General features: G+C 31.7%; 5 protein-coding genes across 10 annotated transcripts; 2 read left to right on the top strand and 3 right to left on the bottom strand.

Annotated features, from left to right (window-relative positions):
- Window positions 1–9,855: 9,855 nt before the first annotated feature.
- Window positions 9,856–14,016, top strand: LOC137808598 (pectin acetylesterase 8). Its single transcript, XM_068609785.2, is given in 14 exon segments — window positions 9,856–9,984; window positions 10,711–10,864; window positions 11,259–11,341; window positions 11,497–11,626; window positions 11,719–11,798; window positions 11,908–11,994; window positions 12,077–12,112; window positions 12,115–12,206; window positions 12,299–12,359; window positions 12,525–12,578; window positions 12,657–12,734; window positions 12,817–12,922; window positions 13,470–13,615; window positions 13,696–14,016. Coding segments are annotated over 13 exon segments (1,203 nt in total). The 5' UTR covers window positions 9,856–9,984; window positions 10,711–10,743; the 3' UTR covers window positions 13,825–14,016.
- Window positions 14,017–15,445: 1,429 nt separating this feature from the next.
- Window positions 15,446–19,841, top strand: LOC137808599 (uncharacterized). 2 transcript variants are annotated; one of them, XM_068609788.2, is made up of 7 exons: window positions 15,547–15,653; window positions 15,751–15,998; window positions 16,838–17,863; window positions 18,138–18,332; window positions 18,426–18,577; window positions 19,096–19,206; window positions 19,490–19,841. In XM_068609788.2, the coding sequence occupies exons 2-7, from the start codon at window positions 15,855–15,857 to the stop codon at window positions 19,557–19,559; spliced, it is 1,698 nt and encodes a 565-aa protein (XP_068465889.2). In that variant the 5' UTR covers window positions 15,547–15,653; window positions 15,751–15,854; the 3' UTR covers window positions 19,560–19,841. The 2 variants fall into 2 exon arrangements, with proteins under 2 accessions (XP_068465888.2, XP_068465889.2); XM_068609787.2 differs by having other exon boundaries at window positions 15,446–15,998.
- A 977-nt stretch (window positions 19,842–20,818) lies between these two features.
- On the bottom strand, window positions 20,819–26,971 carry LOC137808601 (rop guanine nucleotide exchange factor 14). 4 transcript variants are annotated; one of them, XM_068609789.2, is made up of 8 exons: window positions 26,805–26,971; window positions 26,278–26,395; window positions 23,339–23,731; window positions 22,942–23,096; window positions 22,774–22,848; window positions 22,427–22,696; window positions 21,714–22,061; window positions 20,819–21,510 (listed from the first exon to the last, which is right to left on the bottom strand). In XM_068609789.2, the coding sequence occupies exons 1-8, from the start codon at window positions 26,955–26,957 to the stop codon at window positions 21,163–21,165; spliced, it is 1,860 nt and encodes a 619-aa protein (XP_068465890.2). In that variant the 5' UTR covers window positions 26,958–26,971; the 3' UTR covers window positions 20,819–21,162. The 4 variants fall into 4 exon arrangements, with proteins under 4 accessions (XP_068465890.2, XP_068465891.2, XP_090155979.1 ...); XM_068609790.2 differs by having other exon boundaries at window positions 26,278–26,364; window positions 26,805–26,907; XM_090299853.1 differs by lacking the exons at window positions 26,278–26,395; window positions 26,805–26,971 and adding an exon at window positions 24,046–24,131.
- Window positions 26,972–30,666: 3,695 nt separating this feature from the next.
- On the bottom strand, window positions 30,667–31,871 carry LOC137808602 (NDR1/HIN1-like protein 12). The gene has a single exon (XM_068609791.2). It carries the CDS (start codon window positions 31,467–31,469, stop codon window positions 30,846–30,848), a length of 624 nt encoding a protein of 207 aa, XP_068465892.1. The 5' UTR covers window positions 31,470–31,871; the 3' UTR covers window positions 30,667–30,845.
- Window positions 31,872–41,746: 9,875 nt separating this feature from the next.
- On the bottom strand, window positions 41,747–47,004 carry LOC137808604 (uncharacterized). Of its 2 annotated transcripts, XM_068609793.2 has the most exons (3): window positions 45,235–47,001; window positions 42,326–42,415; window positions 41,747–42,225 (listed from the first exon to the last, which is right to left on the bottom strand). In XM_068609793.2, the coding sequence occupies exons 1-3, from the start codon at window positions 46,661–46,663 to the stop codon at window positions 42,200–42,202; spliced, it is 1,545 nt and encodes a 514-aa protein (XP_068465894.2). In that variant the 5' UTR covers window positions 46,664–47,001; the 3' UTR covers window positions 41,747–42,199. The 2 variants fall into 2 exon arrangements, with proteins under 2 accessions (XP_068465894.2, XP_068465895.2); XM_068609794.2 differs by lacking the exons at window positions 41,747–42,225; window positions 42,326–42,415 and having other exon boundaries at window positions 44,990–47,004.
- Between the last annotated feature and the right edge of the window lie 9,315 nt (window positions 47,005–56,319).

Consider the following 56,319-nt stretch of genomic DNA (forward strand, 5'->3'; position numbering starts at 1 on the left):
TTAATTTTATTGTATAATACTCTTAAAAAAGGCACTTATAATAATAATTTAGAAGTTTGGTTAGAAAAATAAAATAAATATAAAACCAAATCACTTAATTCTAAAAATATAATTTCTTAATTAGCTCAAAAGAAATTTAATAGACTAAATTACATAAGCAAAAAATAAAATAAAAAAGAGTAGTTAAGCCTTCTTCCTCCCTATGTATAAATTAAAATAATTATATTAAATAAGAGTATTACCGGTCATTATTCTTCAATGTTATTTCAACGTTTTTAAATAGCTTAAAGAAAGTTTGTTCAATAAGAGATTTTTAAGATATTTTTCTTAAATATCTCTTAGATTATTTCTTTTTCATCTTCATTTTTAAGTTAATTTTTAATATATGTATATATATTAAAAATCAGTAATTAAAATTAATATTGTGTGACAGTATGAATTATTTATAATAAATCTAAAATATAATTTAAATATTCAAAACTTATTTTTGTAAACGAGCATGTTTATATAGATATTAACGTAATAAAGTTAAGGTTGAATTTGATTCGTTATTGCAAAAGTTATTCTGATTTGAAATAATATTTTTTCCTTTAGAAGTAAAATTTAAGATTTGGGTGTTGGATATGTATGCCTCCATAATGGGTTGAGAATGATGAATTGGTGATCTTCAATGATGAAAGGAAGTTAGTGTTATAGAATAACTCAAATAGCCTTCTTAGTCACCAACCACTAACCATGGTCCATGCTTTCTCAAACCTAAACACTACAAAATGAAAGGCAAAGAGATGAATCAAATAGAAGATCCAATCTCACACAAAACGCACTCATCAATAATTTCATCCGAATCAATGCAATCAAACAGTTCAAACCTAGATTCCCCTCATCCAAACATATCACAATACCTCCTCACCATAAAATTCAACTTTATAAAACTGACTTATAAGACGTAATAAAAAAAATACTATTAACAAGTGGACTTTAAAGCTAATTCAACTTTATAAAACAGACTTATAAGGTGAGATTTGCATATCAAGACTATCAACTCGTATGTGGAACTATATATTATGAATGATCCGATAACGACTCAATAGTGGATAACCTAATATTGTTAGGATGAACTCTAAATGACTATAATACCATATTAAGAAGTGAATTTTAAGTCTAACTCAACCTTATAAAATTGGTTTATAACTTAGTTCAACCTTATAAAACTGACTTATAAGAAGAGATTTCACTACAAGAAAATCATTAAATAGAAACAAATTTTAGAGACAAAAAATAATTAGTTGTTATAGTGACTAAATTAGAGAGACAATTTTAGAGACTAAAAAATATTTGATTTCTAGATTAGTTTCTATTATTGTTAAATAGTTTTTAAATTGGTATCTAATTAGTTATCAAGGTTTTTGCTACCAAATTTAGAATCTAAATAATTGGTAGTTAAAACCTTGATAGCTAATTAGATACCAATTTATAAATTATTTAACAACAATAAAAATTAATTTAGAAATCAAAATTTTTTTAGTCTTTAAAATCAATATAACAACTAATTATTTTTTGTCTCTAAAATTAATTTCTATTTAATGATTTTCTAGTAGTGTTTATATCCACTTATATACTATGAAATATCATTGTTTTTAATCAACATGAGATCTCAGTTGCTTGTTTTAAGTATAATGCAAATATTTTTTAACTTTAATTTTGTTCTAGAAATGTCAATTTGAAAATGTTAATAACGTGAACCTAAACCTAAATTTAATGCATGAATATAAACTCAACATTTCTCATTCATTTTCTCTGTGCTCTTACTTTATGAGTCACTTTTCTTTGCACTATGTGTGGAAATGAGAAAAAAAGATGGAAGATAATTAATTATGTAATGAGATAATGAATGAGCACCCGTGGTCCAAATATATGGTCCAATATGGCTATTAATTTAGGTTACATTTCCTAAAGTTTCGATTATGAAATCATTATGATATGACATTCAACCTTCATGACTATTTAGTCATACACCATTACACGTCTTTCGAATTCCATACTAAGCCAATCCTAAATTTAAAATAAAAATAAAAATTAGGTAAGAATATTTTTTTTTATGAAATCAGATGAACTGGTGTTAATTAATTTTTTAATTAATTTAAAATCTAAAATATTATTAGATAAAATTTTGATAATTAATGATTAGATACTAATTTAAAAATTATTTTATAATTTTTATTAATTTTTATTAATAATAAAAATTATTTTAAATATCAATAAATTTTTAATTTTTAAAATATTTCTAATCTAATCCAATAATAAATAATTATTTTAGTCTTTAAGATTAGTTTTTTTTAGCGATTATCAACGTATCCTTATTTTTAATAATAAACATATTAATAAGTTATAATTTAGATTTTCTCAAACTACGATTAAAGGTATAATTTACTAAAATATTCTTCAAATAAATAAATAGAATAATTATACTATTGGAAAAAATCTAATAATAATTATTTCTATTACCTTTTTATTTTAAGTTTGATTTTCTTATAATTTACAATAAATTCAATGGATTTGTTACCACCTTAGTGGTGATTACCTTTTTGAACAATTTCAGAGCAACCTGAGTGAAAATTACACCTACTTTTCACCTTATATATAATTAGTTGTTGAGAAATGCTAAAAATATATTTTCTATTAACCTTTTTACATACATTTTTATTAATTGAAATTCACTAAAATAATTTAAATTTGTAAGATTTTCTATTTATTTCATATTTTATAATTTTTAATCAATTAACAATTAAAAATGTATTAAAAAAAATAGAGAATACATTATTTTGTTTGTTATTTATTACGAAGTAGACTTTAAGCCTAACTCAACCCCATAAGATTGAGGTTTGCACCCACTTATATACAATGAAAGGCTCTAATCTCTAGTTGATGTGGGATCTCCAACACACCCCTCACGCCGAGAGTGACAACTTGTGCGTGGAATAACATATGATGGGTGGTCCGATAACGGTCCGATAACAGGTGGCCTGATAAGCCCACAAACACTCGCTAGGATAGGTTCGAAATGACACTGATACCATATTACGAAGTGGACTTTAAGCCTAACTCAACCCCATTGAGCCGATTTTATGGGATTGAGTTAGGTTTAAAGTCCACTTCGTAATATTATTGTCACTATAAGAAAATCATGAAATAGAAACCAATTTGTAAAAACCAAAATAATTAGTTGCAATAATAACTAAATTAGATACCATTTTAGAAACTAAAAAGAAATTTGGTTTCTAAATTAGTTTCTATTATTGTTAAATAGTTTCTAAATTGGTATCTAATTAGCCACCAAGGTTTTTGCTACCAAATTTAGAAACCAAATAATTGGTAGTTAAAACCTTAGTTTCTAATTAGATACCAATTTAGAAACTATTTAACAATAATAGAAACTAATTTAGAAACCAATTTTTTTTTAGTTTCTAAAATGGTCTCTATTTTAGTTTCTATTGTAACTAATTATTTTAGTATCTAAAAATTGGTTTCTATTTCATGATTTTCTTGTAATGTGTGCTTATAAATGTTTCTAATAAATTTATTTATAAGGGTAATGAAAACTTAGTAAAATATCTTTAATCTTTTCTCTTTGGTTGGAATGTTTCTTTTATGGAGTTAAGATGCTTTCTTTCTTAATTAGTGTGTAGAGTTGTCTATATAAATATATTTTGACGTTTAAATTAGATGAAGTATACGTGAAAAAATAAATATATAATTAATAAAGAACGCATATATTTGAGATTCTAACATAGTTTAATAAATTTTTACCTATATAAGTTTGAATAGTATGTTCAAATATATTAATACTTAATTAATATTTATTTATCTAATTATTTACCTATCTAAATATGAGACCCAAATGTAAAAGTTAAGAATGCATTGGTAAAATGTGATTATAGTTGAAGTCATATACTATATATATATATGTGCATATAAATTTAAACTATTGTTAGCTATTTTAACCTAAAGTTTTAATATGGTCCAAACCACCAGACATTAATTAATACGTAGTTGGAAGTCGAAATTGAAAGGTCTGGTTTTAATTTCTGATTTACTAATAATAATAACTTCATATATTTTCTCATGAACAATTAAAATGTGCATTACATAGAACGATACGTTTTGTTCATAAAGGGTGGTTACAAATGATGTGCTAACCAAAACAACACTACTTCTCAACTAAATCAAATACTAAGAATTACTATGTTGCACTTTACACTAAAAGACAAAACAAAATTCCACCATACATGTTCATTTTGAGGTTCATCCATCACAATAATCCGTTAAAATTTGTTTTCACTTTCCTATAATCTTTCTATTTAGCTCCCAAACTTTTATCCTTCTTTCTATCCTACTTTGCTAATCATTTTTGTTTTTACACACACATATATATAGAGAGAACAAAAGTGAAAGAAAATCAAATTATCTCAAAGCAATTATCACTATAACTTAATCACCCAATAATTTGTTTTTAATTCTAAACAATATTTGTCCACCCCAATCAATTTTGTTTAATAATATCTTCAAAACATTGGTTGTTGGAAATAACTTACATGTATCTTTTATATTAAAAAAACTAAGATAGAAAATACACTTAATTTACATTATATATATATAGAGAGAGAGAGGAAGAAAGAAAGTTGCTATTTTCTGAAATGATAACTAATAAACAGAAGAGAAAGTGTTCCTTTACCAACTATAATTTATTTATTTTCTTTAGATTAGATTGAAAGCCAAACTTTAAAGAAAAACCAAATTTGAATGTGAATAATGTAATTTATTTCATATAAATGTTTGATAATTTTCTTTTAACTATATATCATATTCGATAGCTATGTTTTGAATTGTATTGGATGCCTAGTAACTTTGCTAGTCACTTCTAAAAAATAAAAATGTTCTTTTTTCGTAGTCATTTTATTAAAAATATATATTTAAAAATTATACACATTTAATATTTTTTTAATGAAATCTCTTTTTTTTTTCAATTTATATTTGTTTTTAACTAGCTTTTTTCTTTATTTTTAGATGTTTTTTTTTGTCTTTTAAAAGTTTTATTTTAGTTCCTTTATTTTGAGTCAATTTCGTTCTTCTTAATATCATGAGCGTTTTATATTTTTAAATAATTAATTTTAATATATTAATGATTTAAAATTATTATTAATATCGATAACGAAGAAATATTTGTATTATACACTCTTGTCTTAACATTGATATAGTCATTGCTTTCTACTTGTTTCAAACAAGGAATAATTCATATACCGATATCATAGTTAATAAAAAAATGTTAATATTATCATACTTTTATTTTATTAAATTTAAATCGTCAAAGTTAATTATTCTAAAATAATCTTTATACAAATTTGTTTGACCTACAACGTTTATTTTTACAATTTTCAAACCCAAATAAATTTTGATTTGATTTTAAAACTACTAATCTCAATGTAGAAGGCAATACAAGAAGAGAATGGAATGAAGAAAAAACTCAAAAGAAGTGAGTTGTGTTCTTACTTACTCAGATTCCACCATTTAAAACGTTAAAACTATTCAAAACAATGTGTTCATAACTTAAGCCACAAAACTAGCACGCATGCACCAAACAAAATACAATTAAAAAGGAAAAAATAACCTTTTATATATATATATATTATGAATGATTTCTGGGTTCATTCTTTTTATTTTTGTTGATACAGCACATTTTATATCACTTTGTTTATAGTATTCTAAAACTGCAAATATATAAATAATCATAAGTGTTTTATGTTAACGATTAGTTTCGATTTTATTTTTTTCTGTTAAATATGTCTTTTTTTATCTCTGTATTATTTTCTCTCTCTAATTTTAGCTTTAGATTTGTTGGTAGTAAAAAAAACTATCGAAATTAGTCTATATCTATTTACATAATAAATGAATTTTCAACGTAAAATGAGTCAAAACATGAAATATTTTTACATTCTAGTCTATATTGAAAATCTTGTTGGTCATGTAAATGACAATAACACATTCTAATAGTTTTGTTACTACAAGTATCTAGTATGTCTAAAATGTGAATTATGAACGAAAATCAATTTCACGTGAAAGTACATAGATAAAAAAATATATTTAACCTTGTATTTGTATAGACAAAGTGAGCCTAGATAGTATCTAGATCTGGTTGTATAATAGTTGATGTCTCGGTTGCTCCCTTGTTTCTCACACTAAGTCTCCTTCTTTAATTGTTGTGCTCAATCAGAGTTAATTTGAAAAAGGTACTCTGACGATCAAATAAGTGTTCGGTATACAAAGTGTATATTAAGAACTGATTAAAAGCGTACCTTATACTTTTGTAGAGGATTTATTGGATTTTTGACCATGATGGGGTTATTTTTTTTGCTTTTTATCAAAATGGGGTCCGCTTAAAAAAAATTACAAATTTAGGCAAGTCGTGCCAATTCGGCACGACTTCATATGCACAAATTGTTCCAATTAGACACGACTTTTGTCCTGTCATACTGAAGTCGTGCCAAGTTGGCACGACTTCTGCCACGTCATAATTTTTTTTTCTATGTATTTATTCATTCATAACACTCTTAGAACATTCATTTTCTTTATCTATGTATTTATTCATTCATCTTAGAACACTCATTTTCTTTATCTATGTATTTATTCATTCAATTCAAACATGATTCATATACGATTATCCAATTTTTTGTTCCTTAAAACTAACACTCTTAGAAAATTATGTATCAAATTAATTTTTAACATTACATAACTTACTACCCAATATATAAACAATAAAATAAAATAAAAAAAACAAAATTATGACGTGACAGAAGTCGTGTCAAGTTGGCACGACTTCAGTATGACAGGGCATAAGTTGTGCCAAGTTGACACGACTTCAGTATGACAAGGCAGAAGTCGTGCCAAGTTGGCACAATTTCAGTATGACATGACAAAGTCGTGTCTAATTGGGACGAATTGTGCATATGAAGTCGTGCCGAATTGGCACGACTTGCCTAAATTTGTAATATTTTTTAAAGGGACCCCATTTTGGTAAAAAGCAAAAAAAATAACCTCATGATGGTCAAAAACCCGGATTTATTTATAGTGTTTAGTCATTGACCATTTGTTGTAATGGACCGAATCTATCATATATCAACATTAGCTTGATTATAAGGAGGTTCCCTAATTTTTCGGGACGTTACTCGAATTTGGTGGGACGTGTCCAGATTCTCAGGAAGTTCTTGCAATTGTCTTAACTGTTATTTATTGTACCTGCTTTAAATGTGTCTTCAATCGGTTGGTCGATCACCAAGACCGAATGACATGACTCGTCCATTATTTGTCGGTACAAACTTTTTTTTTTCTTTTTTTTTTATGATTGTCTATTTTCTTTGCATATATAAGCTTTGCTTTTTTTTTCTTGTATATAATACATTGAGTTGAATAAAAGACTTTTTTGTCTCCCTTTCCTTTCTTGTTTTGTTTCCTTTTTGCATCGGTTTTCTTGTGTTGGACGTAGCAGTCATGGACGCATGTCTGTTCATTTTATAGAATGTTTGGTTAGTTGCAAGTTAGTGGCAATGTACAATCATTTAAATACAGGTGGTTGATGTATTTATTGTGATTTTGAAATTATATATATCAATCGTTTTCTCTTAATTCTACTTTATTTTCCTCATAACTTTTAATTAACTTACATATATTTCATCACTAAGCTAGACATAAAAGTAATTAAGATGTACTTATCATAGACTATAAATGAAAAAAATATAAAATAATAAAATTATAAATGTTATGTTAAACGAGAAATTATTAATTTATTAATTCATTTAAAGATAGTTTTTTATTTTTTGTAATGACATTTTATTAAGGTTTAGTTACTTTTTTTGTTTATATTACTTATTTAGTTTTTTCAGTTTGGTCTCATTATTAGTATAATTAATAAATTATTATTTTTAAATATTAATAATTTAATGTGATTTATAATCATTATATTATGATAATTATAAAATTTATTATATTAATTTTAACTTAACCTTAAAAAATTATATTTATAAACTAAGGAAAAATGTAGAAATGGAAATGGAGAAAGGTATTGAGTAAATCTTGCATAAAGTCTAATCTACAACCAATCACAATCTATCACATTTAATGTATACATATTTTTGAATTTTTTTTATTTAACTGAAAACTTAATTAAAAATAAAAATTCATTTTTTCTTCATCAAGTTTACAGAACATGTTTATCATTATATTTACTGAATATATATATGTATATATATATATAATTTATGAATTATATATGTGTATTAAAAATATATACACTTTGAAATTGAAAATTAATATTTTTTTATGAAATATTTCTATTTTATTATTACGAAGATAATGCCATTATATTCTATTTACCTTTTATAGTTTTTATGACAAAAATAATCTTATCGCTTTCTCTTTTCAATTATAATACTTTAATGGCACTGATGTTTTTAATAATATGTTTTGATCATTTGCAATTTAGGAACTATATAATATTATTTTTGCAATACTTTCCTTTTTGTATAAAAGGAATGATGGTTTAAAGTTTGAGAGAGTATTATCTTTCAAAGTGTTTATGTGCTCAGGGTATGGATTTTAACACAACACTGTATAAAATTAAAAATAAATAAATAAATACAAGGCGCCATTGTATATTTATCAATATGTGATTTTAGTACGTGATTATTATCAACTTTAAAACTTGTTATTTTCAACGGTTTTTAGTATTATCATATAGTAAACAACATATTCTATAACGTTTTAGATAATGTTTAGAACATAACTAATATGATATTTTTTAAATATTTAGAATTAATTTATGTATAAGTTTCTTAATGTAATAAAAAAAATTAGAGAAATTGAATTAATATGTTATCAATGAGGTTCGGACATGCCTCTTAAACCGTAGGTATGTGTTTAGTATCGACATCGAAATGACACGTATTGGTGAAGTGTCAAATTCAAAAATTATTTGTTGGATTTCTGACAATTATAGGACGGTTTTAACATAATTTTAAAAATGAAAAATACATTAATTGTATAAAATTTTATTATAATTATAAAAATAAGAAACAAAATCATTTTGAACTAGTCATGAGAAACATCTTTCTCCTAAAAAAAAAACTGAAACATGCTAGTGCACATAAATCTTTATTGTTAATTTATATTATTCATAATTATATAATATATAGATCCGTATTTCCATATCCTACCTTTTAGAGATTATACATATATCTCAGTATCGATGTAAAGATTATACATATATCTCAGTATCGATGTAAAGATTATACATATATCTCACTATCGATGTAAAGATTATACATATATCTCAGTATCGATGTCCGTGTTGTATTAGTATATGTGTCCGTGTTGTATTAGTATCTGTCTTGTAGTATATATGTTACATAGTATATAGTATAGTTATAGTATGTCATTGCATTAAAGAAGTAATGTGATTTTCTTAATGTAGAAATGTTGTAAAAGTAAGGATGTTAATCCAGTCACATTGCAAAGTGTCTGAATTTGATTGGTAGGGATGAAACATGAAATGAATGAAGGTTGAGAAGAAGGACATGAACAAGATAAGTTATCGTGGGTACGAGTGTTGGGTCTTGGGTTCATAACCGATAAAAGTTGAGAAACAATGTGTTGTTTCTGTGTCCTTTTCCCCCACTAGAGAGTTGAGAGTCACAAATCACACACAGTGCCCCCAGAAAACGAAAATCCAAAACCATACTCTCCCTCCACACCCTCTCATACCAATTTTCCACTCAACCTTCCAAAAATGTATCTTTCCCAAATCTCCTTAACCATTGCCTATCTCAGCAAGTCACTAATTATGTGTCCCCGTCCAGCATTTTATAAGCCACCACCCTCAACTCAGTTTCACTCACTCACTCTCTTCAAACCACACCACCCTTTCCTCCTTTTCAGGTCTTCATTCTCTCCATATGCTTACCCTCTTTTTCCTTTCTCTTCTCATCATTACTTTTTGTGGGGTTGGAAGAAGGTTCAGTTTTTTTTTTATTTTTGGGCTGGGGAATGCATAAAGTTATTGAATTTAGCTCTATAGTAGTTGTTAATATAGGTAGTGTTGGAATGGGACCAGTGTTTTGTTTCTGGGCTATAATGCATGCAGGTTGATGCTTGGTTTTGTGATGTTATGATCACATATTCATAACTAGTTGCATGCCGGTTTCTGGGCCATTGGAGTGCGTTATTTAACTTGCATCAACATTTTCTGGCACCAAGAGTTCTAATAATTCTATTTTTATGGAATGGACTTGAAATATTCATCTACCTTTTCCAACAAGAAAACAAGCCCTTTATCTGAAATGCTTTACCTTTTTTGTCCACAATTTTCATTCCATGATCTCTGTTTCCTTCCTTCTTTTTGTGTATATATATTTGTCTTTGTTTTGTGTCTGCATAACTGTCAATAAAAGTTTTGAAATGGAAATTCGTTAACCTCTCTTAAAGGTTCTCCACAGTAGTTAATGAAATATATATTTGGTCACTATCTTCTGCCAGGATATATTTCAGCGAAGTTCTTATTTTCTTTTTGGCCAGCAAAATTTTTTGGCTTTATGTGAATTACTTATACACCGTGTTGACTTCTTTACGTAAGGCATCTCTGTGATCCTTGTTTTCTATGCACAGGTTTACCGTTTTCTTTTGGTTGGATTTTGCTGAATGGAGAGTGTAAGAATCATCCAATGGTTAAATCTTGTAGCCTGTGTACTGCTATTGCTTAAGGCAGAAGGGTCTTTGGTTCCATTGACTTTGGTCGAGAATGCACTGTCGAAAGGAGCTGGTGAGGAATTTTAGTTGTAACATAATACTCCAGTATTACTACTTTTAGCAATATTTATATTGGATTTGGAGTCATACATGTAAGATTACTTTTACAGGTGAAGTATTGGATTATTCTAAGATATTTTCTTTGGTTCAATTGAGTTGGTTTTAGATCATTTCTAAATTCTCCTCAGCTTGTTTTTTTTATTTGGATCTGATATGTCCTTTTTCGCTTTAACTTGTTTGTGGTTGTGTTATTTGGTTGTCTTAGTTTCTTTCTTTTGTATATGAGTTGAATCATCCGTTCATATGTATATATTATTTATTGCTGATAAAAAAATAATATTCCAGTGTTACTACTTTTAGCAATATTTATATAATAGTTGGGAATTGAAGATTAACATGTGGTGCAGTTTGTTTGGATGGAAGTCCCCCTGCTTACCACTTTGATAAGGGAGATGGAGAAGGGATTAACAACTGGATTGTTCACATGGAGGTATGTCCCTTTCATGCAAAAATTCCTTAGTTCTTTTTTATATTTCTTGTGTAAATCTTAAATGCCATATTTGTCAATTGTTTATTCTTAGTTTTGGACAAACCATGGAAATTTTCTTTTCATGATAATGATGTTCATCACCACAAATTCTTTAGGGAGGAGGATGGTGCAAAGATGCAGACGATTGCCTTGGACGTAAGGACACTCGCTTAGGCTCATCCAAGCAAATGGTTGAGGATCTTTACTTTTCTGGAATTCTAAGCAACGAGCGAGAGTATAATCCAGGTATTCTCCACTAGTTTCTGTATTTTGCTTCTTCATAATACTTATCAACTAATTATTTTGCTCATCTTTCTCACGAATGTTACAAATTTCAGATTTCTACAATTGGAATAGAGTGAAGATTAGGTACTGTGATGGGTCATCGTTTACTGGAGATGTGGAAGAAGTTGATCCAGTAAGTTTTGTAGAGTTCAAAGGAATTTGGAGTTAAATTCTGAGTAAGTTTTATTTTTTTTCTAATTTTCGTTCTGATAAGATTTTGTATAATTTGATCTACATATCAGACAAACAATTTGTACTTTAGAGGAGCAAGGATTTTTTCAGCTGTAATGGAAGATTTATTAGCAAAAGGCATGGAGAAGGCTGAAAATGTATGATACATTGATGATTTGGCACTTTTTTTCTTCCTTCTGAATGGTTTTTTCTTTCACTAACTGAAACTTGAACCTGCAGGCTATTCTCTCGGGCTGTTCAGCTGGAGGATTGACTACTATACTATATTACACTGTGACAATTTTAAAGCTCTGTTGCCTTCTAAAGCTACTGTAAAATGTGTTCCAGATGCTGGTTATTTTATCAATGTGTATGATCCTCTAATTGGTTTTCGTTTGCTTTTTCCTTACTTTTTATAGTTCCTTAGATCATTGAATGATTTGATGCATTGTTGTACAACAGAGAGGATATCTCAGGAGCACGTTTCATTGAAGATTATTACAGTAAAGTTGTGTCGACACATGTACGTACATGTCTTTTCTCTTTTGAGAGAAACAACTTACTTACATATGCAGTGTTTAACACCAAGACTGCCTCTAAAGTTTTCCCATTTTTCACTTGAAAGTTACTTTCTAATGGCTAAAGTTTTCTCAATCAGAGACTGAATGGTTTTTATTTCCTATTTCAGGGCTCAGCAAAGAATTTGCCCACATCTTGCACTTCCAAACTCAGCTCAGGACTGGTAAGTTTGTCTCATGTAATTTTTCCTTTTAGGTTGTCAACTTCTTTGGTGTCACTAATGCTTCTGAATGTCATGTAGTGCTTTTTCCCACAATATGTGGCATCACATATCAGTACCCCAATCTTCATAGTAAATTCAGCCTATGACTCATGGCAGGTTAGATTTTCCAGTTTGTTTTCAGAGTGGAGAGATCCTTCTGGTCTTTTTTTCTGATCCTCAAGATATTGCTTTGTCTCAGATTCGGAACATCTTGGCACCTGGTGCTGCTGATCCCAGTGACAATTGGCATAGCTGCAAGCTTGATTTAGCCAAATGCTCACCTGATCAACTGAGTATAGTGCAAGGTGAAAAATTTGCGTGTCTTAATAACTTGTGTATAATAAAAAATGTGACACATAAAAGAATTTCACTGTGCTCTAATCAATCCTTGAAAGCAGTCTAAAATTTGTCATGCCTCTGTCACCACTTCATGTATGTACTTTGTTCACAACCCCCAAAAGTGAAAAACATTGACATGAAAAAAACCAAAAATATGTGAAACTTTACATTTTTAAGAATTTTAAGTAGACTTTAAGTTTAACTCAACCTCAAACTTATAAAGTGAGGTTTGCACCTACTTATGTATGACTATATATTATGATGGTCTGATAACAACTCGATAGCGGGTGACTTGATAAAGTCAACAAACAATCACTAGGATAAACTCAAAATGACTATGATACTATATTAAGAAGTGAACTTTAAGCCTAACTCTACCTTATAAAATTGGTCTATAAGGTGAGGTTTACACTCACTTATACACTATAAAAGGTCTTAATCTTTAGTTGATGTGGAATTTCCAACATAAATTTTTTTGCCATTTGAGGAAAAGTAGAGTTTTGTGATTTTCAGGGTTCAAGAAGGAATTCGAGAAGGCGGTGAGTGTGGTTGGAGACTCTTCATCCAACGGAATGTTCATAAACTCTTGCTATGACCACTGCCAAACAGAATCACAGGAGACATGGTCTAAAAGTGACTCACCTCATCTTGCCAATACAGTAAGATGCTGCATTATTTTCTCCCATTTCTAGAATATAAGCATTTTGAAAAGCTAACTTGTATGCATGAAATTCTGCAGACAATTTCCAAGGCAGTAGGGAACTGGTTTTATGATCGAAGTCCTTTCCATCATGTAGATTGCAACTATCCTTGCAACCCCACTTGCCAGAACACTGTTTCTGATCTAAAAGATCACCCTGGAATCTAGATTTGTTTCATCAAGCATAGGACCATTCCTAAACCACACAACACAATTATTAGTTAAATGGTTATTGTACGAGAATATAATGTTTCCAACTTCCAAAGCCACCAAAATAAGAACCCTGAGGTTCTGCACTCAATCATTAATGTTGTAATTCCTGTAATCTTAGTAAAATGCTACATTCTGTGCTTTCACTAATCTATGTGTCTGTCTACTTTACTGGTGTTAAAGCAACTCAAGACAAAATTATTAAGTGAATAAACACTTAATGAGAAAATTTTAGCATGATTGAATTTAACATCTTTATTATATGCTTTCACATATTAAATCTAAGATAATAATTCAAGCATCTAAGATAAAAGATGTTTTGACTTAATTATCAAAATATTGTGAAAATCCTCAATTAAAAAGTGAAGACTTATATGTGTTTAACGAGATTGGAAATTGTGTTTTCATTATCACTACTACAAATTATTAAATAAAAACTAATTTTATAGATTAAAAATAATTAGTTACGATTGACTAAATTAGATAGTATTCTAGAGATTAAAAAAGTTATTAATTTCTATTATTGATAAATAGTTTCTAAATTGGTATCTAATTAGCTACAAATATTTTAACTACCAATTATTTAAATTCTAAATTTGGTAGCAAAAATTTTGGTAGTTAATTATATATCAATTTAAAAACTATTTATCAATAATAGAAACTAATTTAGAAAACAATAAAATTTTTTAGTTTTTAAAATAATATTTAATTTAGTCAATATAGTAATAAATTATTTGTTATCTCTAAAATTGATTTTTATTTAATATTTTTTTTTTAGTATATGAATGAAGTTTTATATTAATTTTTTATTAGGTGTGGATATATACATGTAACGTTTAAGAGATCTTATTTATTGTTTATTTAGAATATTATAGAGAAAATGGAGTTGTATTGTTTAAACTGATTAAAAACTTTAGATAATTTATTTAATTAGTGACATAAGTTTTAATTAATTTCCGTATTAATTTTTTTAACTCATTTTATATTATTTTTAAAAAATTAAATGAGCTATCAATATATTTACATATATTTACCAAAATTTACTATCTTTATAATTTTTTCATACATTATGCTGGGACATATACTGGAATAATAATCTTAAAAAAATGATGAAATGATGGTACTATTTATCAAAAAGAAAGTGCAGTTATAAGCCTATAAATATATTTAATTCCAATTTATGTAAAAAGTAACCTAAATATATCCTTTGATTCTTTCTCATGGAAAACTCTTTTTCTTAATATTCTTATAGTAATGGTAATTAAACATGATTTTGATTTTTATAATAATAATTATTTAAAGAAATATGAAACTTTTAGTTAATTAAAAATATATAACTTTTTTTACTTTAACAGTGAATTTTTATTCAAATCTATAAACTTTTCCTTCACTTTTAGTCTATATAGAAGTAAAATAACTTTTGCCACAATTTATATATCTATTATTGATTATTATTATTTTCACACCAACCTTCCAATATAAAATCATCATTCATAAAGACACTTGACTATGATTTTGTAACCCATACATGAGGAAGTGTTTGGACCTTGACTTAAGAGGAAACCTTGTTGGGAATTATAATTTTATGCAATTGCCACCAAACAATGGCCTACGTACAAAATTAATTTGAATCAGAAAATAGTTGCAGAGAAAAACTCTGTCCTCTCACCACGGTTGAATAAACAAATCAGATACTTTCTTAGAAAAAAAGCTTCATCCTCTCTCCGCAACAACAAGTGAGTTGCTTTGTCTCATTCACCCAGCGACTCCCATCACCACCTAAAAATGTAGCCTCTACCCTCTTTCATTTTATCTGTACCAATTTTTTCTTCAATCCTACACAGTCTCAGATACCAATGCAACTTTAGTTTTACCTCTGTGTAGATCTGACCCACGTTGGAATCTAAAAAAGAAGGCATTTTGAGTTCTGGGTTTTGGTTTTTGGTGTATTGGGTCACTGGAAAAGTGGAGACATTGCTGTTGGTGTCATGGGTTCCAATGGTAGCAAAGCCACTTCTTCTTCTTCTTCGTCGGGGAGTTTAAGGAAGGGTCGATCTAAGGGCATTAGAGTTTTTCAATCTTATTGTCTTGGAACTACTTCTGGTTCTCACGACAGAGATAGTGAAGACCAGGTAACTCACTATTGTCTTTGCTCTTTTCTTACTTTCTACCGACTTTAAGCTCCTGATCGATATGCTTTGAGGCTATTTGGATTGTGAAATGGAGCTTTTTACTAGCCAAGGATTCGGAAGCTACTTAGTTTCCCGTTCTGTTTAATGCTACATGAATTGGATTTAGAATAACCGTCGGTTCGAAACTTTCATGCGTTTTATCTGCTTGTTTTTCTTTAATTAAGTATGCAAAAATAATTTTTTATTCATGGGGTGGTGGTGTACTATTCTTGTTCTTACGTTGTTAAATTATCAGTGTTAATGTTGTTGATGCTATTTGACGTAAGACACTTTTCCTATGCATGGAGTGGTGGTGTACTGGTGTTTATTATTCGATGTTAAAGTACTAGTTGTGTTAATGTTGTTGTTATTTGATTTAAAACACGACCTTCAATTTCACCGTTTTTAATATAAAGTAGTTGGTAACTAGTTTTTTCTGAGGTTATGGTATTGCTGCTGTGTGTATACCTTAGTGATTAAATCTATTATTGGAGAACCTTGCGTCCTTTTTATCCATTAATAGAAAAGATAGAGGAACTTGTTTCTGTGGAGCATAGCATCTGGTCTGCAATTAATTTGCAAGAGTTATCTTGATTTTTAAGAAGAGTCAAGACATGTCTTCTTAAAGCTTTGAACCTGTCTTGGAAGTAATACTTGGAATGGTTCAATTTTTTCTATTCAAAAACTGATTTTCAGAATAATCATCTTGTTTTGAATGTTGATAGCAGTTTTGGTTGATTTAGACATAGTTTTATGGTGCTCGTTAACTGCCTAACCAGAATTTGTAATTCTTGCTGTAGGTTTGTGATCAGAATAAAGTGAATGGCAGTGATGTTACATATGCTAATGGCAATGTAACAAATTCATATGAGGTGAAGACAGAGTCATTTAGAAAGGTTAAAGCTAGGGAAATGACTTGTATGCCTTCTAACATTGACCTTCATGAATGGGGAGAAACAAGCATCCCTAACACTTCATCAAGAACTGCTAGCAGCACTATTCATAATTCTTCAACTCATTCCTTAAACCCTACAAGTCATTTCCTTTCTCAGCTTAGCCTCATTCCTGGTAGTGTAAGCTTCAGACTTAGCAGAACAACCAGTTTAGGGTCATCAAGGCCTTATCCTGTTACTTCTGCAAGTCTCTCAATATTTGACAATGAAGATGAGTGTAATCTCCATCCTAGATCTCCTGTAAATTCGATTGACAGAAGAGAAACACAACAATGCAATAACCTGCTTCAGGCATCTTTTTTCAATCAAATACACGCACAATCTCATGAAGATGCTTCTAATAGTTTAAGGTCAAATGTCCCAACATCAGGTACACTAGCAAACTTGCAGAGAAATCCCACAGATGGAGTTCCCACAAGAGAAGGGCTGGATGTGAACTTATTTTCTCCAAGAATTCAAACAGAGACAGAAATTGTTGACACTAGACGTATTGATAGACAAAATGGCGCTCGAGAATCAGTCGAACAGAATGTTCCTTTTAGCGGAACTTTAAGTGTTGGAAGGCTTCATGATAGAGTTCTTGGTGGATCAACATTTCCTGACCTCACCTTTTGCCCTCTGCAACAGGAAAGAGAGCTGAGAAATGGTAGCCTCCATAGCCAGGATATTGAGAGGCAATCGGTGGAGGGAGATTCAAGAGTGTTACCATCTGATCATACTACTATTAATTCTTCTACTTCTACCATGTCTAACTCCATGCTTGGTATCCAAGACAATGAGGTTGAGACTTCACGATTGAGAGAAGGTAGGTATCAGGATCTACTGGAGCATAGGTCCAATTTCCTTGAACGGAGAAGAAGAATGCGGTCCCAGGTTTGTGGATTTTTAACTTTGAGTAACTACTAGTGATTTGATGATATAGTAACATGCTAACAAGCAAAATTCATAGTCTTTTTGCTTAAAGAAAAGAAGAAAAGCCACAATCCAAATTCGACAAAGTAATGAGGTTGATCATTTATGTTGTCATAGTTAAATCACAAGTCTTTAAACAAGGAACAAGAAAACTAAGACTTAAGGCTACTTATTTAAAAGTATCCATACATACCTGACATATTTCCTTTACTTATTTACATGTAATATTGTGTAGGTTCGTGCTCTTCAGCGGTTGGGTAGCCGGTTTGAAAATCTTTCTGGACATGATAGATCATGTATCTTGTCTGGTCAACATAGAGATGGTCATTGTACATGCCGAATCAACAATCCTAACACTAATTCAAATGACGACACCGGTGCTAGAGCTAGCATATCAAGAATTGTTATGCTTGCTGAAGCCTTATTTGAGGTAATTTTAATGTGCTGTTTAATTACTTTGATTTGTGATGATCACTGATAATATATTTATACAATTTGAATCTTTTGTATATGTTTGAATTAGGTTCTGGATGAAATTCACCAGCAATCTGTTGTTTTATCTTCCCGCCCATCTGTATCTTCTACTGGATCTGTTCCTGCACCTAATGATGTTGTTGATTCCTTGCCTGTCAAGTTATATCAGAAGTTGCACAAGCATCAAGAGGATGGTGCTCAGTAAGTCTTTGAGTTTATCCAATGCCTTTTAGGATTCTCCATTTTTGCTTTTATTCCCTTTTGTATTTGTAATTTTGGTTTTGGTATTTATAGATCCTATTTAGTATTTACAAAATCACGTAACAGAACACAAAAACAATAATTTGCATAATAATCAGTACCCTTAATTAATTATAATTTTTGTTCCATTATAGTAGTCAATATGTGATATTATCCCCAAGTCAATGCAAATAGAATTGACTATATAATATAATCTAACATGAATGACAATATTCTAATGCAACTGTTAATTTTATGAACTTTCCCAATACTAAAAGAAGGAAAAGCAGACTCGTGTCTTAAGAAGTTCACTGGTTTTGGTCACGGTATAGATTTTTGCTTGTTAGAAGTTTTGCATGACAGGAAGAAAATACTACTTGGAACAATGATACTGTACCTGGCATTTTTTATGGCTAGTTTGTGCAACTTGATATCACTTTTACATTTTCAACTCTGATAATCCTTTTGTTTTTTCACAGATGCTATATATGCCTTGTGGAGTATGAGGACGGAGACAACATGCGAGTACTGCCATGCCATCACGAATTTCATAGAACATGTATAGACAAGTGGCTGAAGGAGATTCACAGGTATGAGAAATTTTGAATCTGAGTTTTCTTGATCACTATATTGGTATATTAAAGCTTCAAATTTATCCAGACTACTTTTGTGTTCGTGTCGTATCAGTGTCCGTGTCAGTGTCTGTGCTACATCATCCATAACATAACTAAGGGTACAAGTGGATAATTTTGTTCGTAGATACTTGTAAGAGAAGGGAAACAAGAAGAAAAACAAAAGATTTTTGTAGTTATGAAGAATGTATCCAAACAAAGAGACTTAGAATGTTTCTAACATTTATATTATTATGCACAGGGTATGTCCACTTTGTAGAGGGGACATATGCATATCTGATTCAACACCAACAGAGAACTGGAGTGGGTAGTTGTTGATGAATATCAGTTTTGGAGCATCCACTGTTACTGGCCTTTTCTGCTGGCTGGCATTGTCACTGTTTTCAATCATTAGTTACTCCTAAAGCTCAATGGACACCAAATTAATGGTAGAGATAGAATGAAATGACATGCTTGAGGGTGAAGGAAAAGGTTAAATTGAAGGGTGTAAAAAAATGGACATAAAGAAAAGGCTCAATCCTCAAATATATATACTTATAAGAGAAGGGGATAAATTTTCCAAAACCATGATTATTAGAAGTTCTATTCACATATATTTTAATTCTCATTTATATAAATCTAAATCAATATAATATATATAGGTTTTAAAGTATACAAGAATGTAAACCATTTGATAATTTTTTTTATTCTTGTTCAATTTTATATAGATCAGAATTGATATAATTATACTCTTCAAACTATATTAAAATATATAAGTCATTTGATATTTTTTTACTGGTCAATTTTAATAAATTTTGAGATAAATAAATATGATATATGAAATTATAATATAACGATTAGACTAATATAATTATCTCTTATATAAAACTATTAAAGATGTAATATTTGATCAAAGTTATACTGTATTAGTTGATGTAAGTTATATTATTTAATATCTTTTGATGCATTCATATTTTTTAGAATTAATAGTTAGATTAAAAGTTATATTATATATAAACTTTCCTACTGATATAAATATTAACGTGTCATATAAATAAAAATTAATATATTACATACCTTTTGAAATATACTAAACTAGTTCATAAGTACTTCTATTTTTATTTCAGAAATAACAAATCTTTTCTTTTTAATTAATGCATTGAAAAACACAATTTTGTAACAAAAATGAATATAGATAATTTATTAGTTTTAAACCTAACATACACCAAGTCATTATTAACTCAACTCCAACTCACATACAAGGCAACAAAGTGGGTCAAAAAGGTATATAGTTGGATTCTTTAAACATGTTATGAAAGATTTGAATTGTTATTCTCTTCTATAAGTAGTACATTCTCAATTACAGTTCTTAATAACAAATTTAATACAATTCTTAACTTATATAAGATAACAACAGAAAATTAATAATGCACAATTAGGCAAAGTTTATCTATCAAATAAAAGGAAACAATCATAATCATAATAGTGGATCTCTAACCGGATCCAAGCAACAACTGATACATGCATGTGATTATGAAATATTTAAGCTCGAATTACGTAAAATCTAATGATCTCTGAAACTTGGAAATGATTTAAAAGAAATGATCTCTCAATCACACACCCAAAATTCATTAGAATTATCAACATCATGCATGAAGTTCAAAACATAGATTTGATCTGTCAAATCCAATAAATTTGATCAACAAGTGTTTTGAAACATCATCCCTCATCCTTTAAATATTCAGTTGCTAGCCTAGCCATGAAGAAACTCAGATATACAATCACAATCTACAACTATAATTGTTGTGCACAAGATATAAAATTCCTAGGCAACAAAAGCACCAAAAATTTGTAAGGCAAACTGTCTGTTTACCACTTATATGGTAATAAGAATCATTTACAAAAGCCACTTTGAGGAATTTTGAGGAGACATTTTTACAAGTTTCTACCAATGCACCACAATCTACCACGGCTTGGAGTGGCTGTTATAATGTTGGCAGTGGCCTCAGTAGATGGGAGTTCTACATCAGAAGTACTGCCACAACTGGAACCACAATGTTCTCCATCTGTCTCATTCATCTTGTCTATTAAAGAGTGTCTGATACGTGAACCAACCACCCAAGCTTCAGAGAGATTTGTCCCAGGAGAGTGAGTTATTGAGATGGGTGAATTGGGATTGCTTAAAGCATCCTCCTGCAATATATCTCCTATTCTACACAGTATGCTAAAGGCTAAACTTCCAAGAACTCTAGAGTATGCTTCCAATATAGAATGCCCAATATCCTACAAAAGTTGTTTCAAAGAAATTAATACTACTACACTAAATTACACACTAGTTAATTTCACATGGAGTTTCTATTTTGTGGGGGGAAGAAGAAAATATGAACAGCATTAAGGGGATAAAACAAACACATGAACCTAAGTAGGAAAGTTTTCCCCATCAGAATGACTATGAAATGAAACATATAAATTACTATGAAACTTACCTTGCCATATTGAACTTTTGCAGCATCCAGAAATGTTTGAGGAAGGTTTGGATGTCTGGTTTTAAGCAGATTTAGAAGGGTTTCTGCACGTTCCAACAACAGTTCCATCTTATCTATACCTGACACAGGGTCCTTCAGGAAGGACCATGGGGTTCGAATAGGGGATTTGCCACTATTTTCTTGTATGATTCTTTCTTTCCATGAAAATGTAGCAGCTTCCAATTTATTAATGGTCTCTAGGATAGCATGATCAGATTTCAAATTTAGAGCTTTAAGCATTTCTTCTCCAGAACTCGATTCAGCCATCAAAACCTTGTGCAGTTCATCTCCCAGGCTTGCCTTTCCACTCTAAAACATAGAAACATTTAGAATCTAGGAAATGAAGATTACAATTGAAAAAGAACAAAAGTTTGCCGTTCATTATGAATGCTATATTTCTTTATAAAAAAGAAAAAGGAAAAACCCTTCATGATATGGTATATCTCAAGACACATTTTTCTTGGGCATGTTATAAGCAAATAATATTCCATAAACTAGAACATAATTTCTTTTCATTCAAGATCATAAAATTCCTTATCTGCTACATTTACACATCTACTTCCAACCCATATTACCCCATTTTTTTGTTATCTTGTTGCTTCCAACCATCTTTAATGGAGAGCAGTTTGCTTGAGGGTAGAAGCATAAAAATTCAAACATTTAAAGATGATTACCTTCAGAAGTGCATCCTTAATCACTGTTGGCACGGGTATCTCAAGCAACATATTATCATTGATTGATTTGGCAGCCTTGAATATTTGATGCACTATTCTTCCTTGATGAAGTAGCCTCTTTCTTTCAACTTCAGAAAGTCCAGTTCTTGGCACTCGGGGTGATGGAAGCCACCATCTTTTGCTTTGTCTTCCAGTTGTGTTCCTCCCTTCTGATCGGCTTCCTTCCTCTGCATACCAAAACTCGGTATTCACCATCGACTCTAGTGTCTCCTGCAACCAGAACACAACAGAATGTTACAGGCTAATAACGTTTCATGGTCTTAAATGAGAATGAAGAGATGACCTACCATAAGCATTGAGTCCAGCTTCTGAAGTGCTGGAAGATTCATTTTGATGTCAGAACGGGCTTTTGGAGTCATTACCTGTTCAAAGATATAATTGCTACCTTATTTTTCTGCAATGTGATATCTAAGAAAATATTCCACCCTTTTCAATCCAGTTTAAGTTAAAGATACCTCAAAGATTCCACCATTGGCACCATTTTGCTTCGCAGGAACTAACTCAACCATATAGTTGGTTGGAAACAACAACCATCCCATTTCTCTTTGCCATTTGCTCTTCCTTTCTTCAGACAGTGGTTCCAATTTCCACAACTCACCAAAAACTGTCACTGCATATTTTCATCTTACTTTTAGATTTTCTTAAAAAAGTAACCAGAGGTAAATTAGCAAGGTCACATGTTTTCTAGGAAGTGGAATTCTGGGGTTGATTTAAAGATTGATATTTATCATTTTTAACATAAAAGCTATGCTAACAGAGTCCACTTTTTCTCCAGGATAAATTTTATAAACAACATGTACTTTTTATCTATGAAACCAAAAGATAGTGTAAAAAAGTGCACATAAAGCCAACCTGCAAGGCTTGTGATAGCAGTAGACAGTGCTAAAGCTGTATTGAGGCCCTTTGATCCTCCTGTAACATCACCACCTAGCAACAGCTTTGCAAACTTCTCCTTCATGGCATCTACATCTGAACTTTGGACATCAAAAGCAGACTTGTCTTTAAGATAAAAATTTGGAGGACTTTCTGAGAGTTCCCACTCTTCCAATCCATGTTCATCTCTTTTCATTGTCAAACATTTTGAAGAGAATGATCCAAAAGCATCTTTACTGGATGAACAACAACTGGAGTCATCATCATTAAACGAATCAGTTATACATCCATCTCCTCTACTCGTTCTGCTTTCATCTCCATAAGAACGATTGTCCGAAGGGCAACTCTCAAGGCCATTATATGTCACAATACCTGAAACATTATAAGTTCCTATTATTTCCAGCACTTGCTATGCTATTGTTGAATAGCAGTATAAACAACATCCAAATCCTCAACAACAAAATGAGAATCTAGTAGGAAATAATGTTAAAAAGGAAAGAATACGTCAATGAAGTAATGTAAAACTGGAAATATGTCAATACCATGTTTACAGAGAAGCACTTCTAACATAAAAATGACTTCTTCTAAAGATCACAGTTGGTTGATACTACTTAAGTGAAAACTTGTACATTTTCTCACAGTATTCAAACAAACACAAACTACATCAGAAACATAACTGAACTTACAAGGCAACATTTTACAAGTTGTTTGCATGCTTATTTAACAAAAAAGTGACCCAAATAGTTAGGATCTTTAGAAGTGTAGAGTTCTTGTACCATTCTCCTTCAGCATAAATAATTATGAATTGACCCATTACTTGTTCACAAATATTCTGATGAATTTTATGACTTTTTCCCACTAAAATGTCAAACATCTCTCTTATGGTCATCTCAACAAACTAATTGACTATATTAGTCATCCTCACAAGTATTAAAGAAAGAGGTTTTATTTTGCAATGACATTTTAAGGTAAACTATATCTGTTTGTCTGACGAAAGTGGTGAAATGCTTAACAAAAGAATCTACTGCAACGGCATTGTTGTCCTAGATGTGCCAGATAAGGCACCGATTGCACTCTCAGTTTCAGACCAGAGAGAAGGGTATAACCATCGGTCAAATTTGTCCACATTATAGATGTAGCACATGTACCCACATGCAAAACTCATCATTTACGGTGTTTTCCATATTTCATTTTCAGCTAATATTCTATTCTTTAAAAAATAAGTTTCAATTATAGTGATTACTTTGATTGGAATACTCAAAAAGTAATTTTTTTTTCAAATTGGATACCTAATAAATTAAACATTTTTGCTTAAAACTAGATTTTATAATTTATTAACTATCATCAAGGACAAGAATTTAAGTCATTTATGTTCTGGGATTTTTATTGGGTAACCAAATTTCCAGGCTTTGTGAAAAAGGAAAATTATTTAGAAAATTGAGTATGATGGATGACCTAAACTGATGATGAATAGCATGCTGTGAGACAAAAAACTTCAAATGGAAAACAGAAGCTCTCGGTGATATGACAGAATGGTACACAAAAACTTCTTCCAACTCAAATGGGAACAAAATAAAGATAAGAAGAAGAAGGAGAAGAGATAAGTGAAACCAAAAGATGAAAAAGATAATCCCACAAATGGGTCCCATAAACATAAACATACAAATACAAATACAAAGAAAACAGTTCAAAGTTATGTTTTTTATTTTCATGTTCTTTTCTGCTAAAGTAAACACTGGATCAGGAAAAACTATGTTTTTTCATTATTTTTGAATGGTTCATTTAATCAATCGTTAGGATGAAATAGTATTTAAAATATTAGTTTTTAGAGTTTTATGTTTTCATTAAAATTTAATTCTTAAAAAATTCCTAAAATTTTATTCTTTAAAAAACTTTTAAATAAATCAGGAGCAGAAAGTGTAAATAAATAGTTGAAAAGTAAACTTTATAAACTACACTGACACGAACACTTTCCTTTTTATTTATTTATTTATTTTTGCTTTAACAAAAAGTAAAAAGAGCTTGTTTTATTTATGAAGCATGCAACAAGTATTATTTTGTGTGATTGAAGCATGAAATAAGTCAGTTACTAGTGAAGAAGAACATAATTTTTTTTAAGATTATTGAGTCTGCTAAATAATAATTAGTTATGGCTTAAAGAAGGAGGTGCCGAACCTTGGTAAAAATATGGTATGTTTTAACTATATTTAATTACAGTAATTTAGTCTTTCAGTTTGTAAAAATACATGTTTTATATTTATAGTTAAAGTAATTTTTAAAAAATCAAATCCAGATTAAAATAAAAATGTAATTAAGTCTTTTAATTATTAATTTGTGAAAAGATTTTTATGCATCTATTGTTTTCAAAATTTAAAATGATACTAACTACTTTATTTTTCTATACATCCTTACTTTCAGTTTAAATTCATGTACATTTATTGTTATAAAAAAATCATAAATGTTTTATTAAGATAAACAAAATTACATTTATTGATTTCTACGTTATGATCATCATCTTAAATGAACAAAAAACGTCCATTTCAAATTCAAATCTCTCTGGTTTTTTTGTTTGTTTGACTAAAAAGCTTAAACAAATGTGAGTCCCTCAGTGGAAACAATTTGGTCAATGGAAACACTTCACATATTTATTCTGTCAAAGAAAAACATGTTCTTCCTTCTACTGAAAGTAAAAATCACTAACAAAGACCCCAAATTCATATTCAAAACACCATCAAACCTCACACTTGGTTTGTTTACGCAGTTGAAAGTAAGATCAATGATGATATAACTATTCAACTGAGTTTGAAGCTAAATAATGAAGCCTTTCAAAAAAAAAAAATGAACTGAGAAGCAAAGTTTCTGAGAGTGAAAAGAAACAGAAGAATAGAGATAGAAGAGTGTGTAAGAAAAGAACTTACTCTCTGGCACATCAAAATCAATGCTGATTTTGGTTTCCTTAGTGCAGCAACCTAGTCTTTTTCTCAGAACCACCGACATGCTTTTCTCTGTGTGTGCTCTCCAAGGTTGTTTCAGAAACTATCAGTGTCCACCATCACCAACACCTCAAAAATTTTATTTTTCTTGCACACAAAATAAAATAAACTAAAGGGTACACAAGCTACTACACCCACTATATATATCAGTAGAATACGTTACAAAAAAGCAATTTTTTTGAAAAAAAGTACACTGTTTGATAAAAAGTCAGAGTCATTGAAAAATGGTCAAAAAGTGTGAGAAAGCAAAGTAAGGGTCTGATGCAGCATGTGCAAGGCAGATTCGACCTTTTCAGTATCAGATATGATTGCTTTTTGAGTAAACTGTTTTTTTTTGTGTGTGTTTGTTTTTCCTACTATGTTAAAAAACAACATGGTTTTCTAAGCTTAAAAAAGTTGCAGAATGAAAGTGAAGAGTGAAGGGTAAAGCTGAGAAGGTAGAAGAGAAAAACCTGAAGTAGTTGAAATGGAGGATCTTGGAAATGGTGGTTGAAGCTTGGGTGGCAGAATTTAAAGAAGTTAAGGTTTGTGAGCAGAAAAAAAGATGATTGAAAGAAGAATGAGAAATGGGCATTTAATAAGAGAAGAGAAGAATTACTATGCATCAAAGTTGGAACAGAAGAGAATGAAGTAGCAATAGAAAACAAGAGAAATAGTGTGCATCGGGTAACGTAGAGAAGAGCGTCTTCGATCAATCTGGACCGTCCGATCTACGGGTTATATGGCTGATGACGCTCTGATTTGCACGAACGGTCAGGATAATGGGGTGCAGGATTTTATGGTGGGGTCCATGATAACAGGTTTGTGTGGAATTCAAAATGGAAGGAGGTAAGTGTGTGCCACGTGGACTTAACTCATTTAATTCATATTACTTCAATCTGCTTTTCTCAATTTGAATTTTAAAATTACCAAAATAAATGCTTTTTATCTGTCTCTACAGATCATTAATTGAATTTTCTAGTGCCAATTTAAGATTTATATTAATGCTTCTTTATTTTAATTTTTTTTAAAAGTTAACGTCCATTATTTGACTCTGTTTGTTAAGTGCTGGGATAAAAGTAATGTATTTAAAATACGTTGGTATTAATGATTTTTAGAAGTATTAATGAATTTTAGAAGTATTAATAACGTGTTTTTGAAGTGGTGGGTTATTATTATTATTAAATTAATTAAGCTAAGTTTTTCAAAAATTTGAATTTTTTTGATTGAATTTTTAAAAAATAATAATTCAAAATTATATATTTTTTAATTTAATTCTTTTTATCTTATTGTATATTGTTCCTCCACACTTAAGAATTATAGAGATTTTATTATTAATATAAAAAAAATATAATTTTTAATATAAATAATAAATAATTTTTAATGTTTTCATTGTTGTGATATGCATAAATTGTGGTGACAAGAATCCTTGCTCATTACAAGTAATGATATTTTCGAAAAATATAACAATTTTATTATCCAACATATTTTTAATAAAAATAATACAAGTCACTTTATACTATAATATTATTTTATATTAATTACAAATTTACATTTTTAACATATAAAAATATATAAGTAAAATAACGTGATAAAATTATTACTAAAATAATACTTATAATAGATAAAAATTCAATTAAATACATCCATTTTATAAAAAAACTTAAAACTTAATTAAATTTTATTATTAGGGTTAAATATTTTTTTTATTATAACACTAATTTCGTTTTCATGTTTGATCCAAACTTTAGACCATCCAAGTGTTTGTAGTTTGAAAATATTGAAATGATGTATCAAAAATTGGTTTAATTTCACTTTACCAACTTATTGGAAGTAATTATAATGAGCATAAGTCTCAAATAAAAAAAATATATTGAAAAAAACCTATCAATTTTTAAATAAAATTAACCATTTTTTCATACAAAATAACTCATTCAATCATTTCTATACTATAAATACCAAAATGATGTAAAAAATTGAAAAAAAAACAATTTTATATTATAATACAAAAGAAAAAAATATATATTTAAACACGTATTTTGATAACTATGTAAAACAGTATTATATAGGAGTGTCTTGAGTGGAGGTGACTCCAATAAGAAACTACCAAACGGTGGTCGACAAAAACAATTGAAAGTGTTTTAGAAAATTGAAAGTGTTTTAGAATAATGGTGATGAGAAACAAATAAATGAGACATCTACAACATATGTTTACCCTTCTAAGAAAAAACTAGTTCGTTTTTTTTTTTTAAAAGAACAGCCAACAATTTAACTCTTAAGGGCAGTTAAGTTTGGTGACAAATGTGGCACAACTCAACCTATGCCAAACCCATCTCCGACCAAAATTAATACATCAACGATGATAATTTATGATGTTGGAGAAGGGAGAAAAACCTATGTCGTTTGTTTTTAATGTTTAAAATGTTATTTTCTTCATGTCCTGAAGTTGATCATGGGAATAATAAAGAGGTTGCCCATAGATATTTACACCAACTTCCAACACTTTTTAAAGGAGTTTTTAAGTGTAACTATAAAAAAAAATGGTTCATATCACAAGACTAATTCTTGCCAGGCCCAATACCAGAATTTTGTTATTCCAATACAACTCTATAGAATTAGGATGTTTTGTGTTTTGTCTGTAATCTCTCATTATGTAATTATGGTGTTGTTTAGTCATATTGTAAAGTTGAAACTTAAATTTCATTGCCATAACATACTATTAGAATAATTTATAATATAATATTAAAATTATTAAAAATTTAAGATTAAATTATTTTATAGTACTATTTTTTGTACTCCTTAAACCGAGTGATCGAGAATTCATCTGCATGATAAAAGTTAAAATAAAATAAATAAATAATAGAATAGAAAAACACTTTGTCAAAGTTCAATAAATTGGTCCAAAACACTTTAAATATAGTGCGAAAAGTAAAAGTTTAAACAAGTCAAAGTCCAACAATAAATACTATAAATAGGTGATCTGTTCTAGTAAATAGAGTGATTTTTATCTGATAATTGAACCAATTGACTTTGACTTTATCATCAGAGCCACTTGTAGGTACACTCACCCACCCGAGAGCAATCTTGAACCCAAAAGTCAAGAGTTAATCATGACCCAGTAGAAAAGTGGAAACCCATATCCTGTAACCGAAAACCAACTCAAGCTCAATCTAATGGATTTCGTAACCGAAAGCCCAAGATAGTGGTAAGAACTAGAAATATCGAGAAGAGAAGAAGAAGTTAATTGTTTCATAGGTCTGTAAGAAATTTTTTATTGATTCATTTATATTTCAATGTTTGATCATTTGACGTAAGATAAGACCATATCTTAATAAGATATAATAAAATTATAATATTATATTAACTTTTTTTTAATTTATTAGATTTTTTTTAATAATCTTATCTTTCTCATGTCTAGAATTATCCATTACCCTTTCTTAAAATTGAATTTATCATTAATTTTATAACTTGTTTAAATGAACTCATCTCCTTAATCAACTGCTTAGAAGAAAAATCAACTATGCATTCATATAAAGGAGTCAAAGGACATTAAACTAACATAAGAAAACTACATAAAATTCCTAAAGAGGACACATTATTTTATTCATAAAGGCTTATGAAGCTCTACTAAACGGATTTATTACTCTTCTTAAAACTTTTTTGGTGATTATGCACTAGTAATTGGACATGTGGTAGCTTTAAACTAGTATTTGAGTAAAGTTTTGTTGGAGAGTGTGTTACACACAAATTGTAGCATTATATGAAAACTAGAAAGGTGTTATGATAGGAGCAATACATAGAAACTTAACAACTAAGAGTGCCAAATGCGTAGAACATACAAGGCTCGAGGGAAAGGCAAAGGGGACCAAAACAAAAGCAAAGGCTTAAAATATTCAACAACTTTTTATGTTGGAGGAATGTTGCTCTTTTTTCTAGTTTCTTCCATTCTTTTTGTTGCCCATAATTTCAATTTTCGTGCATAATATTTTCCCATTTATTGGTTAGTGGACAAAAAGAGTACTTCTAAACCTAAACAAAAGGTAGAATTAACTCCAAAATCTACCCATTCTGCAAATGATCTCTACTTTCCCATTCTGTCAGGGATGAACCAATACAGAAAAACAATAAACAATGCAGCATATTAGAAATTTTACATAATATATAAGGTATATAGATATAAGTAGGTGAAAAACCTGCAAAACATGCATATAGTAAATTTGATAACACATGTTCTATATCTATCTATGCACAGATTAATAATTCTATCAACTAAGTTTCCTAGACAGTATCAATATAGATGCATGGTGAGTTATGAAGAACGATTTGAACTTCTGCAGAAACAAAGACTAAAAATATTCAGAATTTCATCACCTGAAAATCTACATTTATTATTAGTAATAAGAAAGTGAAACAAATAAGAAAAAGGGCTAAACATGAACTACACAAAGGGTAGTATAGAGGGGGTGAAAATATGTGCAAGACAGGCCAAAATGGAAGAACAAATTAACTAAGAATCAATGTGATTTGGAGGTGCAGCGGGAGGGTATGTAAGTCCCATTCAAGGGTCGGAACTTGAGGTCACAATCAAGATGGCACAAGAACTTAAGAGACCCTAAAGGACCTACCCTCCACTGGGTCCTTGCAGCCCCTTTGAAATCAAACTCAATCTCATTCTTTTTCCACGAATCACCCACTTGCTCCATTTGATCAGGACTCAAGGGTATGGATGATGACTGAACAACATAGCTGAGGTCCTTTGAGCTGTTCTTTGGCACCTCAAAAGGGTCTGCAACAAGCACAGCTATGTCCTGCCCTTGGTAGCTGATGTTGAAGGTGATGTCAGAGAAGGTTGCATGAGCCTTGGCATTCCCATTCTTTGCAGTCACAACAATGGTGAGTTGGGTTTGGAGCAAACCAGCATAGTCATTTCTAAGAAGGTCAAGGTGAGCATTGGTGACACTGATCACAGGCACTCTAGGGTGGATCGCCATGTACCCAATGAACACTACAATGCCTACAACCACCACAGCCACAGCTATGACAGTGCAGATAATAGCCACAAGCCACACCAAAGGGTTGGTGCGCCCATTTGCACCCATCACAAGTTTCCCTTTGAATTTGGGCATGGTTTTGTCCATGGAGAAACAGCATGAACAAACAAACAAACAAAGGACTAAAAATGGTTCTTGCTTCACTTGCTAAATTTATGAAGGTGGAAAGAGTTATAGAGAAGCTTCTGCAGTGAGTGAGTGAAGTAGATTTGAGTTGTTTTTAGGTCTGTTTGGATTGAAGGTTGGTATCTTCCTTCCCTCCCTTGAAAGCATGAGATCTGGTGCATCTATGTTTTCTTATATGGCATAAGCTTCTCCACAACTATCAATCATAGCCGCTATTTTGTGTTCAAAAAGGAAAAAATACCAAACTTGTAGTGCTAAATCCTACCCAATTATTCTTTTCTATCATTCTGAACAGAGCAAATTCTGTCCTTTGTTTCTGCAGCTCCCAACATGCATCAGTTTCACACAAAACAAGTGTGAATCTCAATAACTTCTATAACCATTTTAACAACTTCTTTTCATTAAAATGAACTATTTTGTCCACCTTATATATGTTTAGGGTTTAAGATTAAGATAAAAAAAATATTTTATCAAAATTATATATGTTTTGAGGGTTTAGAGTTGAGACAATAATTAGTATTTTGAAGACTAATATATATATTAATTCAACATATATTTTAATAATAATGTTAATAGTGGTATGTGTTTAATAATTATAAAATACATTTTCAACAAAATATAGTCAAGTGTCGGGAAAAATTTAGAAAAAGAACGAAAGGGGGGAAAATGTAGAAAGTTTTGTAGTGAAATCTGATAAAAATAAAAAAATAAGTATTAAATACCGTTAAGAAATTACAATCTAAGAAGTTATAGTTAATTATTTAGGGTTAAAGTAGTAATTAGCATTTCGAAGACATTGATGTAATTGCAAAAAATTATTTTCTACATTTTTGTATATCATTTCTTGAAATTTATAACTATTTGCTCTTTTTAACTCTATCCTTATATAGTTTGATAAATATATGATATAACAAGTTTTTGAGATTTTATTTAGTCTAAATACTTTCACAAATAGAGTCACACGCTTTAAGAAATATTGGATGAATTTTTAAAATTTATTATAACATAAAGCAATGTTTATGAGTTGTTTATCTTATTTTTACTAACATGATTATTAGTTATCCATTTATGTAAAATAAACATATATATAAAAACATTATAGAGTGAGAAATCAGTTGCAAATATTTTTTTTTAATGTTTTTTATACAAGTTTAGGATTCATTTGTGTCTATAAATAAAATTTGTGATTTTTTGGCATATGCAATGGAATTATAAAATATTGTATACTTATCAATGTCTTCCGAGAATTAAATTATTTTATTATTTATTATTTAATCTTATTATTATTATTATTATTATCATTGCTAATTTTATTATTAATATTTTTAATATTATCCTTCACCACATTAATATTGTTATTATTATTATTAATATTATTGTTAATATTATTAATAATATTAATTATTATTAATATTATTAATAATATTATTAATATGAATATTAATTTTATTATTATTAAAAGTGTCATTAATATTATTATTAAAAATATTGTTATTTTTATTGTTATGTATTATTGATAGTATTATTAATACTATTAATAATATTATTATTAATACTAATATTATTGATAATGTTATTAATATTATTAATTATTATTAACATTATTAATATTTTTAGTAATATTATTAAAATTACTATTAACAATACTAATATTAGTAACATTATTAATATGATTATAATATCATTATTATTTATTAATAATAATAGTAATAATCATCATAATAATAATAATTATAGAAGTAAAAATAATATTAATATGATCAAAATGTTTTTTTTTGTGTAGTGATTAAAGGTTAGGTGTACTTATGGAACTTGTGTAGGATTCCTTTTGCAAAATAATAATAAGAATAAAAATAATAATAATAATAATATACAAGATTAATAATAAAAATAGAAATAATAATAATTTTAATATCCTATCATATTTCTACTATAAGTAACTTCAAAATTTCTTGAAGTGGAATGTGGATCTATTTGCATGACTTTAATAAAATATGAGGTTAAAAAATTCATTAGTCACTTCATATTATGGTGGTGAAAGATTTATGTTCTTCTAGTTCAATAAGGCCTTCTCGAAGCACTGCATGATCCATCAATGGTTGAGTAGGATAAGAAAAAACTGCCAGAGAAGGCTTTTAATACAATTGTTCTATGCTTTGGTGATAAGGTGTCATGAATTAAACAAGTTGATCCTTGATCTGGAGAGCATTTGATAGTGGCCTTATACCACATAGGCCGATTAGAAAGATATCCAAACCCACATGACTAAAAGATTTCATCTAGGGTTATTTATGTTTTGTCTGATTGTGAGGATTTGAAAAGATCTTGTTGTTTTTAAATTATGTTAGCTTAGGCCAGTTGTCTACCAATGAGAAATGGTCTTTATAAAACCATTGTTAAAAGAAAAAGAGGAGGAAAAGTTTGTTTCAAATTTTAATAGTTTTTCTAGGGAGTTTTCATCCCTGTCCGTAGGCCTGGTGTTCATTTTCTTTTTTGCTGTTTTTTTTAAGCAACCGCGTATCAATTGGTGCTTTCTCAATAGTGCACCATGCCTCCTAAACCAAACAAAGACCTAGATGAAACTCTCTAGTCCATTCTAGACAAATTAGCTAACCTCCAAACCCAACTCCATAACACCCATGAACATCATGAAAATCAATATAGTAGCCTTCACCAATCCTTACAAAACTGCCAAATAGCTTTGGAAACAAAACATGAAACTCTCACCCAAACCATCAACACTCTCTTAATTGCCATCCCTACACCTCTTTTTCAACACAACAACCTGGCCCCAAACCCTTCTATACCTTTTTCTATAGAGACAACATCACCTATCCCACCCTCAGGCTCTAACACTACCACCTCTACCACTCCAACCATCTTTCCCCCACAACATTCTTCTCCCAACCATGCCAAGACCACCCAAAATACAACTCTCATTTTTTTATGGCTTGGATCCCTTAGATTGGCTCTTTCAAGTTGATTAGGGCTAACAAAACAGGGCGGGTTGCGCGGGCTGGCCCACAGCCAACATAGAAAAACGCGGGGCAGGTTCCCTTATTTGACCCGTGAACCCACTTAAGCCTGCCCTGCATAACCTGTAGTCCGTGCGGGCTTACAACAGGGTGGGGCGGGCTGGTCCGTCAGCCCACAAGCAAAAATCCCCATCTTGTTGTTGTGTTGTGCTGCCCTTCACCTTTCTCTTCTCATCAAGAATTTTCAACATTTCAATCCCTAAACACAAAAAGCTCTCTTTGTGTTGCTATTCCTCTACCGCGAACCACCACCATCTCTGTGACTGCAATCATCCTCCACCGCGATTCCTCCACCATCGCGGTTTCTCTTTCGTTTTCTCAGCCTAAGGTATCCTCTCTTTTTTTCATTCTCGTTGTGGAAGGTTCCACCAAGGGGGTGTTTTCGAACCATTCTCTTTGTGTGTATGTGTGGTGGTGGTCTTTTTCTTGACATTGATGGGTTGTTGATGTCACTGGCCATTGTGAAAGACATGGGTTTTGATGACAAAGTGAAAAACAATGAGGATGCAGGGGATGATGATACCTCTTGGGTGGACCCAGGAAAAATCGGTGTTGATCATAAAGAAAGTGCGGATGAAGGAGGAGGGACCCTCAACAGATACAAGAGTGAGAATTCCATTGTTGCTACCGAGGATGAGAAGGAGGATGAGGAGAGGAAGATTGAATTGGATCCTATGTAATGCGGGCCAACCCGCATGAGGGACGGACCATGAAAACCAGACCGCATTATTTATGCGAGACAGGCCAACTCAACTCGTATTTTGCGGGCCTATGCGGGGCAGGTCAGGCCGCTTTGTCACTCCTAAAGCTGATCAGTTTTTTCAATTTTATAACATAGCTTGGGAGTCCCACCTACACATGGCGGCTTTTTATATGCGTGGTTATGCTAAGTTGGTTCAAGTGGATGTATCAAAATCACCAACTCAGTGATTGAATTTCCTTCAGTTGTACTCTAGAACTACATTTTGGGCCCTCCACTTATGTTAATCCTCAAGCGGAACTGTTCAAATAACGTCAAAATAACACTATTACCAAATACCAGAGAACATTTGAAAAGCTATGCCCGGTTTTAGGGCTCACTCCAAAAATGATCCTAAATTGTTTCATCTCGGACCTTATTCCGAAAATCAAACGTGAGTTAGGGGTGCTCCAACCTACTTCCACCACCCAAGCCATGGGTCTTGCCAAACTCTTAAAATCCAAGAATAATAGCGCCAAGCGTTTTATACGTTCCTCAGCAATTATGCCTCAGCTATCCCAACACTTGCTACCCCCACCTCGCCTCCCTTTTCTTCAACCAGCTACACCATCCACATCCTCACCTCTACCTATAAAAAACTTACTTCAGCGCAACTTCAAGAGAGAAGAGCGGTGGGCCTGTGTTACAATTGCGATGAGAAATTTTTTCCTAGTCACAAATGTGCAACCAAACGTTTTTTGTTGTTGCTGGGAGATGAAGGCCCCTTATATACATAACCAGATACCCTTTCCACCTTAGACAATGACCAAGAAACCGTGGAATCCTCTCACATCCACCTATCTATTCAAGCATTAACCGACACACCTTCAACCCACACATTTAAGTTCCAAGACTACATTGTCAGTCTTCTAGTCACTATCTTAATCGACACTGGCAGCTCTCATAATATCCTTCAACCTCGCCTTGCCTTGTTTCTTAACCTTTGTACTCTCCCAATCACACCCTTCTCCATAATGGTTGTCAATGGTGACAAAATACATTGCACATCCATATGCCCCAACCTCACCATTTCCATTCAACAACATTGTTTCTCCATGCCCTTCTACTTAATTCCTATTAAAGGTGTTATGTAGTCCTTGGCATGGACTGGTTACGTTCTCTTGGACCTCTACAAGCAAATTTCTCTACACCTCAACTCTCTTTCAACCAGTGGCCTTCCCATCACTCTGCAAGGTACCACTAAGCTTTTGAATAACCATGTTTCAACCACCAACATTTGTCACCTTTTACACACCAAGTCTGTAACATCTTTTCATCTCTTAGTCTTCCAACCAGACCCCCCTTCTCATTCTCCACCTCCATCTAATATTCACCATCACGTTACCAACCTCTTTCATGCTTACCAATCAGTTTTTTCCATTCCTCACGGCCTACCCCCCACCCCCACGGCCCACACAACCACCAAATACCCTTACTGCCAAATTATCCACAGTAAATATCAAGCCCTACCGTTACCCACATGCCCACAAACATACCATGACTTCACCCATCCAAGAAATGTTAAAGGAAGGTATTATTCGCCCAAGCAATAACCCTTTTCTCTTCACTGGCTATCCTTATTAAAGAAAAAGGATGGGTCGTGGCGTTTTTATGTTGATTATAGGGCTTTAAATGCTATTACAGTGAAAAATAGGTTTTCAATTCCAACTATTGATGAATTACTGGATGAGCTAACAAAAGCTATGGTGTTTACTAAGTTGGATTTAAGGTCTAGATATCACCAGATCAGAGTACAGTCCACTTATTGCCATAAAATAGTTTTTCGAACCTTTGATGGTCATTATGAGTTTCTAGTTATGTCGTTTGGGCTTTCTAATGCCCCTTCTACCGTTTGTGCAAGTTTTCTTTGATGACATTCTTATCTACAATAAATCCATGCCCGAGCATATCCAACACCTCACCATTACTCTCCAATTACTTCAAGACATCCAAGAATCCAAGTGCATGTTTGCAACACCTAGGGTTTCCTATTTCAGCCATATCATTCAAGCTGGGATTGTTGCCTTTGACCCAGACAAGATCCAAGCCATCCTGCTTTGGCCCAAACCCACCTTATTCACCACTCTTCCTCAAAGACCCACTCTTCCTCAACAATTAGGAAGAGTGGGTCTTTCATCTTTTTAGGAATTACCGGGTTTTATCGCAAATTTATACGTAGTTATGCCACTCTTGCCACTCCACTCACGGATTTACTAAAATTCAAAGTTTTTACATGGAATAAAGAGGCAGAAAAAGCCTTTTTACAATTTAAGAAATTCCTAACTACACCCCTAACTACACCCCTTGTACTGTATCTTTCAGATTTCTCTCTTCTGTTTGTGGTTGAAACATATGCCTCCAATTCTGTCACAGGTGCGGATCTTTTCCAAGCTAGACATCCCATTGCTTTCTTCAGCAAGAAGCTCAGTCCCAATATACAAAATAGTTCAGCGTATATTAATGAAATGCTTGCAATCACTGAAGCAGTGAAAAAATGGAAACACTACCTAATTGGCACTCATTTTCAAATTATCACAGATCAACAAAGTCTTAAGGGGTTACTTACCAAGGCATGTTCTACACCTGAGCAACAAAAATGGGCCACCAAACTCATTGGTTACAGTTTTGAGATAATGTACCTCTCAGGCCTCCACAATCAAGCAACCAATTTCCTCTTTCGGCCACCCACTTCTTTTTTTTTTGGCCATCTCTTCCCTAATCCTAGAAATCCTCATGCAATTAAAAACATATTACCTGTCAGAATCGGGGAAACAAGAAGTACAAAAAGTCACAACTACTCAAAACAAAGACTATACCTTTCAAAAACGACCTTTTGTATCACGACCGAAGACTTTATATGTCAACCTTAAGATCTCTACGCACCACCGTTCTTCACGAGTTCCATGCCACACCTTATGCTGGACACTCAGCCTTAAAGCCACCATGGCTCGCTTAGTCGCGTCCTTCTATTGGACGGGAATGTATAGAGATGTTAAATCATTCATCAAACAATGCCTCCTTTGCCAACAAAATAAACCAATCAACACCAAACCCTTGGGTCTTTTACAACCCATTCCCCCACCCACCCAAATTTGGGATGAGCTCACCACAGATTTTATAACACACTTATCCTCGTCGTTTGGCCACAGTCATATGGGTTGTATGTGACTGTTTATCCAAATCTGCCCACTTCATAGCACTACCCACCTCCTTCACGCAACCCAATTGACTAATTGTTTTTCTGTTGAGATTTGCAGGTTGCACGACATTCCCAAATCCATCATCTCCGACAAAGACCCACTCTTCCTCAACAATTTTTGGAAGCAACTTTTTCACCTACAAGGCACCAAACTAAAATTTAGCATCGTCTATCATCCCCAAATAGATAGGGAAATGGAAGTCATAAACAGAGGATTATAAATTTATCTTCGTTGTTTCGCAAGTGACCATCCGAAGACATGGTACAAGTACTTACACCTTGCTGAGTTTTGGTATAACTTGTCCTACCACACCGCCATCAATACACCTTTCCAAGCGTTGTGTGGGCGACCTCCACCTTCCATACCAGATTACATTCTTGGCACAACAATAGAACCAGCTCTCACCACCACCTTACAAGAGCGCACACAGATAATGCATCGGTTGAAGACCACCCTCGCTCTCACTCAACGTCGCATGGCCCAAATCACAAACAAATCACGACATCGTCACGTCTTCAACGTTAATGATTGGGTGCTACTACGACGCCAAGCATACTGACAATGGTCCCTCTCTTCCGAGCCTCACCACAAACTCACTAGAAAATACTACGATCCATACCACGTCACCAAACGTATAGGAGAAGTGGCTTACGAACTCGACTTCCATCCCTCGTCTAAAATCCACTCGGTCTTCCATATCGTATTACTTAAACCTTACCACAGCAACAAAAACACCACCACTCACCACTCCGGTGACAACCCACCCATTTTTTCCCCACCTCCCAACACTCTCTACGATTCAGAACTCAACTCTGAACACTCAAAAAACAACTTAACCCCTTTTAACACTTTACTCCCTCCTCACATGGATTCTTCACCTAATAACGAGATTTCCTCTACCAACAACACGTGTCCACCATCAATGGCCACCATTGCACGACCTTTCACCTCTCACGTAACCCACCCACGTGCCTCTGACATCATAAATACAGCATACAACAACATTAAAACCCACCCACACTCCATTAAAACTATAAGCCCATCAGCCAACCACCCCATTAATACCCACCCACATGTCATTAATGCTACAATTGTCACGCATTTACCCTTCCCAACCCTCCAAATCCACCCTAATGCATCCCTAACCCACTCAAATAAACCAGCCCAACCCACACCAAAAACAGCCCCGACCTCACCAACTACACTGTCCCCTCCACTAATACACCTTACTCGGCCCAACAACATTCAGTCCCAACATCTACTCCACATTCCTCACTCATGGCCCAACCAAATTCACCATCCAACCAAAGCTTCTTATCAAATCATAGCCCTTTGATAACAACACCTCCCCACTCTACACTCAAGGAACCCTTCACATACCCACAACCTCTTTCAAATGCCCTTCCCAAACCCACGTCCAACAACCTTGAGGACAAGGTTGATATGCAGGTTACAACAATTGATAGTGGCCTTATACCACATAGGCCCATTAGAAAGATATCCAAGCCCACATGGCTAAAAGATTTCATCTAGGGTGATTTATGTTTTGTCTGGTTGTGAGGATCTGAAAAGATCTTGCTATTTTTAAATTCTGTTAGTTTAGGTCAGCTGTCTACCAATGAGAAATGGTCTATATAAGACCATTGTTAAAAGAAAAAAAGGAGGAAAAGTTTGTTTTAAATTTTAATAGTTTTTCCATGGAGTCTTCATCCCTGTCTGTAGGCCTAGTGTTCATTTCCTTTTTTGTTGTTTTTTTTAAGCAACCGCATATCAGCATTGATGTGCAAATTGATGGTTAGACGCTATTGTTTTTGTGTTCATTGTCCAAGACACATGATCACTTCAAGAAAATCTTACTATATGGAAGGGAGGCTTACTCACTTATGGAGGTTCATGTTGCTTTGAGCTTTAAGGAGTTAAATAATAAGTTTGAAGTTAATACGTCTAGTGCTGAAGATGACCTTGTAGCAAAGGGTAGATCATCTACCAATGATAACAAATGAGGTAAAATGAAGTCAAAGTCAAGGTCAAAGAATGGTGGAAATACAGCTCCTATAATGTTTTCATTGCAAAAAGGAAAAACACACAATAAGACTTTGCTAGAGAGACAAAAGAAGAAGGCTACCAACCTTGACAGACTTTTGAACGATTATGAATAATCAATGATCCTTATGGTGTCAAGGAGTGAAGATGATTGCAAGTGAATAATGGACTTTAGATGTTCATTCCTAATGACACCTAATCATGTGTCCTAAGAGTTTACAAAATTTGAAAAAGGTTTAGTTCTCCTTGGTGACAACAAGTCTTTCCATGTGTATCCAAATATGTGAAAATGATAAACAATGTTACTTTCACTATTAATAGTCCAATGCACCCCCACATATATCTTTTCCTATAACAGAGGAAGTATGTTTACTTATTAATACAAAGTTGCATGTCAACATGTGACAAGGAACATCTATAACTACAACTGAAAGTAATAAATAGAAGTATTCACACCAGGTGTTGGTAAGGATCGAGGGACACTTTGCTGAACAGCTTAGGTTTGATAACCATCCATCTTGGTATGCTATTTAGAAGTAGGCACCAGAAACCCATGCTAAAGCTTGTGACAAGCCCTGGCCTAGGAATAGTAGTCTTCCCTTTCACTAATCTTTTCCCAACCAAAAAACAACAAAGACTAATAACATATTTCCTCTTTTGTGCATACAGTGTAAATGAGCTAGATGTGGGGAAAAGACAAACCATAGATTGCAGACAATAATCATAAAAAAAGTTTATCAACGCAAGATACACTCAATTCGTAGCAGGTTACTACCACGCGTTACATGAGATGAGTCAAGAGTGTCTATTATTCTGATTAACCATGAGAACCTTCTTTAAATAAAGGAGTAAATCTCAACCAGATTAAATTCTAAAATATCACCCTCACCTTTGCCAAATCTATGGACAATTTGCATCAAACATATCAGCATTTTTTAAGCATTACGGCATATTTGAGAGATGAATGCACCAAGCAAAGTAAAGATACGTGGGAAATGGGTGAAAAAGTGGAGATAGGAGGTTAGCACTCAGCAGTATGCGCAATATCCCTCTGAAGATCCAAAGTTTTGTCACCTTATTAGCATATAATAAAATCTCTTTCCTCAAAACCTAGTATAATGAACATTTTAATGAAAAGGAAGAAACAGAGCTTTCCTGGGGTTCTTTGTTGTTCAAGCCATGGCTAGAGCAAGAACAAGAAATAGCAAAAGGACTACAGTGGGAGAATAATCCATGAATTTTGATTCAGAAGTAGCTAGGTTCTGTAAATGAGAGCCGAGGAGAGAGGGTAGGGGGGAAGAGTGTGATCCAAATAAACATACCCACAATTTAACTGTCATATGACTACAGAAAATCCTTCAATGATGCACATACTGCAAAAAGAATAGTTGAGCAAGGTGTGTACCTCTTTGGAATTGTCAAACAACCGGCCTCAAAAGTAGAAAACCCATGACCCACTAAAAATATTCAGAGAATTCTTTAAAAAAATCAGAGTATTTGAAACATTTAAGTGCATGAAACAGCCAAAAATAATAAAAAATAAAACCCCTCCTAATGGCACGTATACCACCCCTAAGAAAACTCTCCACCACTTTCGGTCTTTATGGTCCGAGTGTTTTAAATTACCGTTGTGGACAGACTTGCAGAGACTGCAAAAACTTTGATATTTTGCGATCACAACTCTAGTACCATGACTCCCCCTTACACCAATAAGGCAACGATATCAGTAACAGATGCACAAAATATTATAGAGTATAAGCATGAAGCACTTGCATTAAAGCACTGATAATAAATGTCCACCTATGAGCCCGGAACAAGGAAACTCAATCTGCAGCTTTGCTCTAAGCAAGCATGCGCAACTTTCATGAAAAGCCCACAAAAAATGCCATCCTACAAAAATATGAAAAACAAATTGAAGAGAAAATGCTGGGACTGGGTTGACAATTATAAACCGATAGTCAAATGTAAATAATTACATGAAAGGCATACTAATATTTTTTATAATGATTATGATTATTCTATCATGACTTCTTAATTAGAAAAAACAGCACCAAATTCCATATAATTCACGAACCGCTTAGTTCATCTCAGGTAGCCGAGTGTGATCAGCCTAATATTAACATAAACATTTTAATATGAGGAGAATAAAAGAAATTGTACAGAAAGACAAAATGGACAAGAAATTATCCAAAAGGAAAGGCTACCATGTGAAAACAATGAAACTCAGAACGCTTGAAAGAGAGGCAAAGCTAACTGAGACAGTCAAGAACAAGCAAAAAAATCCGTTTCCAAGACCAACAATTGAGTGTTAAAAGCATACGCAAGCAAATATCTAACAGATTAAAGAAGGAACTGAAAAAATCTATCAGCAAAACCATCTAAAACGATTTAAATTTCGAAATCAATAGTTTTTCTATAGATTAATGTTCTTGACTCATGTAGCCAATCACGCCCTGTAGAAAGAAGCTTTGTAGTTGTTGTATTCACATAAAATGCAATTCCATTCCACAAACACTAGTATAAAAAGGAAGAACTTTTTAATGAAAAGGAAACAACAGTTGTTTGCAGGGTTGTTTATTGATAAAAGCCATGCCTAGAGAACGGAATGAGTGCCATAGTTCTATAGCAAAGGAAGGGGGTATTGGGCAGGATAGGAGCAGCTTGTTTTGCAAATGAACATACCCACAGTTCGACTTCCATACAAACCTTTGAAAGAACTGGATCAGAAATAACAAGAAAATGGTAAAATTATTCAAATAAATCCCCATTTTGTTGCTCACTAGAGATGAATTTGTAGGCCAGAATGGATAAGACATTATTGAAATATAACCCAGGTATTTGTTAGACCTGGACTCTCCCACTGAAATTCTGATAAAAATCTTCCATACCCACCAATGTCATTAGATAACCATTATGTCATAATGCTGCAACATGGCATTTTGGACCCCTCCACCATTCGCCATTATTCACCATACCACACATGTGGCATCTATGATGAAATTCCTCCTCTTTTTTTTTCGCTTTTAAAAAGACCCAGTTAAGGGTTTCTTTATACTTAAAATATATCAATCCATTATAAAAAGTACTGTCTACTAGACAGTTAAAAACTGTCTCCATCTATTCCCACTCTCTTTCTTACAATTAGTAGCCCACAAAACATTTGCTGCTATTAATATAGTCCCACTCTTCCTTTCCTTTATAATGAGTAACTCTTTTTTTTGTAACAACGTTACGGATTAACCATCATAAGCAGGGACTGGCATCATTGGGGCGCACACAAGGTGGGTATTTCCCTCCAAACATAATTTATTCCATACTCAAAGTGGTAACACTAGGACTTGAACCCTGAATCACTTGGTTAAAGGACATAAGTCACTACCACTTGTGCCAACCAATGTTGGTTTCTAACAACCTACAAAGAATGTTAACGGGATACCAAGAGAAAAATATAGGGTAGCAGCAATATAAATTTTACTATAAATGAGAGTGGTCACACAAGAAAGGACAAAATACAAAATGATTAATTAATACAAGGATTCATTGGTGTGGTACCAATTGAGAAAAGGATGATAAAAAATCAATCAAGGTAGATTGGATATGGGAAAAAAGTCATTAGCAGCACCACTGAACCAGTAAGGAATAGTTGCATGGTTTTTGGTCATGAAGAGAGAGAGAGGAAGAGCGAAAAAAAAAAAACATTGATAAAATTGTTTAAGAGCAGCCTCATCATGACTAACATTCCTGAGAATTTGGCCTTTAACCAAGCCCAATGACAATATGTGAAATCCATACAACCGACTTCATTTGGTGGGATAAGGAATGCCCATCTATGTGTGTCAATCTCCAACATTAGAAAAGAAATTATAATCATAAATTATCAAAAAACACATTTATATACTCAATATCAAGAGAAAAGATAACTTGTCAATTATACATGGATATAAATATAAAAAAGAGTTAAGGATGATCTTGTTTTTTAAAATATTTGGAGACTTGTTAGGTGAGGTGTATGATCCATGTTCTCATATCTCTATACTTTGGAGGATTTTTGCTCCGGATCCCCATCTCCACAGGGTAACAATTCATAAACTTAAGGCCTCTAATGCGATAACAGAAAATTGACTTGCAAATACATAGATAGTAAAATAACCATGTAGAAACATGAAACAAGGAAACTCAATGTGCAACTCTGTCAAAAGATGCATGATTTTTATGAAATGGCCAACAAGAACTGTCTGCACCACAAATGTGAACCAAAACATGGAGAGGCAAGCCAAATGAAAATATTTACAGAAAGCATTCACGTTCATAACAAATATTTTATATTATGAACATCCAGTCATGAAAACTAACTCTAAAAATTTGCACGCAAACCGCCTATGATTCATGATTATTTATTATTATTAATAAGTTGATCCTAAATTGCAGTATGACTAGCCTAAAAACAGATATTTAAAATAAGTGGAAGAAAAGGAATCAAACAAGAAATATAACTACTAAGACAAAAAGACTATCACAGGGAAAGGCAATCATGGAGTGAATATGATGAAACTTGCAGAACACCATTTTAGCCATCAAAGACAGTCAAGAACAAGTATAACCTGCCCGTCTTTGGCAACAAAGGTGGAAAAGCAAATTCTTAGATTACAACTGGACATGAGCTTTCCACTTCCTATAAATACTATCATATCTGTCTCTTGCACTTCTACCTTCTTTATAGAAGGCATCCTTCAATAATGTCATTGTAGATTCATACACCTTGATCCTTCTATAAAGCACATCCTCAGCCAGCCTCTTCACCTCCGCGAATCTACTCAAGTTACAAAGTCCAATTAGCATGGCATTCGCACTCTCATCAAGCGGCTTGACATGATTCTCATCAACATAACTCCAAATTTCATGTGCTGCTTCAGGGTCATCACAATCAAACAACATTTCAATGGCGGCAGCGCAGTTAGGGCCGGTGGGCGGCCATTCATTCTTGATCATCTCGAAGAAGAAGCTCTCCGTCTCACGCACCTTCTTGTTCTTGACCAAGCACTCAAAGATCATGTTGTACGTGAGGGAGTCCGGAAAAGCGCCATGGAAAGCCATCTCATCGAGCAGGCGAATCGCGTGATCAATAGCCACATTGTTGCAGAGCAACCCAATCATGGCATTGTACATGATCAAATTAGGCACTAACTCGCCACTGACCATCACATCCCACATAGGGACAGCGTGATGGGCGTCGTTTCGCTTGACAAGAGCGTCAAGCGCGTTGGTAAAGAATTTCAAACCTGGGAAGCAATCATGGTCCTTCATAACCTGAAGGAACCTGACAACATCATCCATGAGGTCAGCGCGAAAGAGGGTCATAAAAAACGCGTCGTAGGCAGCAACATTGCCCTTGTTCCACCCAATTTGAGCCACCATATCACCAAACGTGATCTTAGCTTTAGCAGCATTGCCTTCTTTCTGCCACCCTTCCAGAAGAATGGCAAAGGTGTCGCCGTCAGGCGACACCTTCGCCTTGATCCCCTCAAGAAACTCGACGCCCACGGAGGTTTGGTTGTCCTCGCTGCAAATGGCGCTGAGGAGCGAGTTAACGGCGATCACGTCCTGTTTGACGCCGTACCTGTCCATGACGTCGAAGCTCATGACGGCCTCGTTAAATCTACCGGCAGTGGAGTAGCTCTGGAAGACGGAAGCGAAGGTGGAGAGAGAAAGCTTCTCTTCCTGTTTCATGGACCTGACGGCGTCCCACATGGGCTCGAAAAGCTGGTTTTTTCCCAGCAGGTCGACCATCAAGTTCCAGGTATGGGCCGGGTGCTTTTTGCCGCGCCCGGCCCACCGGAAGAACTTGACGGCGGAGGAAGGGTAATTGTAGGAGAGTTTCAGGACCTCTTCGATGAGGTCATCCTCGGGGACGATTCCCGAGGAGGAGAGGGCGGTTTCGATGTCGTGAGGGGAGGCACGTGTGAGGATGTCGCAGATGGCACGCGCGGTGGAGGAGACGTTGGGCGCGTCGAGGTGGGAGGGGAATTGGTTGGGTTTGGGAATCGGGGGTGGTTGAGGTTTGTTAGGGTTTATGGATGCGTACTTTAACCCCCTTGACCTAGCGGGGTTTTCCAGCACTGCCTCCATGTTACGATTCATGGATGAAAGGGTCTGGTGCGGGGCATCGAAAGGCCTTCTTCAAGATTTGCGTTGAATCAGTGGAAGCAGTGAATTGGGTTGGCGACGAAATTCGAAGGAGGGAAAAGAAAAATGGGAATTGGAGATTGCTTGTGAAGAAGGGAATGGTGTGGGGTTCCGTTTTGAGAGTGTTTTGGAATAGTTGAGTGCAGAGTGCAGAGTGCAGAGTGCAGAGTGCAGAGTGCAGTGAGTTACAGAGATGAGTTTGCGTTGTGTAACAGTAACAGAGATGAAGAAGACTGTGAGAAGATCCAAGTGAGATGTGAAACTGAGAGATACATGCGTGTGCATAGAAATGGGCCTCTGTCAGGAGATGGCCCAAATTGGTTGGAATATATCACCATAACAGATTTTTTGCTGCAAAAAATAAAAATATTTATAATATTCATATTTTTAAAACAATTTTTTGGTATTGAGATGAAGATTAGGTTTAAGTCTATAAATCATAAATAATAAGGAAAACAATTTTTGAACCAATTTGGCAATTAATATTTTTATAAAAAATTTAATTTAAAAAAATCCAGTTTCTTTTAGCAGTATTAAATTAAGCTAAACGTTATATTTTGTTAGTTTTATTTTAACTTTTATAAAACTTTAAATCTGAATTCATAATTTTTTAAATTTTAAAAGTGTAAGTTGATATGATATTTCAAATTTTAAAATTTTAATTTTAATTTTTTTATTTAAGATCAATTTACGTTAATTTCATTTAATATCAACTTATTTTGATTTTGCATCATAACAATCTATTGTCGTAAAAGCATATCACAAAATAAAACTGTTTCAAAATATAAAAGTTAATTTTTCCAAGAGTTCAAAGTTAAAAAACTTAAATACTTAGGATAATTACTGCAAAATATGTGTATTTTATTTGTAACACGTTTTAAGAAAATACATTGCATTTATAATTAGCCAGGTGAAGATGTTACCCATTTGTGTATAGTATTCATTTGATTGGTGTAGATACTAACACCATTATGTATTTTATTTTCATCATGCTTCATATAGACATAGCTTACTTTCCATACTCACATTAAAATTACCATATCCATTTTAACTATATTAAATTTATTTGAATCTTTTAAATTCACTTAAAATAGATTAAATTTAGAATAAATTCACTTTTTTTATTAAATTAAATTTCATGTACGATCAACCTAACGTGAGAACAATTCAATTTAACATCGGTCGACCTGGTTTAGGTCGACTTCACTAGACTTGGATTTAATCCAAATTCAATTAAATAGGTTTGACTTAAAATTGAAAAATATGGAATTGGATTTGAAATAAATCCATTAAAATAAAATTAAAAGTAATATAAATTTGAATAATTATGAATTGGATTTGACAATTTGAATTTTTGTCTCACCCTTAATTGATGTTATGATGGATCATACCTGAGTCTATGGTCATTGCCTTTGTACATTATTCTTTCCATGTAGTATCCCATCACTACAAAAAAATAATTATATAAAAATTTAATTTTAAAGATAAAAAATAATTAATCATTATATTATCTTATCACTACAAAAAAAATAGTTAAATAAAAAATAATTTTAAAGATAAAAATAATTAATTACTATATTAACTAGATTATATATTATTTTAAAAATTAAACAAATTATTAATATATATATATATAAAATAATTTTTATTATTAATAATATTTTTTAAATTAATTTCTATATTTAGTTGTCAAAATTTTAGTTATGTAAGTTATCTAAGTTAATTATAAATATTTGAATTAACGCACACTATAAAATATTAAATGTATATTATTTCTATATGCTATATACACATTATAAGTAATTTTTTTATTATATATAGTTAATTGAATTTAAATAAATAGTCACAAAATACAAAGATTAAAATAATAATATAAATTATATTAATAAAGGTATAATTGATAACGAAATATATATACTAAAAACAGTTACATAGTACGTAATTATAAAAAAAAAAATCTTTAAGAGTAATGAAACGAGTATGAACGTAAATTCATGGATGCCTATTATAAAATAGAATAAAGATGAGAAAAAAAAAATTATATCCAATATAAGTAAAAATGAACTTCTTTAAAAATAAAGAAAAGGATATTCAAACTCGTGTCAATCTCAACCCAGTTACGTCACATCAATGTCATTTTATCTCTCTCATTTATTCAAATTACTTCTTTTATTTTTATTCAAAGTAAACATTGTTTAATAATAAATTAGTAAGATTACACATGCATGTGTAGTTTACATCACTTAAAATTTATTCAGTTACATCTCCAATCAATTTACAATGCAAATTTTAATCCTTCTAAATGTTTGTTATAATATATTTATGATTATGTCTATTAAATTTCACATAATTTAATTTTTTAAGATATATTATCTAATAATAAATATTTACGTATTTGCAAACATCATAGCATCTATTAAACTCACGTGATAAACTTTTAAAATAGTATAAAATTTTATATACATTATTTAACTAATAAGAATATGGTATTCAATGACTGAATTAAATAACCTAATATATATATATATATATATATATATATATATAAAGGTCTATTCAATTTACTTCTTTTATTTTTACTCAAATTAAACACAATTTAGAAATTAAATAGGCAGCTAATTAATATATATTCTACCAACTTTTAATTGTTGTGCTTAAGGCGTAAGTTTATATTGGTTGCACTCAAAGAAAATAATAAAATAGAAACCAATTTTAAATGCTAAATTAGAGATATTAGAGACTAAAAAAATTGGTTTCTAAATTAATTTTTATTATTGCTAAATAGTTTCTAATTTGGTATCTAATTACCTACCAAGATTTTAACTATTAATTATTTATATTCTAAATTTGGTAGCAAAAACTTTGGTAACTAATTAGATATCAATTTAAAAATCATTTAACAATAATAAAAACTAATTTAAAAACTATTTTTTTAATCTCTAAATGATATCTGATTTAGTCAATATAATAACTAATTATTTTTGTCTCTAAAATTAATTTTTATTTAATGATTTCTTGTAGTGTTGAAACAAAATTCATCTTTTATTTGAGCAAAATCAATCATTATTCATAAAAAATTAAATATTTAAATAATGAAAAAATATTTCAAGTTTTCTTAGATAGATTTTTGACTTTCTCAAAAAAATCATTAAATAAAAATTAATTTTAGAAATCAAAATAATTAGTTATTCTTTGATTAAATTAGAGACTATTTTATAAATTAAAAAAATTATTGATATTTAAAATAGTTTTTATTATTAATAAAAATTATAAAATAATTTTTAAATTAATATATAATCATTAGCTACCAAGATTTTACTTACTTACTACTTTATATTCTAAATTAATTTTCATTAGTCTTTTCTTTTTATAAACTAATTTATAATCTAAAATATTAATCTCTAAACTTTACTTAACTAATTTAAATATAAATTTATATTTTTTTATTAATAATAAAAATTATTTTAAATATGAACAATTTTTAAAATTTTAAATTAATATATAATTTAATTAATATAATAATTAATTATTTTTTATCTCTAAATTTAATTGTTATTTAATTTTTTTTTATTTGTAAATAATTCCCATACTTCTCATCAATTAAGTTTTTGAAACTTATGAAAATGCAGAGACAGCAGAAATTGTAAAATCCAATAAAAGATGCCTTGTGGGATTTTACTTCCATCCAATAAAAGTTCGACAGCATTAGGAGCACAAAAGGTGAGTTAAAGCATATTGGAGGGTTCCTAGATAAGCCTTCAGGTAGTGGTAGTGGGTGAAGACCCTCTGCATCTGACATATGCAGATGATGGAGAAAAGCAAAATCTTTCTGCCATTTCCATAATTTATTTGTACCTTCAAACAAAATATAATGAATCCCAACAATAATACAAACTTCCCTCAGTAGCATGCCAAAGAAAAAGGTTGGTGAAAGATGAATGAATGAGGGTATTGTGAATTAAGAAACCTCAAGTTGCAACTTAATGATCTTATTCCCACAACTTTTGATGAAGTTAAAGGAGCATTACTTGAGAGCATTGTGCATATGCTATGTCACATATTTTAATTAACAAGGAATCTCTCGTGTTGGAGTGTTTCTTTGACCACCAGACTTGGGTGGTCGAATTATCTCTTTGTAGTGGAGCTAAGTTGACTCCATATATAAAACGAAAAAGAGAACAATGTATGATTAGATATGATGCCAACAATAAGGTACTTGATGTTCGTACGTTTAAGTTGTTGGGTCTTTCGAAAAAGATATTCTAGGAAGATTTAACATTATTAGTCAAGAAGAATTTCAATAGAAGCATCACTTAAATTTATTGGAGTTAGACATTAAATCAAAGTATTCACTTTGATAGAGTATTGAATAGGGTTGAATTGTTTTAGAGATGTATATATCGGGAGAGATGGAGAATAGTTGGTGTATTTCGAGAGTTGAAAAATATTTGGTGGAAGGATCTTAAGCGGATTGTTTGAGAGGATTGGATGTAATCCTTGTTGATTTGGTGAACTAATATAAATCTGTATCTACTTCTTTTCCTCTATTTTTGTTTAGACGTTGATTTTTATTTTTTATACTTCGCAAATTGAGTGTATGATCCATTCAATCCCCTTCTGGAGCCAATTGCCTTTTGGAACAATTCATTGTACTAATTGTGTTGAAACTCTTCAACAAAATGGCATTATAGAAAAAAAAAATGGCAACACATTATGAACATTGATCATGCTCTCATTTTCAATCAAATTCGCCTACAACTCTTTAGTCATTTGTTGTCACACATGTTTTTTTTATGGATATTAATTCATAAAATAACCATAATATAATCCATAATTTATTAATATAAACTTTTTTACATATTGGGTGATTATAATTTGAATAAGAACGATTTATTTACACATTTGTGTTAATTTCAGGATTTTAGGGAATAATGAAAATAAAAGGGCAAAAGGAGAATAAACAAAGATATAAAGGGAAAGTTGGAACGCTCCAGCACTCGCCCAAGCTCGTCCAAGCCCGAAGCTCCAAAAGAATTTGGCCCAAGCGAGCCCAGGCGAGATCACTCCAGTGATGTTGGACCTGTTTTCGTCCAACTCGACCAGGTGAGAAGTCATTTAGCCCAAACTCAACTACGTTAAATATGAGAGGTGAGACACAATCATAGACATTCAAGAGGGAGAATAGGAGGTGATAGAAAACCTAAAGAAGACAATCGTCAAGGAGAAACATTCTGGATCTTCTTTTCTTACTCTTCATGCTTGTAATAGTCAACATGAGTCGTTAATTCTACCATTTAGGATTTAGAGTAATTTGTTCAAACTCTTATGTATTAAGGTGATATAAATATAATATTTTTGTTCTTGATTGATTGATGATTGATATTTTCATTTTATTTGTAATGTTTGTTTCTATGATCACTACAAAAAACGTTATATAAAGTGACTTTGATTTTCGTATAAACTACTCCAAAATCATCACTTGGACACTTTTATCAGGATTTCTATGGAGAAAGAAACAACTCTAGCTGAAGGAGATTGGAATAACGAACTATAACAAAAAGAACTTTAATAAAGAATGAAATTTAAGCTTAACGCAATCTCATAAAACCGGAATCGATTTATAAGGTGGGGTTTGTACCCACTTATATCTTATGAAATGTCCTAATCTTTAGTCGATATGGGATACCCAACACCCCCTTACGTCGAAAATGAGAGTCCGTGTGCAGGATTATATATTTAAGGGTGATAGGGGTCGGATAGCGGGTGTCCTGATAAACCTAACAAACTCCCGATAAGATAAACTTTAAATAACTATGATATCATATTATAAAATAGAACATAGATGAGCAAAAGACGCATTATAACAAAAAGAAATTTGGGCAACATCCAAACCGTGGGCAACTGAATTGCAGTTGTGGACATGTCATGATTATATGAGATTTTGATTGTAGTAATATTCTCTTTAGGAAATGCAAAGCACCTTTATAGAAGTCTTGAAAGAGGTCATGTTAGATAGCATATATCTTCTTGAATAATCTTGCTCGTAATTATTGATGTAATTCACAGTGCATTCTGCTTTATCCTACTTGAGGATTTTTGTTCTTGTTCTTTTCTACGGTTGTGTGGTGTTCTGCTTATGGTGATGGGTGAATACTTGGTTCCAGAGAAATAAAGTAGAATTTTTAGTTTTAACGTTACATGCATGTTGTCAAGTGGTGTTTGTGGATTACAAGAAATAACATTCTTTTTAGAAAAAAGAGAGTATTTGAAACGATAGTCTCCTGAACTTGATTATGGTGAGGTATTGGCATTAATTTAACTCAAGTTGGGAAGGTTTCTTTTTCCTTTCCAAAGTGGTGTTTAAATCTATTGTGATACTCAAAAACTATTTGCAAGTTGGTGTGTGGTTTTGATAACCTTTTGTACTCAATTTCAATAAATTTCTTTTGTTTATAAAAGTAATTTAGTTTTTCTTGCTGTTGAGAGAGAATCTTAGTATTAACAATATTTAAGGGATTCTTCTTGTAACATGTTTGTACGGATACCTTGATGGAAGGGAAAATAAATAACTGTACGACTATTGCGTTGAGCGGCGTCAATATATATATATATATATATATATATATATATATATATATATATATATATAAAGTTTATGGCAAACATACGTACGTGAAAGTGAAGGCTTAAGCACTTGTTGCTTCACTTTAGTTTTAGTTTTAAGACTTGATTCAATTTTAAGGATGTTAACTTTGGATGACCTCGTATGTGGTAATTTCTACTTCTGCCATAAAAAAAAAGTGTTAATACTGAACATCACAAGCATTGTATTTAAAATATTGATAGTGTAGTGCTGGTTTTATGCAGAACGATTGCATAAAATTGAATTGAACAAAGCTTGTAAGGGTTTGTCTGCAGTTGGTGTCATACCTACACAAGTATATGAACAAGCATGGATTAGGTAATGCATTGTGGTTTATTCGAACTGTTCTGCTGCATTAGAATTTAGAATTATGCAGCGTTGCATTATAAATTATGCAGCGTTGCTGTAGTAGAAATTATGTAGAATTGATGCATAGTGCAGCTATAAAAACCAGTGTCAGTCTACAAATATTGACTCATATCTTTTCAATTCTGTTTGCTGTTTTCAATTTGTAATTAGGTAATGAACTTTGGTTATGGTATAAAATGTTTCCTTTAATTCATTTATTTTTTTCTGATAAAAAAAAAGTCACTTCTACCTATGAGTACGTAGTAGTTTAGACAACCATGCATATGAGAGACATCATATATTCTATAGAGTTTGACACAAAGTTAATTCATTCTTCATTTAAGACTTCAAACTAGTTTATAAGGTGTTTTGTATTCATTTATATGAAATATTCTTATTTCTAGTTATGAGATTTTCAACATATTTCTTTACGTCGTGACTATATATTTATGGATAGTCTGAAAAATAAATTTTAAATTTAATGTTATAAAACGATTTATAAGATAAGGTTTACACAATGAAGAATCATTCTATGATAAAACTTGTTAGTGCAGGAAATTATGCTGAATTTGCTACATAATTTGCCATGCAAGAGCATGAGAGGGTGTGTTATAGAAGCCTAGGTTTATATGTTTTTATGTTGCTTTGTCATGCTTTTGGATTCTAAGTTGGATGGTGAGATTTTTTGGTACTTCTATAAGGATACTTCTGAACTTCTTTTAAAATCTCCAAAAATAAGAGTGAAGTTTTACTTCTAGCAGATGACGAGAATATTTAATTTGCAACTCAACCCACTCCATATACTTATATATAAGAAAATGATTACCAAAACCAGGTATTGAGAGAAGTTATCTGTTTTACAGAATCCATAGTTTACTTAGTGGAAGAAACTTTTTCTTAAACTGAACATAGTAGAATAGCTATTTTAGGCAATGATTGGAGAGCCAATCGATACTGAAGTAACTTCTTTTGTAAATATTCCAATCAAATGTTTACTCTTTTATCTGCATTTCCATTAATCTTTAAGAGACACCCCATGTGCATTAAACTCATAGTTTATGGTGCAAGTAGCAAGGTCTACAGCACGTGGGGCAGAAGCAGTCACGTTAAATAGATCTCTCAGGGTACAACATCAAAGGCATCAGTGAGTGGAAGCAGCTGGCTATAGTTAGTGTGCAGTTCAAGAACTTGTTTTCATTAGTGTTGTTAGTTCCTTAGCTATAGTGAGCTTCATGGCACACAAAACCATCATGTTAACCTTTCTTTTCTTCCTTGTTCTGCAACACGACTTTGTGTTATTGACAGCATCAAGGAAGAACATTCAGATTCAGGCACCACCAGCTATACCTAGGACTCCACAACATCTGCAGTGGCACACCACCAATAAGGAGGGTGCTAGTGGTGATGCTTTCCGCCCTACGAGCCCTGGTCATAGCCCTGGTGCAGGGCATGAGACACCACCGACTAAAGCATAGTTTCTTTAGGGTTTTGGTTTTGAAGCTTTTGTTTCTTCTTGTTTTAGTACGTGTGCATGCTGTGTGATGTGTTTTTCTTTTGTTTTCATTTCACGGAGCCTTACTTTTGCTCTATATTCCAAAGGTGTTTCATCTAATAAAATTTGGTGTGAATCTCATCAAAGATCTCATCAGCTAATTTCTCATTATCTGATTGATGTCTTGAATCATTGTTATGTATACATTCAGTTTAGTTTTATGTAAAAGGTTGATTCTTGAGTTTTTATTATTATTGATAGAGATGGGATAGAAAATAAAGAGTATTTTGATTGATATGTAAATGGAAAGATTTTTTCGAAAAATCATTGTTGTATAAGGGTTGTGTCTCATTTAATTTCGTTGTCTCAAAAAAAACTGTTTTGATGCAATGTATAAATTGGTTTTTCTAAATCAATGAATTTTTAGTTAGCTTTGCATCACTTTTTAGCTATGCTGCATGCATACGGATACGGCACTGGTTGACATAGTATTCGTTATAGTAATCGATTGCATCCTTTAATTATCGATTAAATATGTTCTGGTATTAATTGTTGAATTATTTTAATAGATTAACACTTATTTAATCAATTAAAACATAAGTTGTTTTCATATATAAATTAATTTATTAACACTTAATATAATTGATTAAAAATGTCAGAAGTTGGTCATAGAAAGTTCTAACACTTGTTCTTGTATGATTTCTATGATGCTGAAAACTTATATAACCTTCCACTGTTCCAGTCCCAGGTATCTTCCTTTGTCATATTCTACAATCAATTTAAACTACACTTTTTCGTATAATTTCCCTACAAACATTTTATAATTTAATTCATAAAATTTTAAACAAAATAATAATTAATTAAGTCACCCTAAGGACTAAAATAGTTAATTAGTCCCTATAAGTTTTACTATTCATGAAATTTAAATTACATCTTAAATATCTTTACTATTTATGGGTATATAAAAATTAATTTCAATATTCCAAATTTCAAATTTAAACAACTAAATAACACATTTAAAAATTTAATAATTTTTTTAATATCAATGATAAACAACAACAATTTAATAGAGACATTCATGCATTATCTTAATTAAGATTTTAAAATATAAACACCGTGTTAATCTCA

Source organism: Phaseolus vulgaris, chromosome 3, assembly GCF_051622355.1.
Source record: "Phaseolus vulgaris cultivar YP4 chromosome 3, ASM5162235v1, whole genome shotgun sequence".
NCBI lineage: Eukaryota > Viridiplantae > Streptophyta > Magnoliopsida > Fabales > Fabaceae > Phaseolus > Phaseolus vulgaris.

Bases quoted from the DNA above. Each gene is read 5' to 3' on its own strand.
- LOC137808601 (XM_068609789.2), bottom strand. From the start codon at position 26,957: ATGCATAGTAATTCTTCTCTTCTCTTATTAAATGCCCATTTCTCATTC. The intron at 23,732-26,277 runs GTAAGTTCTTTT...ATAATGTTTCAG, and splicing joins TGATTTTGATGTGCCAGAGA to GTATTGTGACATATAATGGC. The intron at 23,097-23,338 runs GTTGGCTTTATG...GAAAATATGCAG, and splicing joins TGCTATCACAAGCCTTGCAG to TGACAGTTTTTGGTGAGTTG.
- LOC137808599 (XM_068609787.2), top strand. From the start codon at position 15,855: ATGGGTTCCAATGGTAGCAAAGCCACTTCTTCTTCTTCTTCGTCGGGG. The intron at 15,999-16,837 runs GTAACTCACTAT...TTCTTGCTGTAG, and splicing joins ACAGAGATAGTGAAGACCAG to GTTTGTGATCAGAATAAAGT. The intron at 19,207-19,489 runs GTATGAGAAATT...TATTATGCACAG, and splicing joins TGGCTGAAGGAGATTCACAG to GGTATGTCCACTTTGTAGAG.
- LOC137808602 (XM_068609791.2), bottom strand. From the start codon at position 31,469: ATGGACAAAACCATGCCCAAATTCAAAGGGAAACTTGTGATGGGTGCA.
- LOC137808604 (XM_068609793.2), bottom strand. From the start codon at position 46,663: ATGAATCGTAACATGGAGGCAGTGCTGGAAAACCCCGCTAGGTCAAGG. The intron at 42,416-45,234 runs GTAGAAGTGCAA...ATATTTTTGTAG, and splicing joins GGATGCCTTCTATAAAGAAG to GATGGCATTTTTTGTGGGCT. The intron at 42,226-42,325 runs GTGGACATTTAT...TATTGGTGTAAG, and splicing joins TCCTTGTTCCGGGCTCATAG to GGGGAGTCATGGTACTAGAG.